General features: G+C 40.0%; 2 protein-coding genes and 1 pseudogene across 2 annotated transcripts; 1 reads left to right on the top strand and 2 right to left on the bottom strand.

Moving 5' to 3' along the window:
- Positions 1 to 2,958: 2,958 nt before the first annotated feature.
- il17c (interleukin 17c) lies at positions 2,959 to 5,314 on the bottom strand. The gene is made up of 3 exons (XM_084932552.1): positions 5,202 to 5,314; positions 4,831 to 5,066; positions 2,959 to 3,800 (listed from the first exon to the last, which is right to left on the bottom strand). The coding sequence occupies exons 1-3, from the start codon at positions 5,214 to 5,216 to the stop codon at positions 3,557 to 3,559; spliced, it is 495 nt and encodes a 164-aa protein (XP_084788678.1). The 5' UTR covers positions 5,217 to 5,314; the 3' UTR covers positions 2,959 to 3,556.
- A 7,983-nt stretch (positions 5,315 to 13,297) lies between these two features.
- Positions 13,298 to 71,682, bottom strand: zc3h18 (zinc finger CCCH-type containing 18). The gene is made up of 20 exons (XM_084934387.1): positions 71,226 to 71,682; positions 69,658 to 70,613; positions 65,642 to 65,726; positions 58,232 to 58,380; positions 57,937 to 58,032; positions 55,965 to 56,107; positions 54,750 to 54,779; positions 52,963 to 53,077; positions 52,067 to 52,338; positions 41,554 to 41,736; positions 33,044 to 33,169; positions 32,777 to 32,869; positions 29,670 to 29,936; positions 24,378 to 24,494; positions 24,154 to 24,162; positions 23,859 to 24,064; positions 19,753 to 19,967; positions 18,138 to 18,237; positions 16,186 to 16,273; positions 13,298 to 14,449 (listed from the first exon to the last, which is right to left on the bottom strand). Exons 2-20 carry the CDS (start codon positions 70,570 to 70,572, stop codon positions 14,239 to 14,241), a joined length of 3,420 nt encoding a protein of 1,139 aa, XP_084790513.1. The 5' UTR covers positions 70,573 to 70,613; positions 71,226 to 71,682; the 3' UTR covers positions 13,298 to 14,238.
- On the top strand, positions 37,383 to 38,700 carry LOC146383182 (uncharacterized; annotated as a pseudogene).
- Positions 71,683 to 72,089: the final 407 nt, after the last annotated feature.

Below are 72,089 nucleotides of genomic sequence, written 5' to 3'. Positions count from 1 at the left end.
CTCAATGAAATATGGTACATAACCAGATTCGTACTCTGGATGGCATTACCTTGGCCTCCAGTAACACTGTGAGGAACCTTGGAATTTTCGATATGTCTTTCAATGCACATACTAAACAAATATGTAGGACTGCCTTCTTCCATTTACGCACCATCTCTAAAATTAGAAACATCCTGTCTCAGAGTGACGCTGAAAAACTAGTTCATGCATTTATTCCTTCTTGGCTGGACTCCTGAAATTCATTATTATCAGGATGTCCTAAAAACTCCCTGAAAAGCCTTCAGTTGATCCAAAATGCTGCAGCAAGAGTACTGACAGGAAAGAGAGAGCAGACTTCTCCTGTACTGGCTTCCCTTCATCATTGGCTCCCTGTTAAATCCAGAACTGGATTCTGAATTCTTGCTCCTCACATACAAGGTCTTGAACAATCAGGCCCCATGTTATCTTAATGAACTTATTGTACCGTATCACCCCAATTAGAGCACTTTGCTCTCAGATTGTGGGGTTATTGTTGTTCCTAGATTATTTAAAAGTGCAATGGGAGGCGAAGCTTTCAGGCCCCTCTTCTATGAAAACAGTCCCATTTAGATTCAGGATGCAGACACCGTCTCTACTTTTAAGCTTTAAGAGCCTTAAAATTTTCCTTTTTGATTAAGCTTATAGTTAGGGCTGGATCAGGTAAGCATAAATCTTCCCTTATTTAAGCTGCTATAGATTTAGGCTGCTGGGAGCTTAGAAGTAGAATGGGAGGGAGAGTCTTCAGTTTTCAGGCCCTTCTGCTGGCGGTTACTTCCTGTCAAATCGGAGTTATTCCTTCCTACTGTTGCCATTGTGCTTGCTCATAGGGGGTCATATTGGGTAGTTAGTTGTATGTATTATTACTGAGTCTACCTTTCAATATATAGCGTCTTGATGCGACTGCTGTTCTGATTTGGCACTGTATAAATAAAATTGAACTGAAACATCTGTGCTTCGGAAGCTTGATGCAGTCTCGAAACATTAGTTTCGAGCTTCCCATCCCTACTTTTAACTTCTTTTTTTCCCCCATATTGTCCACTTTAGATATTGTGTTAGTGATTTAACCCTGGTCCTGCTGTTATCATTGGGGTTTTCTGGTAACAGCCGGCAGGTTTATGAAGTTTTGTGGTGGAAACTGGTGTGGTAGTGGAATTGTGTGTAGTCTGTCTGGTTGATTCCCAACTGAATTCATAGTAGAACCAGTGGACACGTTTCTTTGTTAATTGATTTACATTTTTTAAATACTCAATAAAGTTGCTTGTAGCAGCAGTTGAAATGGGCATTTCCGACTGCAGTGTTTGTCTTAACATTAAAAAGACTGACCACCTCTCTGCAGGACAAGTAGTGTTGTCAGTACCAAAAGCTGAAAGGTCACAGTCTCGTGCAACAGCTCCTGATAGAGTGGTCTATACTGATATTTTAATATTTAGATTCAAAGTGATGCAGGAGAATGTTCTGTTTTACTGGTGTTGTACCTTACCTTCTGCATTGGTTCAGATCATAAAATGCTTTTCTAAGTAGGAGAGTAAGAGTTCCTCATCTATTTCTCTTACCTATGGTGTGCCACATTTGGCTCTTCTTGTTTCTATTATGTCTGCTCCCTCTTCTGCATATTCTGAGCACCTTCAAGGACATTTAATATCACTGCTATGCAGATGAAATTCAAATATACATCTCTTTTTAACCCCAAGATGTTTCTAAGCTGCTGATCCAAAATAAGTTCTTAGACTCTCTTCAAAGTTGGATGGCTGACAACTTCCTGCAACTTAATGAAGAAAAAACAGAGGTTCCTGTGTGTGCCCTGACAGATTTCTGCCAAAGGTAGCTCCTTTGTCCCCTTACAACATTTGGTAAATCATCTATCAGGAACCTTAGAATTTTGACTCTTTGTTCATTCTTGATGTTCATGTGTAATCTCTAGTTTGCTCTTTTTGTTTTCACTTGCCAAGTTAAGTCCCATTGTGTCACGCTCTGAACCTGAGATTATTATTGATGCATTTTTTCATCTTGTGTAGATTATTGAAATTCATTGTTCACTTGTCTAAGCAGAAACTCCTTGGAACACCTGCAGGTTGTTCAGTGTGAGGGACTAAGCAGCCCAGGCACAGAGGACACAGGAAAAAATGGTTTTCTTTCTTTTAACCCTCAAAAAAGTTCAAAAGATAAAATTCAAAAACACAACTAGCAGGCCCATAAAAGAGGTCAATTAAATATAACTCTACAAAAAGTAATTTCCAGAAACTTAAACAAACAAATCGGACACAACTTAACTCACAAACTGACCTAATTACAAAGACACGAGGGTAGCTTTTATGGTGGTTTGGCCAAACCATTTAAAAATGATTAATGAATTATAGTAATGAAGAAAACTGCAAACCAAACTAATAAAGTGAACAAATGGACTGATTTACCCATGTGTGGCTGATGCCATCACATTCAGAACACTACTGTGAGGCTTCTGGCTTATTGTTCTAAGTACTTTCATACCACACCATTGCTGACCCAGCTCCACACTGAATTCTGGGTCCATTTTAAGATTCTGTTTTTGACTTCCGGAGCTCCTCCATACATTCCCAGCAGCTCCTTGAAGTCATGTGATCAGGGACTACTTGTTTTGAATAATACGAGACTGAAAACTGGAGCTTTGCCACAGTGTCCCCCAGACTCTGGAACCCCTCGCTCCGAGCTTGAGATCTGTGGACTCAGTGGTCTCTTTCAAGAGGCAGGTAAAAATGCTTCTTTTTAGACTTACATTTGGAAATTTTTTAACAATTTTTTAAATTAAGTTCTGTAGTTTTTTTTATTTTTATTTTTTATTGTAAAGCACGTGGTGGCTAGAAGACTATAAGTGGAAATTCCAACATTAGAATAAATACTAGAGATGTGTTGACAATAGTAAACATGTTTTACATATTCAAATCACTGAAACCTACTGACACTGGGTATTTTGGAAGATTGTGTGGTTGTTTTACACGATCCAGTAACAGAAACACATACTCTTTTTTTTTTTTGAAATGCAGACATTTTCTTTATTTTGCTTCAAAGAAGCTAAACTTGAAGTCTTCACTAGACTTATATAGTCCCACTAGGACAAAACCTTGAGCATAAATAAATACAAAGTAGAGTAGCAGACCAAATAAATAGATCATTCTTCAAATACCATTTGAAGTTATTGTTATGTAACAAAACTATATAATAGCTTTTTTCAATGAGAAGGTCATCAATATGAATTAAATCAAGTAATAAAATACCCAGATTACATTTACTGCACTATGCAGGAGTCTGTAAACAAAACTAAGAGAGCAAACATCTACAAAACATATTATTGATAAATAAACAGTAAATAGCTAAGTGTATAAATAGGCTTGTGTGACTTTTGAAGCCGCATTAAATATTCCCAGCGATGTTCCTTCTAAGTCACAGCCTGCTCACTATGAGCATGCTGCAGGACTTCACACCGCTGATTAGACTTGGTGCATTTCATGAACTTCATGCATTTTATGCGTGTCATGTGATAGCAGGTCTGGATGGTTCTCCCCTAGGAGCTCTGGGGTCTGACACAGGTACACCCCACAGCTACTTCCACATTCACTGGCCTCAGACGGTAAGTCTTCTTATCGTCACAAAGCTCCTTTTTGAGAAACACTCTGTTCTGAACGATGGGAACTGAGTTGTAGTCATAGTCCTCAATCATTTTATTGTCTTTGAGCTGGATGCATCCTGAACACAGGCACTGAGCACCAACATATGTCGAAGGAAAGTGATCTTCCTTGATGTGAGTTCTGTTAAAAACAAAAGAGGACTCGGTGAGCTGCAGTTTATTCAGACATGTGGAGCGTGTGGTTCTATATGTCAGTAACAGCAGATGGTCTTAGTAAATACAGAAGCCCCGTCCAAAATGTTAGGAAAGCAATCCTAAGAACAGGGCACATTCATCCTGTGCTATTTTCTTTCTTTTCTTTTCTTAAAACAAAACAAACAAACATCAAGCTGTCAACTAAATTTAATCAAACCATTCACCACAAGATGGCAGCGTTTGGCTTGAAGGTTTTAGCATCATTTGAGTCAGAATTATACTATTTTGTTCTTTTGAAGTGACTTTTTTATCGTTACCTGAAGAGACGACTCGTAAATCTCATTTATTTATCTGTTTTCTGTTTTCTCCAGTTATGGTTAATAAAGAGACAGGATGCAGTCATTCCCGGCAGCTATGTACCAAGAGAGCTTCAGTCACAGTAGGTGACGCAAGCATTGGATGAATCGGGGAAAATCCCTGGTTCATCCAATGCTTGCGTCACTTGCGCTGGAAGGACCAGCGCCAATTATCACTCAAGGCACGCAAATAAGCTCGACTGTGCGCTGATTTGGCTTTATTTTACCGTGTAGCCGTGTGATCCCCGAGTTATTTATTCTCTTATCTGTTTAGCTGCTATGTCTCTTTCAACATTCAAAACAAGAAGTTCTAGTTTCCAACTGCTGTTCATTTATATTTGCGCGCAGTAGACCGGTTTTAATTAGCTGTTGTTAAGGATTTTACTACGTCATAAAAATGAAAATCTAGCTTCTAGTTTGCGCCTCACTCTGTGTAAAGGTTTGACTCAAGTCTGACGTGACAAAGACCCCAAACAAAATGTAAAGATGGAATTTTTGTAAAATCTCTTGACACTTTATCTTTCGGGAACTTCTCTCACCCGCTGTTTGTGCGAGGTTAGAAAGGACTTTTATATCCTTTAAAACATCATTTGCTTCATATGCTGCATGTTAAATACTGAATAACGTCGGGATTTAAAATGTGCTCAGGCTGCTGCTTACACGAATCTCCAGGGGGACAGAGACCTGTCTCGCTGCTCATCTGACAGCGGCGTCTTGTAAAGTTCCAGGGGACAAGAGTAAGATGAGCTGCGAGCCGTTGTCCGCGGAGCCTCTGTGGGCCGCAGGTAGTGCGTCCTCAGCTTCCTGTCCGCCGCTGCCTGTAGCTCCTGGTCGTTATAGCACCGGAACATCTTGGACGACCACATGGGCACGATTAACAGTACGAAGATGAGAACCTGGGGAGACGCAGGCAAACCATGTCATTTCATTCATACAGATGTGAAAAAAAGCAGTAGTCTGGAGGTGAAAGCTGAAGCAAAGGGAAAACAGTGATGGAGGTAGCAAAGGCAGATGTCCCGCATTTGACTCACCGGTTTATAGTCCATCCTCCGACTCTGAGCTCCGTCTGACTCTTTCCAAGATTAACCGGTCGGTTCATGACATCCAGTCATTCATCTCTTATTTATGTATACAAAAGATGGGGGCGTGGGAGGGGAGGGGGGGGGGGTGCTTTAACTTCCTTGTTTCCGGCAGTGAAGCAGCTGTAGCGCCGGCAGTAGGTGAGGATACTGTCATAGAGAACACAGACCTGGAATTTCTTCTCTCTCTCTCTCTCTCTCTCTCTCTCTCTCACTCACACACACACACACACACACACACACACACACACACACACACACACACACACACACACACACACTGACAACTGAATCACCTGTGTGGTGCCCGTTTTCACACCTTCTATTTAATGTTATAACAGTAAACATTAGAGAAACACAAACTAATCTTTTGAGCAGGGGTATCCTACTATCAGATTACTGTCGAAACAAATAAATGTTATAAATATTTATAGAAGATCTTGGTGAAAAATATCAGCAAACATGTTGTCACTCAAATGCATCTATAAATATGTTTATACCTGTGCAGGGAGAGAGACTCTGACCGGAACTGTACAAAGAAAAATCATCCCAGTTCCTGTGATGGTTGGGTGTAGTTAGGTTTTAAAGACATTGTAAATTACTCAATAGAGTTATTCACTTATACATTTTTAATTTCAGAAATTCACGTCCACACACTAGGGGGCACTAAATTTAAACAAGTGGGTCAATCCGACATTCCCGTGGGGCTATCCACACCAACTCACGTGGGATAAGTTGTAACTTTTTCTTTTGAAGTTAATGCGACTTTATAAAATCTCAGAGCTACAGTAGACACAGTGGACATTTGTGTGATTCCCCTAAAGCTTAACCAGTAGCTTAATTTTTACATGGGACTGAAACGTGTTTTTACTCTAACAAAGTCTAAATGATAATTTACAACTAAATTCTTCCTAAAGCTTTACAATGATAAATTAAAAATCCCCTACCGTAATGAAGAATCTTTATTTTTCTCCAATTATTAGCAAAAATAATAGAAAAGAAATAAATGAAGAAAGTTGACTCTTGCTATAGCTTTTAAGATAAAAACCCTAAACACACACTGCTGATCCAAAGTGCTGTAGTGAAGTGTCAGGCTACCATGCTCTGCCAGAGTAGCTTCTAGTACTGATTCCGAGTCTGACTCTACTGAAGGGATGAACACTATTGTTTCAAAAGACATTTCCTCATGTGGGTTTTTGATGATGCTGCTGGAGAGGACTTTCTAATTTGTCATAGCTGGGCTGAGATCTGGTTGTTGTCATCACCTTTTGTATGCTATGGATGTGTGCAGTGTCATCCTGGAAGAGAACACTCGCATCAGGACATACAGATGAGGAAAAACCTGTTAGCCCACATCTGAAATTCAAAGTTTTTGTCAAAAAGTCTTTTAATTTTATTTAATTAAATTTTTTTGTTTTTGTTTTTTAACAGAGCAAGGAATTTTCAACACTAAACATGGCAGTTTTATTTAGAAAGCATAAATTACTCAGTTTCATACTTTTATTAAGCCAAAGCACAAACCACTACTGTGCAGTGAAGTTCTTTAACTTTGTAACGTCCAAAGCTTCTAAAATCAAGTGAACACGCTTTGCTGTCACCCTTCTTGACAAGGGGAACCACCCCAGTCTACCAATCCAGAGGCCCTGTCCCTGACTGTTGCAGTCAGTGTTGCAGAGGTGCGTCAGCCATGACAGCCCCACAGCATCTAGTGCAGGGTGAATCTCATCCATCCCAGAAGCCCTGCCACCATGGAGTTGTTTAACTGTCTCTGTGACCTCACCTCCATTGATGGACAAATCATTCCTTTCACTGCCTGATATAGTTGGGAGAGTGGTTGAAGGAATAATATCTCGAATGACAGAATAGTCCCACCCCCAATATACACAGTGTAGAGAGGAAGCTGCTTTTTCTCCTGAATTGTCTAAAGGCTTACCAGAACCACTTTGAGCCCTGCTCAATTGCTTCACCATATTTGTCGCATTCTGCTTGGCCTGCCAGTAGCTTCCAGCTGCCTCTAGAGTCCCACAAACTAGCCATGCTTGATGGAACTCCTCCTGAAGCTTAGCAGCTCCTTTCACCTCCATTTGGTTTGAGGATTACTGTCATGACAAGCACTAGCCGCTTTGGAGACACGACTCAGCACAGACCCACCAGCGATTGAGATGCAGAACATGGTCCATTCAGATTCACTGTCCCTAATTTCCCTCCCTTGTCCTGCGTCTCAGGGATTCTGACAGTTAGTATGATTTATGATGATTCATTTACATTAGCATATTACAATGCTGCAATCAGGACTTTGTAAGGCACAATAATTAAACACTTTGATCAGTTATTAAATAATTTATTTAACAAGAACTTAGAAGTGAGCAACATAATGTTTAATGATCCACATTTCACTGTTTACTACTCTTTGCATCTGGGGATTTTATATTGTTCTGTCTATGTGAGTTTTTATGCTTAAATTGTTTTTTGCTAATTTGAAGTCTCTGATCACCATGTTGCTTTTTCCTTTGTAAATGCTCCTTAAAGATTGGTATTTTGTCTGTCGCCGTGTTGGGTAACCAGGAGTGGTAACACTAGCAACCTTGGTTAGCAAGCGGCATTCATAAAATATGCCGGTACAACACCTAGACAGACATATTAAGTGCTGAGATATCTTCTTGTAGTGTCTGTACTGCACAGCAAGACATATCATTTGTCAGATAATTCCATTGACAAGTAGAACTGATCATGCCCATGCTAAAAAAATTGGGTATTTAACACAGGAGTCTATGGAAATTAACTTACTTTTTGAGAGTAATTTAAGTTTATGCCACCTCCAAACTGACTTCAATTACTAGTCCCAGAGGTTGACACATGCACCTACCCTTTAAGCTTCAGTACTAAACTCTGTGTAATTATTCTTAGTAACATAAAAAAGAAGGCTCCCTGGAGCTGTCACTGTTTGGACCTAAATAAGGCTCTATCCAATCACAACCAACAATGACAGCTCCTACATTCTCCTGTGTATTCTGCTGATGTACTTTTGATTTCCACAGTTCCTATTTGCCTCAGCACAAACACTATCAATGATGTCTTCTTGTTTTTCAGGAAACGTGCAATAAATGTAAGAAAGCACCTGCCAGCCTAACCACAGTGTCCAGAGAGCACATGGTACCATGCCGTTATGTCCATGTAGATTCCACTGTTCCCCTTTCTTCCCTCAAGGACATTCAGTGTTTTCAAACAAACCCCTTTCCAACACATGAATTATAAAACAAAACAAAACAAAACAAAAAACAAACAAACAAACAAAAAAAACCCTCCATTTAAACTTCCCATTAAAAGATGTAAATATAACAAGTCATTATATCTTGGCATGAATGAGTGTCAACAAGAAAATGGGAAACTATCACTGCCCTGCCCCATAAAAGTAAGTGTGAAGTATCTTCAGTGAATATTTTTGCTCGCATCTTAGCATCATCTCCTTCTCATATTTCCTCATATACTCTTATGACATGTCATGAATGCTACTGTAATAATTGTTATTATTACCTAAATAGTAAAGACAGTAGAACAAGAAAAAAAAGTATTCACCTTCACCTTCTCCAGCTGACCTTGTTGCTCATGTTGTCAGATTTGGCACGAGTCACTGAGTTACTTTACACGCAAGTCACATTTTGTCTTTTGATGTTGTTTCTGTCCTGTTCAGTTTCTCCCATAGATGAAAGGTATGAAGACATGGATGCTGTATATTAGCAGTAATATTGAGTACAGCATGAAAATAAAAAAAGTGTAGTTTCATGTCCACTTTAAAGAGATTTAACAAAGACTCCAAATGGCTTAAAAAAAAGATGTGTGTGGTTTCGTTTAGTTTTTTTAAATTAAATTATCTACTCTACAAGAGTACTCAAAATTTGTTGTATTTTGCCTGGGAATCTTACTGTCACAGTGTCTGACCGCATTGGGGCATTTTGTCGATATGCTGGTTCATTTATCAACAGAGGGGAATGTCCTCTTATCTGCACAAGTGTTTCAGGGGCATTTGCAGGTAACTTTCCAATGGTCATTCTACTTAGAGGCCATTCAACATCCCACATAGCAAGCAGGTCTGGCCCGGATCTGGTATCAAGCCGGCACTGCTGGCTGACTTCTGGCATGATAAGGCGTATGTCATTCAGATATGGGCCAGGCCTGGCATAGATGGCACTGTCTATGTGATGGCATGCCACATCTGGCTCGATTGTGGTTCGGTTTATGTGGCCCAGTCTCATAGAAAACAGGTCTGGCCCGGATCTGGCATCAAGCTGGCACTTCTGACTGACTGGTGTCATGGCAGGGTGTATGTCAACCAGATGTGGGCCAGGTCTGGCAATGATAGCACTATTTATGTTCCTATTTTAGTTAGAAGACCCAAATGTCATGTTGCAATACTATACTGCTAGAGTAGCCAACGTTTCAAATGCAGGTTTGACAGGTTTGAGTGTACACTTTATCCAAAACCTAGTTAGGGTTTACTTATGTTTACCACTGTGTGGCTGTAGCTCAGGAGGTAGAGCAGATCACCTACTGATCTGAAGGTTAGTGGTCCCTGGCTCCTCCAGTCTGCATGTCAAGAGTGTGAATGTGTATGAATGTAGTTAGGAAGCACCCAGTTAAGAGAAAGTGTGTGATTGGTGACTGTGGCATATTGTATAGAGTATTGTATAGAGTACATCTTCTATAGGATTAAGATTAAGTCCATTCACTGTCTGAACAGTTTCGTCATGTTACGACACATGTTGTTATTACATGGCTTGATTAAGGTACACATTAGGATGACATCTTGGGCCAGCACAGGACCACCAGTGTGTCTACAACTGGCCTGTGGCTGCACACAACTTACACGTGGCCCACATACCACAAAGAATGACGGCCCTTTGGTGGCCCAGATCAGGTTTGCCAGAGGTAATCCACACATGGGCCAGCACAGGACCACCAGTGTCTATGCAACTGGCCTTGTGCTGGGCCACCTCTGGCAAACCAGATCTGGGCCACCAAAGGGCCGTCATTCTTTGCGGTATGTGGGCCATGTGTAAGCACATTGTGTGGGACAGATCCGGGCCATACCAATTTTGCTATGTGGGATTGAAAAGCTTTTGCAGATGCAAACGTGAATGTCTCTAGACATCTGCAAATCACAAAGAGCCGAAGAGACTTCACTACTAGTGTCTAGTGACTTCACCAAAGTTGGCTGTTTCACGGACTTAATAATCCTGTCTGCACCCATTTAAGTTAATGTTATAAATGCAGGCCTATATAGCCAACCTTGCTGCATAGTTTGGCCATGCACACTATTATTACTGCAAACATTATAACATCTCAGCTTGCAGGCACCCAGATCTTAATGTAAATGTTTGAAGTTCATTATGTTTTCAGTTTTACAACCATTCATTATATATAATTTGCTACCAGTTCTAAACATATTATTGCTATTGTGAATTTTTAATTGACGATGGTTAGTATGTAAAACAATGAAGAATTAATTGTAGACTTTAGTAATGACTTAAAACTTGACAAAAGACTTTGGGGTCTTAACTTGGGACTCATAAGTCATGATTTGAGAGTTAATATCTTGATTTGGGACTTGATCACCTTAACTTGTGTCCTCTAAATAACAATGCATGACATCACCCTTCAGACAAACTTCAAAGAAGTATAACAGGAATAGCGACTCTTCTGTGGTGTTGGCAGCAGTCCATGTCCAAAAACAATATAATATTTGCATAACAGAGCTGCAGCCAAGGAGACTCACGGGTTAATATGGACATCCATCAACCTAAATCCTTAAATTCAATGACAAGTCATAACCATGTTGGAAGCATCACTTACCTGTTGGCAGATTTGTTTGTTTATTGTGGTCTGGTATTTCCCCTAAACTATGTGCTCTGGGTGCTCAAAGTAGTTCCTATTTATGACTTCCTCCAGGATTATTTCTTGAGTCTGTAGGCAACTTTTCCCCATGACTGCAAAGTTGATGTGGTTAATTTTTCTAAAATTTCTCCAAAAGTGCAATAAAAGTGTTTCCACTACATGCCAAATGGGGTGTTCGATGTTAGAGAGTTGGTTATTCAGTTATGTCGACGTTATGGAAAACTAAACAAATTTTTTGGTTCAGATACAGGTCACATGTGTGGAAGAGGAATTCCTAAATGCAAAACACTTCATGCATCCAGAAAATACCCCACATAGATCACATAGCTTTGAATAGATCTATCTATCCACACACACACACGAGGTACAACACACCTATCTATCTATCTATCTATATGTATGAATAAATAAAATTCCCCTCTCGCCCCTGTGGGCGGTCTATCCTTCAAGCTCGAGTCCTCTACCAGAGGCCTGGGACTTAAGGGTCCTGCGCAATCCGGTGCAGTATCTTTGCTTTTCCCAGGACTGCGTTCTTCTGGACAGAGATCTCCAATGTTGTTCCTGGGATCTGCTGGAGCCACTCGCCTAGCTTGGGAGTAACCGCACCAAGTGCTTCGATTCCCACTGGGACCACTGTTACCTTCACCCCTCACATCATCTCGAGCTATTGGTACTTCTCTAGCTTCTCGTGTTCCTTCTTCCTGATGTTGCTGTTATTCGGTATCGCTACATCTATCACTACACTGGGATGTCGTGCTTGGAGAAAACTCCTGAGTTTCTCTGACTGTCATCCCCTATGTAGCCGGTGTATCAGAGAAACTCAGGAGAGTTTTCTCCAAGCACGACATCCCAGTGCATTTCAGACCCAGCAACACACTCAGACAAAAAACTGGTTCACACGAAAGACCAAACTCCAAAACACAAACTTAGCAATGTGGTGTATGCTGTACAGTGCAGTGAGGATTGCCCAGACCTCTACATTGGAGAGACCAAACAGCCACTTCATAAGCGCATGGCACAACATAGAAGAGCCACCTCCACGGGACAAGACTCGGTCCATCTGCATCTAAATGACAAAGGTCACTCTTTCGAGGATGCCAGTGTTCACATTTTGGACAGAGAGGACAGATGGTTTGAAAGAAGTGAAAGAAGCCATTTATGTCCACTGTGAACGACCATCTTTGAACAGAGGTGGTGGTTTATGACACCAACTGTCTGCCATCTATAATCCAGTTTTGAGTTCCCTTCCCAGACGCCTTAACGCCCACTCACATCCTGGGCCATCTGACCTCAGGAAATCACATGATAGGGTGGGGCCAGGTTTCACAATGAGCTCACCCGAAACCCTGGCTGACTGTGACCCACACCCGTTTTCACACCTTGGCTCATGTGATTAGGTAGAGGATCATCAGGGGGTCCTTTGTCCCTCTTTGGGGGGGACACTCCCACTGGGCTTAAATCTGGGTCTCTCCACCATTTGACTCTTAGAACTGAAGAAGCTTCTCGGATGAGAGGTGAAACGTCTTCAAGCAACTTAAAGAAGTCCAGACGCTTTTCTCTCCAGGCTCCTTAGACTACGATGACCTGGATGACTGAGAACCTTCACAGACATATGGTGTACTACCCGTTAATGCAGTACACCATAGTGTTTGCATCTATCCAAAAGATCGACATAGCCAATGTGACATCACCCACTGGTTGTTGCACGACTGGCCACTGGCGAAGTTTAGACTTCGATCACTAGGCTCACTTTTCCTCCAGCACCAGGTTTTTCCTCTTTGTAGAACTGGTAGTTGCTGAGAAATTGCAGTCAGGACCGCAGTGGTGACTGACACTGCCCTGTCAAAAGCAAAACTATGATAAGATCAGGTATGACCTCACTATGACCGTAGGAGCAATGCAACGGCTTAACAAAGAAATCGATAGTGACTTTATTAGAGACGGCAGATGGGAATTTCTCAACACTCAATTGTGATGGTTCAATGCTGTGAATAGATTCATGATAATGCGCTAGCTTAAAAAAACATGGACGTTCTTAACAAACATCTGTATGCTGTTTAAACTGAACAATGCCCCTTTGAAATTATTATACATTACTGTGGATCTGTACTGTAACAAATTTTCTTTTTTCAACAGTCGACAGCACACAAAGGAACTTGTCTTATCAAAATAGTTTATTTAGAGGCTTTTCTCACAAAAGCAAGACATACGTTGTCTCTAAATGTTCCCATTCCACCTCAGACTCCTCCAACAAAAAATGTGACAGAAAACATTGTTTTATCACTTAAGAGCTAAGAAAACAAAACGTTGGAATTTTTTAAAAAGCAGTACTTCACATCAATGTGGTTTATAATGATATGCTTGAAAGGTTCTGAGCTGTGAAAATGACCACTATCCTAAAACACAGTAAGGAGGCGAGGCATTGGTTAAAGAGGGAGCTGGGCCGAGTATGGATGCTTGTGAACTTGGAGATTTGTACAAAGAAACGCTCTGAGGTCCTGTGGGCTGTTGGTACCCTGTAGAGCTGAGCCAACAGTCACACCACTGCACATACAGGAAAAAGGAGAAAAAAATGCAAGAACAAGACAGTAAAAGAGATAGAAACGGCTCAGTGTTCATAGATCTATTATTCACCACACAATGAGGAAAATGCTTCCATTCTAGTGAGGGAACAAAGTGAGCAGCAGGTAAACACAGTACCCCTTTACTATCCTGTCTCTGCATTATGAAGTCTAAACATATTGCACTCCATTCCTGAGACGTCCCTTTCCTTGCCAAATGCCCAGATGACCTCTTCTATTTGTGAGGTAATATGTGGCTGAGACATTAAAAGGATTTTAACGGGAGCAAACTCGGGAACATGGAAGTGATCAATGTTCGAAAAATGAAGCAGAGCCCATCAAGCCCAAGGTGGTTTTTGTGGCAATTACTTCCTGTTCACTCACACAACAGCCTTTATAACCAAACCATACAACATTTTTACATGTCCATTGGAGATTTGAGAAAAAACAAAACAAAAAACAGTCCACCCTGTGACCCTCATGGTTGCCCAGGCAGACTTTGCATGTGGATGAACAGGTTAGGGCTGTGCTGCCATTTATTTGGCAGGAATCTTTGCTCGTTTACGAGCGATGGCATCTTCCACAGCCTTCAGCTGTTTCAGAAGCTCCTCGCGCCGGGACAGCGTGTTGCTGGGTTTGCTAGAACCTGATCCGGCACCCGATGCTGGACTCGGTGTGACCAGCTTGGCCGATGGAGCTGCTGGGCTTTTCCCAGATGATTTGGGAGGTGGAGACAGAGGACGTTTTCTAAGAAGACAGACAGAGTTAAGCGTTATAATTACCAGCCAAGTGCAGATGAGAATACATGACTAAAAACTGGAAAAGAATGTCTGAGAGCCATTCCCTGCATTCACTACTTCCACTGCTGAATCAGCCTTTGTTTAACAACACTTAAGTTAGATGACAGCACACATCATGTCTTCTGTTTTAAACGGGATGTTATGTTGATTCATCAACTATTATAAACCCATTCAGTGTTTATCTACATCTGGGTCTGTTTTAACTGTTAAACTCTTTAATCCTAGTTGTTAAAGCTAGTTATCCACTAGCTTTAGTTATAACTAGATCCCTGCAAGTTTCAATAAGTTCAATATAAAACTTTGTCAGCTTTAAAGTAATTACATACAATTCTTAATATCACATATTTAATAGGTTAAATATAGAATCAACCAACCAAAATCAGCCATCTATGAATTAATCTTTTAACATTACAATGATTCAAATACTTTTTAGTCTTTAGACTGCTAACGAAAGTAAAGAAGTTTAAGCGGTAATTTTGAGCTAAAAAAAGAAAAAGAAAACGCAAACAAAAAAACCCTCTATTTGCATATCAGTCAATGACAAGCAGAAACAATTCTCAGTTTTCAGAAACTAGAAGCAGTTTTGTGGAAGCTTTTTTTTCATTTCTGGTTAACTGTGCAGATTGAAAATAGTACCTGCTGAGCATCTAATGAACTGTTGACACTGTCCCTGAACCATTTTAAAAATCTTTTGATCAAAAGCCTTTTGGTAAATTAGACTACTGAACAATGTTGATATTGTTTATGATACTGGCCTTTCAGTTAATTAAACAATTACTACTATTCAGGTATACAAAAGTTTAACAATGCCTATAGCATAGTACAGTATTTGATGCTTATTCACCACATAGTAAAAATGATTACCTTTTGCATTTGGGACTGTTGGTCAGACAAAACAAGGAAATGGAAATGGTCCCTTTGATCTCTCGATTTTCACAAGTCTGTTCAGAGTTTCACTAAGGCAATTCCCTGGCCCCAACATAACCCTCTCTGTTATTTCTAACTCATGTGTGTCTGCTGACATGCCTCAATTTTGCTCATCAGCTACTGCAGGCTAAAATAGTTAACTAGTGTATATGACCCAGGTTAACCTTGCTGTGTTGCTGGTAAAGTAAACATTACTATCTCTTCATGTTGGAAAAAAACAAACAAACTTGCCACTGTCTCTTCTTTTTGAACTTTCCTATTTCCAAAACCAGGAAACAACCTAACGGGAACATTTATACTTGGATGTCCAAAGTGGTATGACATGAATCCATACATTAATCATAATGGAAGTCACAATGAGAGTTTCATGGTGGACAAAACAAATTGTTATTTCAATTCTCTCATTTGGCTCTGCCTCTGTGTTCAGTACAGTTCAGTACAAAACAGGATGCTTGATAACACAACGGAATTATTTCATAGAGGGGATTTTGCACAAGAGACAATGCATACTACAACACGTGCAGGGAAGGTTAACTATCTGTGGCCTGTTCCTCATTTTGGCTTATGAAGTTTGCCAGACCACATGACATGACAGACATGTGTTTGGCCTGAGTCACCATGATCACTGCTGCCTATACAGAGGCTGTACAACATAGAGAAAGGTGATTTAAGAAATTCCACAGTTCTAGCTGAATGTCCTTTGTGTTCAGTGAAGGTTTAAAAACCACAGGCCTTCAGCAACAATAAGCCACCAACCTGTCTCCCTGTGGGGGCATGGGTCGCCCTCTGGGTCGATCTATTCGAGGAGAAAGTGGGAGTCGGCCAGGTATCCTCTTATCGCGGCCTAAAAAAAACACCAGATTAAGAGATAATGAGGCAGACAGACTAAACTACATTTAAGCTGTTCATATGAAAACTGTAGGGGTGCAACGATACACAAAATTGACGGTTCAGTTCGATACTTTGGTGTCACGGCTCGATATTTTTTCGATACAAAAAATGTTCATGCTTTTTTAATTTGTCATTTATTAAAATTATAAATATATATTTTAACTCGAAAGTACAGTTTTTAAATTTAATGTTGCTGAAACAACAAAGTAATAAAAAAAAAAAAAAATCTATCTGATCGAGAAATCACTCATCTTTGGAAAAGAGAGTTTATTACAGAGAAATGGCTCTTTCCAAAATAAAAGCTACACTATATGCTTCTTCTGGGCTATATTCTCAGCAGCATATTAAACATATCAGGTCCCTATAAGGAGAATCATGTGCTAACGGCTGTCTAAATGACTCGGGTAAAGTTTGTAGCATGCATGCTTGTTGTTTTTGTCTGCTTCCACTTGTCTTTGCACTAGGATGATGTTGGAGTAAATGTGCAGTCATATTCATTTTGTTCCCACTAGTGCTGTCAGCGTTAATCTGAAATGACGTTAACGCCACAACACGGCAAATCTCCGATAACGAGCTACCGCGGATCACCCCGTGCGTGGGGCTGGACGGCGTCAACACGTTAATGAGCTAACTGCGCTAACGCAGTAGTTCCCACCAATGTAATTGAGCATTGCGTGGCACATCCGACATACTGTTTTACTTTTGTCCATGACGCGCTTACCTTCAGGGTCATACGTCACATGAAAACCAAAACAGTTCCAAAGGCCAGATCTGAATGAGGGTGGGGGAGGTTCAATTTGCCATGTTGCAACGAGCTTAGCTTCTGTCTTGCTAGCTTGTTCTGCGCTCAGTGGATCTGCACTCGACAGTGCAGCCTAGGCGGAGTAGTCGAACGCAGATCCACTGAGCTCTCAACACAGACAGCATCGACAGAAGAAAAGTTGATAAAATAAATAAAACATTTTGTGTTGTTCGATACATATGCGTACCGAACCAAAAGCACTGTATCGAACGGTTCAATATCAATACGAGTATCGTTGCACCCCTAGAAAACAGGGGCAATTTTCTGGAGCTAATAATGACTGGGCATTCGGGGGGATGTGCAACGATGTGTCTTGTCCTGACTGTTAGATGGTGAACCAGCCCGGCATTCCCAAAGCACCTTCATGCCCATTACTTCTAATGGAGGTCCCTTTTGAGTGTATGGACCTCATTGGGCCATTTCACCAGAGCGCACGAATCATGGACTTTAAAATCTTATTCGGTTGCTCCACCAACCCGTCAGTCTGAGGGTGATAGACGCTGGTCCAAAGAGATTTAATGCCCAATAATTCGTATTGTTCTTTTAGTGTGAGAGACATGAACAGTGTGCCCTGGTCAGTCAGTATCTCGGGGAGATGACCTGAAAACTGCGCTTGCACTACACTCTTTAAAGAAATGGTGCGCAGCGGCACTGCTTCGGGATATCACATTGCACCAGAACTAATACAACGCTAATACAAAGATTTTAAAGTCCATGATTCGTAATTTCATTCACAAAGGATGAACGCAATTGGAATCGCTGGTTAGACCCTCTGTTGTTTAAAGGTTCCCCAGTTAATGTTTGGGGTTTTAGACCAAATTGAAGAAAACTGGAAGGAATGAAATTCAGTATGTTCTGGACCTGAGAGCAAAGCTAGACACACTGAGTAGGTTTTCCTGGGAGAATTTGCTCCAGGCCCAGGAATGTTGGCAGCTCCTGTACAACAGAGGGGCTAGGCTCAGGCAAATTTCCCTGGGAGACAAAGTGCTTCTATTTAGTCAGTCATGTTTCTCACCTTTGTCTGGAGACATAGCCATTCTTTTGTTGAGGGGGGAACCTGGCCTGTCTTTGTCTCCAGGCAGGTACCGCTTCCTGTTGCCTTTGTCTCCCTGCTGCTGAAATTGAACAATTAAAACATTCAGGAAAAATTACAGAAAAGCAAGAAATGGGTCCATACTGGAATGGAAATCAAGCTCAAGTAAAGAGTCAAGTTGTCTATTGTTTCATGCAAAAATGCAAATAAACTTGCTGAGATGACACTTGCTGGGAGCATAGATACTCTCTATCAGATACAAGAGGAGTGACTGAAGTTGATCAAATTTTTAGGTTAGTTCCTTATTAAGATTAAAATTTGTTTAAAATATTTTCATTAATTTATTCTAATTTCAGGATTTAAACTACAGGCCCAAAAGTGCCACTAAATACATTACGGTTGGAGAAAAATCTGTGTGTTCAAAATGTCAATTTTTGGGTAAATGTGGAGCTCTTCAGTGTGCAGGCTGCAGATCTTTGGCTTTTAAAGAGTTGTTTCAATTCTTCTGATGAGTTTCAGCCAGGATTTAATTCATCATAGCACAGAAACAGCGCTAGTGAAGGTTACTAATCTTATGGCCTCTGACAGTGGACCGTTCTGTGTTTGGTTTTACAGTAACACCTGACACCACTGAACATTTTACTTTGGAGACTATAACAGACAGTGAATTAATTCAATATTTTTTTTTTGCGTATTTGTTAGAAACATTTTTTTAAAATTTTCCTTGAACTGCATACTGTGAAGATGAACGTACTTTCTTCTGTTTGGTTACAATTGGCAATGAGGTGCGTTCAGTGTGTCTCTGCTAGTTTGAGTTTCCATGTAAAACGTGATAAAACAGGAATTTATGTATGTACACTCGTATTTGCTGCGTTAATCTTGGTAACAATGGGTTTTTTTTTTAAACCATGTCTCACGTGATGGTGTAAATCATTTTATTTTCACTGAGTATGTGACACAGGCTAAAAGAACATGATTGTTTTATGCTTAGGAAACTGTTGAGATTTCTAAATACAGTTGCTTTCATTTTATTTGTCCTCACAATAACAATGCTGAGTGATCCTGTTGGTGAGCTTGGAATAACTGATCTGTAAACAAAGAACTTCTCCTTGTGGTAACTAATGGCAGTAACAGAGACTATAATACACCATTTGGTTTAATGGTAATGCATTCCACTAGCTTGAATCATCATTTCCTTATACATTTTAATTAAAAACATTGTATACATTCCATTTATGATGGAGATGACACCCAGTTATGTTTATCAAGCCAGATGCCACACTGATAAAGGTTATAGTTGGGCCTGGATCAGGCGACCCTAAACCATCTATTAGTTATGCTGCAAAAGGTTTGTGTTGTTGGTGAATTTCCATGATTCACGGAGTCATAATGTCTATTGTGTTGATGCTAGTATGGATTGTCAGAGTGTGTCAATAGAGGCCAATTTTCACTTGTATAGATGTCAGAAAGTACATTTTATTTAAGGACTTATTATTTTGAACATTAAAGGTTCACAAAAAGCCATTAGAAACAAAAAAGGTGGTTTTCTGATTTAGATAACCAGACTCCTTTAAATGTAAGAAAGCAGAATATTAACCTTGTTAAGGAGGGTGAGCTTGATGTCTCTGTGGGAACTTGAACTGCCATAGTTTCCAGGGGGGCCCATGGTGCCAGGTGGAGGATGTACTGGGTGCCCCCCCCTGTTACCAGGCCCTGCTCTGGGCAAGGGATTTCCTTCTCTGGGTGGGGGACCAGACTGGTCAATCTTTCTTCGATCTTCTCTGAAGGGTTCATCCTTTTTCGATGGTCTTTCTTTAATGATGAAAAAAGAAATGTGAGAATGTCATGTGTGCAGACCCAACGTCTGATTGAAATACATGAGGACTTACACGTAAGCTTCCAGTTTATCAAACCCCACTGAGCAGTCCTTCCCTTTAAATCTAACCTCTCTTCTGCCTCTCCTGCAATGTCTTTCTTATCTTTCTTCATCTCTGAGTGGTTAGTGGAAGTTAGCTCTCTTTCTTTTCTCTCTCTGTGAAATATAGCAGCTAGACCTTTAGCTAGCAGTACACTGTGTGACAAACTGCACACAAACAGTTTGTGTGTTTGCTGATGTTTGTTGAGCTAATTGCTGCTCTTCAGTAGCACTAGCTAGATGCTGAAGTACCACAACCGCAATTTACGGTTGAGCTGTCTCTATTATCTGAGGTGGCAGACGTCTTAATATCTGTCAGACAATGCTCAGGATTTTCCTACAACCTGTTGTGGCTAGTGCTATATCCTCTATGCCAGGGGTTGGCAACCTTGGGCATGCGTGCCACAGCTGGCATGCAAAGGGTTAACTGATGGCATGACCAAAGCTGGACTGGCCATCAGGCATACCGGGCATTTACCCGGTGGGCCCATCGTGATTTTTCGTTTTTACGGGCCGATGTTCTTTGTTTTTTTTGTAACGTACAAACAATGAAAGATAACTCAGTTGTTTGGTGGTGGCTATGGTGGAGCTTTCACAGAGGACAGCAGGTGGATGAGGGAAAGGGGAGGCAGGAAGAGAGCCCTGAGGCAGCTGCCGGTCCGAGTATCAGGTGAACTGAACTTCAGGTAAGAAGTTATGACCTGCAGTCTATCTGAGTCAGATATAAACCAAGTTTAGGTGTAGTTTATTTTCGTTATGCTGACTTTTTACAGTCAGTTACAATAACTCGTACTGCGGACTAGCTAGCATGACGGAGTTTCTGTACAGCTGGGTGGGTGCTATGATGTTACTGATATTGAACTTTATTTTATTCACAATTAGAGTTGCCAACCTTCCTGTAAAAAACGGAATCATCCCGTATTCAGAGGAAATATTACGCGTTTCGTATTGAGGTGAGAAGGAACAGTTTGTCCCGTACTTCAGCTAGAATAAAAAAAGACACAAAGCATCTGCATCTTTCTGCATCTTTACGCTGCACAGCTGCCTCTTCTTCTCTCATTCTCTCCCCTCCCTCTCCTGTTGCTACTTCAATCATGACACTGATCAGTGATCAGCTGATCGGCTTTTCTCTCTTGTTTGTTTATCGCCCACTTTACGCCAGAAAGAGGAAACCAGCGGATGTCGCGCTAAACAACAGCAGCACGTTTAAGCTTGATCAGCTGTTGTTAGAATTTATTTAACATTAACTTCTAGTATCAGCTGAGGTTTGCTGGAGCCACAGCTGTAAAAGCTGCTGGTCATGATATCGGTTTGGATATCTGGTGAGAGGGAAACATGAAGATGAAACCAGGAGATGTCCTTACTGAATCATCAGAGCTGAACAGGTGACATGAATGAGTTGAAGGGAATTTATGAACTGTTTCTGAGAGACAAATAACACCAGGATCCTTTTTTACGTAGCTGACAGCTGGTAACTGTGCAGGGGCGGGTCTAGCAAAGTTTTGCCAGGGGGGCCAGGTAGGGCATTAACAGGGAGAGGGGGGCACAAAGAAATACTTTTCTTTCTTATTCTCATTTAAGATATCTAGCTTTTAATAAATGATGATCAGAATCTTACAACCAAAGTTTTTGTGATGATGATGTAAAATGTATAGAAATCATACATATACCAGCAAGACTGTACATCACTGTCACAACAGCATCTGTTTTCATTCAAAGGCTTTATGGCTTTTCCTATAATACCTGGTGGGCCGGTCTCTAGTCAAAATGCCCGGGCTGATTTTTTGTCTCAGTCCAGCCCTGGGCATGACACACAGTGAATTAATCTGAGAGGGTGCATTAAAAAAAATAAATGGCGGTGCACATCGCAAATTAGCTCGCATAGACACATTAGTTGTGCTGCTTCTTAATGATGGTATCTTAGCTAACAACCCCAACTACCAGATTCAACTTGTTATTGGCTAAGAATAACTTAGTCTACTGGTGAGAGGGATGTTGCTAGCTGGCAGTTTTTTCAAGCGATGTTGAAATTTCCACATTCCGACACTTCAAATGCTTCAGGAGCTTTCCACTCAGCGCAGCATCAGCACCACGGAAATACACGGATACATCCGAAGACTTGAGACAGAATTCACAATGCGTTTTCGGGACTTTCAGGTGTATGGACCAATGTTTTCTTTTCTGATCAAACCAGAAAGCTTTAATGAGCAGCTGGATTTGACTCGCATTAACTGGCTGGACACAGAGGACATCGAAATGCAGCTGATTGAACTGAAAAGCTCGACTCTGTGGGGGGTCAAGGTTTGCAGAACTACGAACACAGCTGGAATCCACAGCTGTGCGTGTACATGGAGCTGCATTTTCACCTGCTGGACATCACTACCTGACAAGTTTAACTGTCTTCAGAACATTGCAGAGGCCCTATTGACAGTATTTGGCTCTACATATCTGTGTGAGCAGATTTTCTCTCACATGACGCGTGTCCTCAGGTAGCCATCTGAATGGTGGACACTCAGTGACCTATTTCTCTGAGTGGGAGACCAGAGATCACATTAACATGTGTGTCTGTGTATGCCATATTGGCTCAGTTTATTTTTCTTATCATTGTCTGTGAAGGTTCTCAGTCATCCAGGTCATCGTAGTCAAAGGAGCTTGCAAAGAAAAGCATCTGGACTTCTTCAGAAGTCCAGACGCTTTTCTTTGCAAGCTCCTTTGACTTTTCTTATCATTATTGTGAGGAGACCATAAATCGCATTTGCACTTTCTGTTGTATTTGCTGTTATGGAGTTCTTGTTATGGATAAAAAGTGTCTTTTTTGTGTTTCAAAATAGCTGATAACTATTCGATGATAGCTGCCAACATCTGCAAACAAATACATTTGTATAAAGTTGTTCTATATAGTGTGTAACTGTTAATATAGAGCATTATTAAATTTATTACTAATGCAATCATATGGCATATTGACTTCTGAGGAAATTGTAGATGGCACTCATCATCAGAAAGGTTGCCGACCCCTGCTCTATGCTGTTGCAATGCTGGGGAAGCAGGTTGAGGGGTCACAGATGCCAACAGACTCATTAAACTGATCCACAAGGCCAGTAGCATTGTGCGGATGGAGCTAGGGTTTCACAAGATGATGTCATAGAGGTGGATGTTGTACAAGATAAGGACAATGCTAGACAAAGAGACTAAGATGACCTAAATGTGCATCACAGCGTCATAGGAAATAATTTCTGCCTGTAGAAATACACGCCCATAATAGGTGAGTGTACTTCCTTTTTACCTTGACTGTATATTCAACTAAATCTTTTGTCTCTTTTCAACCATAGTGTTTGTTCTGGCCTCATCTCTCTGTGCTCTCCTTCTTTCCCTCACCCCCCAACTGGTTTCAGCAAATGGCTGCCCCTCCCTGAGCTTGTGTTCTGCTTGGGGATTGTGTCACTGGGGTTTTTCTGCCATTACAGGTCTTTGCATCAGACTGTTGTGAGGAATTCATTAATTCCAGTTGTATTTAGTAGTAAACCTTTTTTTAACGTTAAGACCAACTGTTTGATTTCAGATTTAATTTGTAGCTGTTAGATTAAATAAAATTATACTTAACAAACTTTGCTTAAAATTAGACGTATGAATATGGGCTACGTAAAAGTGAGAAAGGTCAAACTTTGGGAAGAAATTGGGGGTTGAAAAGAATCAATCTGTTATTTCCAGCAGAACTACATTTATGTTTGCATGACAGGCTGTTGGGTCCTGTGTTCCAGCTGAATGGGTGTTAGGTGGCTTGTACTAACCCCTATTCTTGTCTCTTCCATGTGGGGACCGATCGCGTGGAGGCCCTCGCTCCTTGCGAGGGTGATTTGGTGTGGGTGAGCGTGAGCTGGCAGAGGATACTGGGCTGGCCAGGTCGGCATACATGTCATCTGAGTCTGCACTGCGTACAGAGCTGCTGCTGGATGACGCTGATGACACAGACGACACGCTGCTCACACTAAGTGATCTGCAACAAGAATTGACAGGTTGCCCCGTGAATACACAAAACACCATACCCAAACACAAAATACAAAGCTTGAACAACAACTGTCATACCTGGATTTTCTGTAGGATTTTCCAAGAGAGGCAGATAATGAAAGCAAGAGAAGAGAAAATATAAATTACTGAAATATAAATGACTGATATTAGGCTGCATTGTGAGTAAATACAGATCAATAAGGGCCAAGGCAACAGATAAATAAGATATGATAGTAATAATAGTACTCAACTCTTAACTGGCAAAATGCAGTACTCGGGACAATGACTGTGTGAATAAGTACCTGGATTTCCTGGATCCAGAGTGTGATCTTGAGAGGGTGTTGGATGAGGATCTAGATCTGGAGCTGGAACCAGTATAACTGCTACCACTTTCACTAATACTCCCACTCATAGTTCTCCTGCAGCACATACAGAGACAGAGCTAAGAATGCAAAAAGGTTTTGTTTTTTTCTAAATAAACGAAAACCAGAGTAAGACATGGGAATTTATTCAGTAGCTTTCACACAAGCAGATCATCACCAAAAAAAGAAACCTGAAGGAAAGTACATGCTAGTACATCTAATTTATTATTGACAAATGTTCTCTTGTTAATGTTCATTCTGGGAGACTTATCAAGTCACCACCCTCATTATCATCAAATAAATCATTGCTTATTGATGTATTTTTCTAACTAACATGCTGGATAATCATATTGGTGATTTTGCAAATGATGTCAGTGTAGCTGCTGTCAATTAAAGCTCCCAAAATTAAGACCAAAAGTAATTTTTCAATGAGATTTTAAGGATTTCTGTGAGCAAGTTTTAACATTTTTGTGCGCAGAGTTAGGATGGAATCGCACAATGTACAGTGCGAGCTGAAATGATCAGAACTGATTATAATGCAGAAGTTTGAGCCCATTTTAAAGGAAAATAGCTTTTAGTGTGACTGTTTTTAATGTTGCTAATAAGGGTTATAGAAAAGTTTAGCAGACTAACCCTCTAGAACAGGGATGTCAAACTCATTTTACATCATGGGCCACTTACAGCTCAGTTTGATCTCAACTGGGCTGGACCAGTGAAAACTTTTATGAAGAAGTTGAACTACACATTTAATCCCTGAGATATCTAATATAAGAAAAAGTGCAATTTCAACAGTACATCTCAGTTTTTCAACATGATAAAGAAATGCTGTTTTTTAAGATAAATTAAAGAAATCTGCCAGTGACTCTTTGGACTTAGATTGTAATAAATAAATGTGTAAAATTCCAGTGAAGGCTCTGGTAGTTTATTCTTGTAATGATAAAACAAAGGTTCTGTTAATTCACATAGAATTTCCTTGTGTTAATATTATTATTACTTTAAAACAAACAAAAATGTATGAATGACCATTAACAAGGTCTTTATCAGTAGGAAAAGCTGTAAAACCTGTGAAAATACAATTAAAAGTCAAAAATGATGCTTTCACATCTGGAGTCAAGGTTATAATTGGCCATTTTTGACATTTATATTTCACCTTTAAAAACTGTTGCCTCGCCTTGTTTGCTGTCACTCTTTTCAGCACAACCTCACAGCTGACTTTTTAGGGGTTTTTTTTTTTTTCATTTTGACATACTGTTTTAACACAATGGACATAACATCAACAAAAATGTATCAGTTGGAACATGAGTTCTTTCTGAGCTAAATAGGTGGACAATTATCTTGCTACTATCTCCCTACTAAAAGTCAACACTGGACAATGTTTGGCTCTTAAACAGCAAATCTTATTCCTCTGCATCATTTTTTCCCTCGTCAAATAAAACCAAAATGCTGTAAAATGCAGTGCAAGTAGGGCTGCAGTTATTGATTAAGTTTTGTGAGCGTATTCTACTGATTATTCCATTGGTTAACTGGATAAGAAATACTTCCTAAATAATAGTAATAACAACAAATAGTATTCATATAAATAATATATTCAATATTATTTAATATTCGATAATGAGCAATAATAGATATTCACCAGAGAAAAGTCACAGGTCTTTCAAAATGAACTGGTCATTGCTTTGTATTTTAGAAATTGAGTGAGCATTTTAGAAATTAAAAGATTTTAAAGACAAAGGCAAAAAAAAAAGAAAAAGAAAAGCGCACATGCAATTTAAACTAACGCATTAAAAAAATTGCCTATGCTCTGTCTTTAATTGGAGGTAAAAAGAGTTTTGACAGTATCACATCTCCTGGATGAGGTGGATTTGGTGTATGCTTGGCACCACTTTACTTGTGTGGGTAAGGAGGTGACCACATGCCACATGACCGGAGAGCAGCAGCCAAGTCCTTCCCATACAGTAGGATACAATATGAGCCCACCTTTAGCTTTTCTGTTCCATAAATACACTACTTAAAGTGTAGTCACTTACAAGTGATACAAGCAAAAATGAAGTGGTGGAGTCATAGCAAATGCTGTATGGTACAGTCTGTACAAGACGTCTTTGTGACAATTTTGGTAATTAGATTCTGGTAATGCCTTTTTAGTTCTGTACTGAGAACCAGTTAGTGAATATCTGTGAGTATAGCCCCTTTTCCATTAGTACCTATTCAGATTGACTCGCCACAGTTTTCGGGGGTTTCCATTAGGTTATAGTACCAGGTTCTAAAATGGTGCGTGCTTGGCAGGGTTTCAAAGCGATCCAAGAAAGTAAAACGTGACGTCGTCCTCCAATGTAGAGCACCCCTTGCTACACTCCACAGCATACACCATGTTGATTACTTTATGTTTGGGAATTTTGTCCTTAGAATGAAGCGGTTTTTGTCTGAGGGAGTGGCTGGGTCTAAAGTACACTGGGACGTCGTGCTTGGAGAGGATTTTCCCGAGTTTCACTGATTAACCTGTTACATATGAGGGATGACAATGTTATTCTGTTTGTCATTCTGTTTCTCCCATTTGCCAATTTGATGAAAGCACAAGTGGGATAACCACATTTTTTTAAAGATCTTTCTTCACATCTCTGTGTTCCTTTTCTTTCCCTTCTGCATTAGAGCAAATGTTTTCTGCCTGGTGTTGGAGGGTCCTGATTACTCCCTGTTTGTGATCCAGCAGGTGGTGGGAGTCAAAGAGTGGGCACTATTCTGTGTGGGGGGGCTTTGTGTAAACTTCAATGTTGAGGCTTCCAATCTCCTCAATGTGCACAGCACAGTCCAGAAATGTCAAACTATTATCCTTTGTATCTTCCCTGGTGAACTTTATATTTCTATCCAATGAGTTGATGTGAGCAGTGAGGGTTTCTGCTTCTTGGGTTTTGATTATGACCCAGGTGTCATCCATGTGTCTGTACCGGTGACTAGCCTTATTCTGTACACGTACATTTTACTCAGCCAACTTGATAGTCAAGCTTGCTAGCCTTAGCCAATACCTTAGAACGACACTAAATATAAAACGAAAAAGGTAAATAATAAAAATAAAAGATAATATAATTCAGAACCCCTGAAACTAATCTTTTATATACAGTTTAATCTAAATTTCAACATCTAGGTGACCAGTCACGCCCATCTATACTCTTTTTAATACTGCAAGTTTAAGTTTAAACCATCGTGTTGAAGAGGCAGACCAAAAATTACACCCTTAGTTACATCATATATATATCGGTTCATCAGAGTGAAGTTAAAGGAAGGGAAGTAAACATAATAACAAGCACCTGAACTCGTTTTCCTGGATTGTTTCCACATGTAACTCAATCAGCCCACAAACTTGCACCCACCCACTCACACACACACGAAAACAGCCTTGCACACACAGACTGTTCTTCCCTGCCCTTTTACTCTTCTTCCGCTTTGGCTGATGTTGCTCTCTCACACACTCTCATAAACAAACACAAACATAAGCGTACAAAAGAGAGGTTTTTCCTCAAACTATGTACCCACTCACTCGCCCACGTGTGAGCTCTATGGTCTTCCCCCAAAGTGGAATACATCTGCATTATCACTTACATTACAAAAATATGCAAATAAGAACACAGTTCTCCTTACTGCAAATGAAACTTTTAAACAACGCCTTTCACTGTTTGTGCACTTCCTTGAAAACGTGAGCAAAATAAACATGGTGGGCCAACATGCTGCCATCCACCTACACACACATGGAGAACATCCAAAATGTTTTATGCTCACTTGAGAATTTGGCAGGAGCCACACATTTAAGTAAGTAACAGAATGACAAATCTAAGTACCATAAGAGTTCTGGAAGGGCCTGAGGATTAATAACTAAGACTAAGAACTAAGAGTTCTTTTTTGTTGAACTGTTGCAGTCAGACTTCACTTAACATACAATTTCTTCTTCTTTTGACTGACATCTTTAGGGGCTGTCACAGTACATCATCTGCCTCTGTCTCTCTCTTTATTCTGTGTGAAATAAAGAATAATATGGGCTACTCTTGTTTATGTTTGTGCTTTTGCTGGTCATTTTCTTTTGCATCCCCCCAAAAAAGAAAAAAAAGAGTAAAACAACAGACTTCAGAAAAAAAAAAAGAAATACCTGGAACAGAGTATTAGCTCTTTGGTTTTTGTTTTTTCTTTGCCTTTCTTCCTTGTCATAGTGAACTCTGTCACATTTTTTCCTGTTCAAGCCAACTTTTCATCTAATCATCATTTAACCTAACACAACTGAGACTGCTCTGTTAGCTTCATGAAGGACATATTATGTGTGTCACAACTGAACCATCCTTTCCCAATTCCCATCTCTGCATGTTGAAGAAGCTAAGTAATCAAATACCAATGCGGGAACATAAATCCTGGAATAGACCACATTCTTCACCACCATGGTGTTCATCTCTAGCGTAGAATTCCAAATATGTAGAGAATTAATCCTGAACAGGTCCTAAAGTTGTAGCTCAGGCTACACTTTACTGTGATACTTTTTAATGTCTTCGTGACTGATGGTTTTCTGCTTTAGTCATCTTTCAATATGCAATTTGTCATTTCAATTTTTTAGTTCCTAATCACCTAAATCTGGAGAAACACCATAAAGAAAAGTATAGCAACACATATTCCAAGCTGGCTCCCTTTGAGCCTGAGATCTGTGGACTCAGTGGTCGCTTTTTAAAAAAACAGCTAAAAACTCATCTTTTTAAACTTGCTTTTGGTTGATTTTTATTTTTAGGTTTTAGCTTCTGTGAAGCACTTTGTGATTTTTATCTTGAAAGGTGCTTATAAATTTATAAGTTTTACTTACTTTTACTTACTGTGTTTAAATTTTAACATCAACAGATTAATGCAGTCCTCTTATTTTATGCTGATTCATTGACATTGCATTGCCTCATAAAGGTCTTGTATCTAGTTAAATGCCAAACCAAATTAGGTGTGCAGACAACTTTTCCTGATTCTTGAAATAGCTTAAATTCCTTTTTCAATGTCATCTCTTTTATTTATTTATTCATTCTAAATAAGAAGCAAAATCCACAACAGGCCCTCCATGGGTTTGTATCCAGGAACCTCTTGCTACAAAACAACACTAGTAACTTCTCCTAAAGCCAATAATCTTGTAATAGATCATGTCAAATGTATAAGTGTATAACCATTTTTGTGAATTTCTGTGTCCTGTAAACAAAACAAGCTTTAAGATGAGATGCTTACCTTCGAGGAGGATGCTGCTGTCGCTCCTTCCGCCTGCCTTCCCTCAAGTTGACAGGTTTTCCAGGTTCCCTTGGTGGCAGGGGTTTGACTGCTCCACCAGCTCCTGCACCTCCAGCATCTCGTGGATTGTTAGGAGGCTTTCCTCCATCTGGCAAGGGTTTGGATGGTCTGGACTGCAGTCCGGAAGGCATAGAAGGGCTGGAAGCTTTTTTCATGGGAGGCCTGTCCCTGCGAGGAGGGGGCATGGCATCCTGCTTCAGTGGTATGCTAGGGAAGGAAAAGGGATCTTATAGGTATACAGACAGTAATGGCAGGCATGTGATAGTAGCTAGTAGTGGTGCAACGGATGAAAAATCTCACGGTTCGGATTGGATTACAGTTTTAAGTCACGGATCGGATCAATTTTGGATCAGCAAAAATAGAAAAAAAGACAAAAATTCGACTTGCCATTTATTTATTTAAGTATTTTTTGCCTATTAAATAACATTCAACTGAAGACTCATTCCACGCACTTATATAAAAACAAATTAAGGTGCAATATGGACATTATGGACCATGCAGGGCAGCCTCTGCATCCTCTGCACACGGCCATAAAGTCTGTTCAGGGAGAGGCTGCTTCTCCCAAAGTCAAGAACCAGCAGACTTAAAAAGTCCTTTGTCCCACAGGCCATCAAAATGTTTAACTCCTCGCTGGAGGGGAGAGGGAGGGGAAACGGGGACAAAGGAGGGGGGGGGAAAGTAGCTGTAGTGCCTTTTCACTGTGCAATAGTTTTTGTTAATATCCAACGGTGTAATAGACTCACAATACTTGAAATGTGCCGTTCCCTTGTATTCTTATTCCTATTTATTCTATTTATCCCTTTTGTGTTCTCTGTATTTATATATGTGTATATATGGTATATTTCTGCTCACATTCTGCAACTTCTGTCGGTGCTGTGCTACTGGAAACTGACATATGTCTGTGAAGGTTCTCAGTCATCCAGGTCATCGTAGTCAAAGGAGCTTGCAAAGAAAAGCGTCTGGACTTCTTTAAGTTACTTGAAGACGTTTCACCTCTCATCCGAGAAGCTTCTTCAGTTCTAAGGTCAAATGGTGGAGAGTCCCAGATATAAACCTAGTGGGAGTATCCCCCCACAGAGGGACAAAAGGACCCCCTGATGATCCTCTAATCGCCTGAGCCAAGGAAACTGAATTTCCCAGAGGAACCCACCCGAGGGATAAATAAAGTTTCATCTAATCTAATGTAATCTATAGGGCAGTACAGGGCTTTGTATCTACCACTCCGCTGTGATATAACGAGTGGTCACGGTCACGTGGCTTTCCGTTGCCCTGGAGGTCCACCCATTTGTAGTTAGAGCAACAGAAGATGCCTGGGACAGTTCAGCCATAACTTTAAACTTCTCCTGCTCATACATGCTTGGAACGATCTTGTCACTGAAGTGGACGCGCAACGAGATATCATAGCGTGGCTCAAGCACGTTCATCATAGTTTAAACCCTTTGTTTTGCACAACGGAATACGGCCTCCCGTCTGCAGCTAAACACCCCAATAGCTTTTGTAATAGCTTTAGCCCGGTCGGATTGGGCAGCAAAGGGCTGCTTAAATTCCGCAAACTCCTGTACTCCGCTACTTGGACCGCTAGCGCTGACCATAACTACCGCTTGACAGACTGACCACGCGCACCACACACATACTTTTTTTTTTTTTTTCCGAATCTTCGGATCACGTGTGTACCGAACCCTGGACTGGGATCGGTTCGGATTTCGGATCAACCGTGATCCGTTGCACCACTAGTAGCTAGCATGCCACCATCCAATCCAATCGAATCCAACTTTCTGTATAAAGCACTTTAAAACAGCCAGCACAGGACCAAAGCTCTGTACAGTAAATAAGTTGAGAACAGTAGATAAAATGAAACAAAAAACCACAAAACTAAATAAAACAACTAAAAGAAAAATAAACTAAGAAAAACAACATCTCACAAGATGTCAAAGGCCAGGGTGAAGAGATGGGTTTTCAGAAGTGATTTTAAAAACAGGCAGAGAAGAGGCCTGTATAGAGGCAGTTTGGGAACTGCTACAGCAAAAGCAGAGTCTCTGAGTTTACGCTCAGTCCTGGGTACATTCAGGAACAGTTAATCAGCTAACCTGAGAGAGCGCGTGGGTGTATAAGTCTGTAGCAGCTCAGAGAGATAAGATGGGGCTAGGCCATGGAGGGCTTTAAAATAACTTTAAAATGAATCCTAAAAGGAATGGGCAGCCAGTGAAGTGAAGCTAAAATAGGGGAAATGTGCTCAGACTTTAAAGTGCCAGTTAAAAATACGAGCTGCAGCATTTTGCACCCTCCGTAGAGGAGTAATGGATGAAGCACTGACCCCTATATAAAGTCTGTTACAGTAATCCAGCCGAGTGGTAACAAAGTTGTGAATAACTGTTTCAAAGTGCTGCCGTGAAAGATTTGGCTTTATTTTAGCCAACTGCCTGAGCTGAAAGAAGCTCGATTTTATGACTGCCTTAATCTAACTGTTAAGCTTAAGTTCAGAGTCCACTTTGACCCCGAGCTTTGTGACAGTTGGCTCATTATACAGGGCCAAGGAATCTAAATACACATTGGAGGTCTCAGTGGGGCTACCAAAAAGCATAATCTTAGTGTTTTTGTCATTGAATTTTAAAGTTACAAGACACCCAAGCTTTAATGTCATCAAAACACTGAAGTCATGGCTGTACAGAATGTGTGCCTTTTTTCTTTACATAGATCTGACAATCATCAGCATAAAAGTGAAAAGCAATGCTGTATTTGCTCAGTATAAAACCAAGACGGAGCACATACAAAGAAAAGAGGAGGGGGCCTAGAACTGAGCCCTGTGGGTCACCACAGAAGAGAGAAGCAGAGGAGGACACATGGTTACAGAGACTGACACAAAAAGTCTGCTCCAACAGTAGGACCTGAACCACTCCAGTGCTGTGCCTCTAATGCCCACTGCATTGCACAGCATAGGAATGCAACCTTGCAGCTACCGATCAACAAGAAGCCCTTCAAGTGCAAACCTCCGCCAAAGCAGCTCACTCTCTGCTCAGGATTTACATTGAAACGTTTTTAATATTTACCCTTTGGCTACAACAGGCTGAAGGTCTGCTTTGTTCTTAGCGTTCCTCAGTGCTGCTGGACTTGGTGAGGGAGATGTGGAGAAAGACTGAGACCTATAAATTAGATCAGATCAGATCAATCAAAACAATGTGATTCATAGTCAGTTGCTTGTTTTCAATTTTAGAAATTCTCGAGTGGCTTGACATATCTTAGCAGAATGTGTCAAAAAATGGTGTTGGAGAGCAGAAACACATTAAAAACACAAACACACTACAAGATTTATGTACCTAGAGTGGCTGCCGCTGAAGGAGCTGCGTTGGGACGAGTGGCTGGAGTAGGAGCTGAATGAGGAGGAACGGCTGCGGGAACGGGACGATCCGGAGCCTGTGTATGATGAAGAGCGGGACGAGGACCTGAAACGCACATGGAATAAACCCAATTAAAATTCTGAATGGGCTACTGAAGAATTATCAAGCAATTCCTTTCTACCTTCTACACTAAAACAAAAAGTAACCAGAACAGGACGAAGGTTGTTTTTGGCTCTCAGTGCACTCCATTTGTGTAACTTCCTCCCTGAGGGTACTGAGGGGTGAAAGTATGAGAGGCAAATGACCATTCCTGCAGTTTAATTAGTAAGAAACTAGATTAAACTATCCTGGACAAGTTATAGAATTTTACGACATTTAGGATTGTAAGCACTACCAGGTTTCTGATATATTAGTAGGCATTGCCCCCCTTACCATTTGATAATGATATTAATTAATAACTACGGTGGCCCCTAGAGACAAAGCACCTACAAACTCCAAAACACATGCAAATTCCAAAACACAACGGAAGTGCTCCAGGACGCTAGGGGCAGTGTTGAGCTTTTGTTACCTAGTAACTACACAAGCCAGGAAGTACCAATGACCGGATTTTGGGCTGTATCCCAGGGTCTGCAGCCTTAAAGGCCGCATTTTAAGGCCGATTACGTCACAGCGACACGACGAAGGCTGTCCCAATTCAAAGGCTGCTCGAAATGCGGCCCTCAAATGCGTCCTTAATTTCCCTGAATTTTAAGGATGGGTCGGTGTAGCCTTCATGGCCCAACGTATCCCAGATTTCATAGCACGGCGGTGGTGTGGATAATTTTGCCGAAAAAAAAACGGCGGACGCGGAGCCGCCGAAGAGTAAACTTTCAGAAGTAAGTACTGAATATTATGTCACTTATTTATGTGCAAATGTTTTTATAATGAAGAACATTAAAACATTACTGTTGGCCACATGTCGGGAAAGTTATGTGACATTAGCGATGTTTGCACTAACTTGGTTTTAAAGCCTTTACTTCAAAATATACGCCGTTCAATAGTTGACTTTAATCTTACAGAGAATGTGATGATTTTATGGATAATTAAAGTCAGTCATATATCCACAAACACAACAAGCTGAAAGTCAGTGATGCTGCTCGGTTTGCAGTCCTGAATATCACGGCACAAGCAGGATTCACTGCACTGTTAATGTTAGCTATGTTATATTGCTGCCTCTGTTCGGTGGTGTCGAGCCAAACGGACTTTAACGTGTGTTTGAACGAGCTGACGGTTCACTCGTTAAGCTGAAAGAAAGATGCTTTAATCACAGGAGTCACACATGTGTCCACTGTAACATCTGGGAACTCTTCTTGTTTCGTAATAACACAATCCTCCTTCTTTTATGCTGTTTTGTAGCAGTGTGTACACCTGAGACTGTCACCTGTCTGTCTGTCCTGCACTCTCTCTCTTTTTCTTTCTCTCTGATTGTGGAATAAAAGTATGAACATGTATTTATAAGTTACACTTGTGTTTGAATCCTGCAGCTTATCACACATTTGATTTCCATGTGTGACAACTGCAAGTGTCCAGAGTGAGGACAGACTGAGGGACCCACTGCTGCACATCATCTGTGAGGCTTTGCACCCCTGATGATCCACCAGGACAAACTCAGCAGTATGTGAGGAAGAGGAGGAGGAAGAGCCAGCAGCAGCTGACAGATGGAGAGAATAGACAGACTGTTCCCTGTTTTTGAAGGACTGCTAGGAAAGTTTAACATAACTAATTATCTGTCCTGAATCAGTCTTATTAGGTAATGTTCAAATAATGTTATCATTCCAGTGTTTTCAGTGTGGGAGAAAGTACTCAAGGCCTTCAAGTTACACACTATGAAAGGCAGAAACAAGTTTAATATTCAGAAACCTAAAGTATGTATCAGCAGCAGAATGGAGCTAAAAATAAATGTTTGTTTCAGTTCTATGAAGCTTTGAGTATTTTGGATTAGTAGCACTGCTGTGTTTGTTGCATCATATTGCTGTAATTGTTTATATGCTTTATATATTCTGAGGTAAGTTGATCTATAGTGTTACATCATATTCTATAAGGATGTTATGTGTTTGTAGACTTTCTGCCCAGTTTGACCCATTTAGCAGAAGTCAGCCTGTTTAAGGCTCTGATATCTATTCTGTATGACTTAAAGCAGTTATGACATGGTCTGATTTTCTCACCCAATAAAGGAACATTCAATATATCAGTCTACTCTTCATTTTATCAGAAACAGTTATCACAGCTCGTACATTTTCTTTTTATAAATATATGTAAGCAATGAGCCAAATTTAGTAATGCCAACATACTGAAGGAACAGCATTTGTCTCTTATATATGATACATCTATATATGCACTGTCAAAGATACTTGTCTTTGAGTGAAGATTTAAGGTGATAAGACATAAATAACTGCAACTTGAATCTGTACTGAGGCTCAGTATTTGACACAGAGTTCATGTTCACTGCTGTAATAGCTAATAATGATTAATATAATAACTATAATATTGGCCATATTATATTTACATTACCAAAGTGATATGACTTTAGTCTCATGAACAACATTAGCTAATTGTTATTTACTAACTAATCTTAAATGACTGTTCAGTACAGAAATGAAGCTGAAGTTTTACTGTCCAGTGGTCTCAGCCTCAGATACTTATCAAATCACACAAAGCTCTTGTAGAAACAAACAAACAAATGAACAAAATATGTTCTCCTTCATTTCTGTCAAACAAAGTTGTATGACACGTTTCCAGCGGTTAGTATCATGTTTGCTAGGCAACCTGGGAAGCGCGACGGAGACTAGACCGTCCCATACAGACAAACTTGCCGTTTATTTTGCAAATCGAGCTCAACACTGCCCCTAGCGTCCTGGAGCACTTCCGTTGTGTTTTGGAGTTTGCAAGTGTTTCTTTATCCTTTCAACAGCTGCTGAAAGTTAGGGGACCTAGCTGCTATCGGATATTTATATAGAGATCCTCCAGCTTCAAACTGTATTACCCTTCAAGGACCTGCAGTTCAAAAAAAGCACCCCTCCGACAGCCAAACCCATCTGTTCTCTGATTGGATTGTTACATTTGTGATTGACATGACATTGACCAATCAGATGAAAGGAAGAAAAACAGGGTCAAAATTCGTACTTGTAACTTGCAGGGGGTTTTTTGGGCTAAGTCCACACACAAATCTTTTTTACGCACACACAAATCTTTTTTACACACACACAAATTCTTTTTTACGCACACACAAATCTTTTTTACGCACACACAAATCTTTTTTACACATACAAATCTTTTTTACACATACAAATCTTTTTTACAAGTACAAAATATTTATGACCACATTTTGAGCCCATAAGTTTGCAAGTGTTTTGGAGTTTGCATGTGTTTTGGAGTTTGCATGTGCTTTGTCTCTAGGGGCCACCGTAAATAACAGAGTGGGTGTATTACATTCTCAAGTTTTTATGCTGTTTTTTTGTAAGATAAAAATATATTCATAGAATACCTATGAGTGCGACAACAACTATTCTGTGACTCAAACTAAACAATGCAGCTCACAGTCCATCACAATTCACAGGTTATTGCCTGTAAACCAACAAATGTATAAGGCCCCAGTATACCCACTGTGTTGGCTATTTTGAGCGCTGCATAGCCACTTTATGCTCACTGTTTAGGCCCTCTAAATGGGTGTTTTATAAACTAAAGCAATTTATTCATACAATGCCAAATAACTAAACAGTTGCCTTAAGGCACCATATTCTGGGCAAAGGCTCACTAGGGTAATTTGACTATATTCTGGCCTCATTATTGTAGGAATAAAGACTTTTGAGAATAGGATATATGGTAAACCCCTGCCATGGCATAAGCACACTGGTTCTTTGGCCAAAAGTAATGTAACAATTAGTATGACAAATTACTTTCTCATTGGAATAATTAAGGAACGTACTGCATTACTTTTAAGAAATGTGTTCTGTATAATACATTGTAATACATTACCCAGAGCTCTAGATTAACTTTTTGCCATAGTTGCAATGGTTCAGTGTCTGGCTAGCATTAACTTGTTAGCAGGCCACAAACCATATTAGCGTCTCACTAACATTAGCTTGTTAGTCGACCTAGGGTTCAGTTAGCATTAAGTTGCTAACAATATTGGCTAGCGGAGTGCAGTTAATGTGTCATGACGAGCTGACTCCTGTGGCGACTAGCTCTGATTTAACCCCCGCTACTAGCCCTAGCTACGTACGGGCTAACGTGTCGCGACGAGCCTGGTGTAGCCTAGTGCCACCCCTTTCCGCTAACCATGTCTACGGCTCCTACCCCTGCCAAAGCGTCAGAACGGAAGGCCAAAGAGGCTGTATCCTGCCCGTGCCCGCATCATGCAGTGCCACCATCACGGGCAGGGACCCTCATCCAATGTGCATCATCTGTATGGGTGCCAAGCATGCTCAGGCTTTAACTGGCGGACCCTCAGGGATGCTCACACTGTGCGTTGATGCCAGAGAAATTCCTGGAAAGGAGGCTGAGAGTAGCAGTAACGAACAGTCAGGACCCCTGCCTGTCGACTGCTATTGCTACGAGTGATATCAGTCATCCGCGAGCCTCCACAAGCTGGCCGGACATGATGGAAGAAGAGTCCCCGCTCATGCCCCCATAGTTCGAGGACCTCCTCGATCAAAACGTGGGTGAGCCGGGTGGCGAGGACGCGGAGGGCGATGCCAACTCCGACTTCCTCGACCTAGAGGACATGGATGAGGAGGATGACTCTACCTTCCCTCCTTATCAGTCCAGGCCACCGAGTGGGGCTGAAGTTGCACCCCCGGTGGACAGCAATTTGTACGAGGTCTGCAAACGGACTGCTGCCAAGCTAGGCATCCCATGGCCAGGAAGCCGAAGGGGCAGAATGCGACCTGTATGACGGCAAGAGGCAATCTCAGCTTCTTCTAGCATTTCTTTGCCCAGCAAGATGGATCGCCTCACAGCATCTATTTATCAAAGGATGTACAAATATGGTGCACAGTCAGTATGCTCACTTAATGCAGTCACACTGCTATCAGCATATCAGGCAAAAATTCTAGGAGGTCATGGGCCGCCAGCTTGACTCAGGTTCTCCAAACCCAGCCCTCTGGGATGAGATCTGCATGGTTAATGATCTCATTCTTCACTCCTCCAGGGGAGCAGTCCAAGTGTGTAGCCATGTTATGGGCCTTGCAGTCTCGGGTGAGAGAGCCTTTTGGCTAAACCTGTCAGGCTTAGATGATGCTCAGAAGGCTGAGGTCATGGATGCAGCCTATGACTCAACCAAGGGTATCTTTTGCCCAGCCCTGGAGAAAATGAGAGAGACAAGTGCCCGCAGAAAGCAGGAGGGAGAAGCAGTCAATCTCTGCTTACCCAGAAAACCTAACCCTCAGCCACAGCAGGTGCCAAGAGCTGGCTTTTCGGCAGCAGCAGCAACTGTGAGATGGAGACAGAGTGGGGCCAGAATGCAGGGAGGAGCAGGAGGCCTGCAGTCTGCCCACCAGGCCAAAGTAGAGAACCAAAGGCCTTGGGGCAAGCACTCCTTTGCAGCAGCTGCTGCAAAGAAGAAGCCGCCAGAGGGGAAAAAGAAGCGGTCAGCTTAGCACACTTGCAACATTCTGCGTCACCCCTTTCTTCTCCCGCAAAGAGAAGGAAGATGTTAGTAGGGGTAGCCAAATCACTCCAAGGTTCAGGGTCTCCGGATGTTTCCAGTTCACCAGGAGCACCCCTCTAGGTCTCCTCCTCCAGTTCAGGGAGGACGAATTGGTGGACAAATGGCGCAGTGTCACCAAGCACTCCTAAGCACTCTGTCTGTGTCACTAAGCACTGCCCAGAGTCACCAGACACTTCACTGTGTTTTGGGGGTAACAAAAGAAATAAAACGTGCATTCCTGCAGCCAGGCAGTTTGCCAAGGGCATAATGTCCCCCCAGTTTCAAAATAAAAACAAAAGAAAATCACTGCCAATTGTCTTTGTCCCCAGCGGGGGGAGCTCACGCTCTTCCCGAGGGGGACAGCCCCGACTCCTTTCGGGAGACAGGGGTGACGTCACGCTACCACGTCTTCAGGGGCCCTCTTGCAGCGCGGCCGAAGTGGTAGCGCATCCCTGGGTCTTGTCAACCATTTCCCATGATTAGAGACTACAGTTTGCGGTAAAACCACCAAGATTCGGCGGAGTGTTAACATTGGTGGCCAGTGGCGATTCGGCAAATGTGTGGAGGACGAAATATCCTCCCTGTTACACAAACAGGCGATCAGAGCAGTTCCGAGTGAAGAAGCAGGTCTTTTACTCCCGCTATTTCCTCATCCCGAAAAAGGACGGAACATCGCTCCGACCTATTCTGGATCTGCGTGTGTTAAACAAGCATTTGAGAAAGTACACGTTCAGAATGCTCACACACAAGACGCTTTGTCTCTGAATTCACACAGGCGATTGGTTTGTTACAATCGACCTATAAGACGCATATTTTCACATCGCCATTTATCCTCCACACAGGAAATGGCACAGGTTCACTTATCGGAGCGTAGCATACGAGTTTCAAACTATCCCATTCGGGCTATCCTTAGCCTCAAGGGTGTTCAGCATTTGTGTGGAGGAAGCGCTGTCTCCGTTAAGGAACAGCGGCATCAGAATATTCTCTTACATAGACAATTATCTATTATGCTCACGATCGCACGATCAAAGACTCCTAGGTGGTAGTGAATCACTTCACGGAGCTTGGTTTCACAATCAACCTGGAAAAGAGCCACTTCAAACCTGCACAGTATACAGAGTATCTGGGGCTCAGAATAGACTCAAACTCTTATTGTACCGCTCTCCTTCACTCACTGTCTTTCCCGCGTTCAGCTGGGGAAAGTCGTGCGGTTCCGACTCTGTCTCCGCCTCCTCGGCCTCATGGCCTTGGTGATATTGATGGTACATTTGGGGCTGCTTCTGATGAGAGATTTTCAGTGGTGGGTCGCTTCTCTGCAGCTGTGACCTCCTTGATATCTCAGTCGTGGGGTAAAAATAACCCATTCGTTTATCGCGGCTCTCCGGCCTTGGAGGAGCCTGACAACTCTTGCTGCAGGGGTACCTCTCGGGGCAGTATCATCCAGGGTGACACTGACCACAGATGCATCCCTGTCAGGTTGGGGTGCAACTATGATGGGCAGAGCAGTGAATGGTGTTTGGTCACAGAGACTGGCTCTGAATCACATAAATGTGCTGGAGCTCCGCGTGGTGCTTCCAGCCTTACGGCATTTTCTGCCGTATCTCCGGGGACGACGTGTTTTTGTGAAAACAGACAATTCCACTGTAGTTGCTTATATCAGCCGCCAGGGCGGTACCTGTTCCCGGCAGCTACATAGGTTAGCCAGGGAAATAATTGTGTGGAGCAGCACACGGCTCCTCTCCCTTCGAGCAACTCACGTGCCAGGAATTCTGAACAGGGGGGCGGACCTCCTGTCCAGAGGGAATCCACTGTTCGGAGAATGGAGGCTTCACCCACAGGTGGTGGAGCAGATTTGGCAGAGATACGGCCGGGCTGCCGTAGATCTCTTCGCCTCGCAAGAAAACACACAGTGCCCTCTGTTTTTCTCGCTGTCAGACGTAGATGCGCCACTGGGCATGGATGTGCTAGCCCATCCATGGCCAAACACACTGCTGTATGCTTCTCCTCCCTTCAGCCTGATCTTCCCAACACTGATCAGAGTGAGTGATCAGGGGCTGTCACTGATTTTAATAGCTCCACGGTGGCCATTCAAACAGGTGCATGGGGAGATATACAATCCCCATCCAGACCAGGTTGCTCTCTGGGCCTGGCCTGTGAAAGGTGGAATTTGAAGGCAGCAGGCATGCCTCCGAAGGTTATTGAAACCATTCCGAATGCTAGAGCCTCCTCCACTTGTTCCATTTACAACAGTAAATGGCGGGTTTTTGAAGAGTGGTGCCATGAAAAGCAGATAATCCCTTTCCAGCATTCAGTGGTGGAGCTGTTGTGTTTTCTTCAGGACTTGCTGGACAAAAGAAGAGATTTTTCTACCATAAAGGTCTATTTGGCAGCTATTTCAGCCTGTCACGTGGGGTTTGGTGATAAACCTGCTGGTCAGCACCCTCTTATATGTTGCTTCATGAGGGGGGCACGTCAAACGCTCCAAGTCTCTAGACCACTGGTCCCTTTATGGGATCTGTCAGTCATTTTAGATGCCCTCTTCCACCACCCCTTTGAGCCTATCGGGGCAGTGGGGTTGAAGTTTCTCTCTCTTAAAACCGCTCTGCTGTTGGCTCTAACCACAGCCAAGCGAGTTAGTGAATTAAAGGCTCTGTCTATTCACCCCTCTTGTCTACAGCTGACCCCGTGACTCACTAAAGCGTGTCTAAGGCCTAACCCAGCCTTTGTCCCTAAGGTGTTGGAAACTGGATAAAACCCTTCATTATTAGGCTCCATGTTAAGCCTAATATGGAGAAGTCCCTACCTTGAGGAGTTGGACACAGAGATTGAAGAGCCTGATGGTCGATGACGCCGGCGGCCCCGTGGGGGCGAGCCCGGTGCCGGACGTCTCCTGGGGGATTTGGACCGTCGCCATGGGTCCTTCCACTCATCTGGTCGTCTCATGATTGGAACAACCTCCTTCTTTGATGGGGGCTCAATTGGCCTGCTGACAAAATTGAAAAGTTGAAATCCAATTGAATTTTTTATATATATAACTTATATAACTATAATCTTAATGAAAAAGAAAAGTTTTAAGCCAAATCTTGCAAGTAGGGACTGTGTCTGTCTCCCAAATCCAAAATGAAGGTCGTTCTACAGAAGAGCTGCCCTGAAAGCTAAGGGCTCTGCCTTAGGAACTACAAGTAAGCCTGCAGTCTAACAGTGAAGTGCTCTGGTTGGGGTGAGGTATTTAGGATAAGATGGGGCCTGATTATTCAAAACCTTGTATGTGAGGAGAAGAATTTTAAAAAAGATTGTGGAATTAACAGAAAACCAACGAATAAAAGCAAGTATGCAAGAAATAGGATCTCTCTTTCTAGTCCCTGCAGCATTTTGGATCAACTGAAGGCTTTCAAAGAACTGAAAATTAATAAGTTACAATAGTTGAGCATGGAAGTAATACATGCATGAAGGCATTCAGGGGGTCACGAGACCAAGACAACAGCTTAATAGAGAAGCTCTGGGAACTGTTGAAACTTGTTCGATTTGGGTAAGAGAAGTAAGCAGACTGAATCCAGGTAGGTGCCAAAACATAGTGATCTTTATTTACACACTTGCGCAGAGTGTGGGAAGAAACTTGCAACAACAATCTTACAATCTTCCTCGAGCAGACCGCTCCCCATCCTTATATTACCCTGATGACATCACAGTTAGATCTTACTGGAAATGATAACAGTTCAAAAAGTTCTCCTTATATAGACATCAAATGCTACTTTAGAGACAAACAAGTGTGTGATATGTTGTGCAATTTTGTGAGACTGAGTGTCCAACCGAGAGACTGTCCTGAGACGACCTCCCTGTTCTTAATACGTGTGTGTGTGTGAACGTGCGTGTTTTCCATGACTCTCTATGTGCATGTTGGTGTAGGCCTGAATATGTGTGTAAGTGAATGTAGAAGGCCCTACTGGACCCACAGCTTCGAGAGGTGTGAATACAATGATATGGATACCATTTGCAACAGCTTAAGCAGATAGAAAGAATGATAGAGAACAACAATAGACTAATTAAAGTGATGATAATATGCATACATTAATATTTTGCTCAGATTACCATAGATATAATTCAGAGATTATTCTGTCAGCAGATTCGACAATGATGAATGATTGATCAATGATAGTTCTGATTATAAATTATCACCATAAGAATACAAAATAAAATATCTCTTGTCCACAGAACCATGGTCTACATTTTTAAAAACAACCTTTACAAACTGTCAATCTCTCTGTATAAGGACACAGTATGTCAAAAACCTACAGCAGCTAGGCGTCCCACAAAGGGAAATGCCAGTGTTCAAAACAGGTTCTGTGTTCAGTGTGTGCGAGTGCTTGAATGTATAATGTATGTGTAAATTTGTGGTTTTTGTTTGTTTTGTTGGTTTTTTTTGTGCACAATCCAAAAACACCAGGATAATATAATAACAACATATGGCGAGGACCAAACAGGAAAGTTTCATTGTTAATATAATGAGCTGGAATGTCAGCGCAAAGAGAAAACTAAATGAAACTAGAAAGTGCATTTTCTGAAGAAACAACAGTGTGAATGCTTGAATCTGAATGTATGAGCTGAAATGAATTAATTACTGAATATTAAGCTAAAAATGTTGAATGAGCTGGAAAATACAGAGTTTTTAACCTGAAAACAAAAGTGCAGAACTTTTGAAAGCTGATGTTCACACAGAAGAAGTTGGAAAATAGCTGAAAAGTTTTTAAATTTAAATTAGAAAAACCTAAGTAATGAGAAAATACATTTTAGAGTCAGAAAACATCTGAATGAATATTAAAAGTTCATATTCTTTGAATCACTGAATGACTAAAATGTGATCCCTCCACTTGGATCCACACAGTTTAAAAAGTTTAAATGTCTGAGCTTTGAAAGACACACTGTTGGAGAGAGAACAACGATGGCTACATTTTGAGGGTAAAATGATGGCTGTAGAGCAAACACTATGGACACAGCAGCAGTTGAAAGAGAAGTTTTTAAGATGAATCTTGGCACAGTGAAAGAGCCTGGTTGCTATAGTGACTGCACCCAATGGCTCCATACACACGCACACAGACATGCACCTCACTTCTGCTGCTTAAAATGAACAGAAAAGTCAGCCCAAAACAAATCCTTCCCAAATGAAAAGTACATGTCGTATTGACAAAATTCTTTCACCGTGAGCGCCAGCAATGTCCAGTCTACCAAATTCTCAGGTTTCATGCCTGTGGAGTTTATTATATGGACGTGGTGACAGTGGAAAGACACCATGCTCTTCTGATTTTCAAACGAACCTTCTGAGCCATTTTAACATTAGAGTCTATGGAAGAGTTGGAGGGAGGAGGCTGTGCATTGGTGACATTTATGAAAGAACCATAACACCTAGTACAATAGTAAACACATTGGATGAAAGAGGACAGCGATGGCTACGTTTTGAGGGTAAAATCATACCTGTAGAGCAAACGCTGCGGACACAGCAGCAGTTTTAAAAAAGATTTTAAGATTAAGTTTTTTGCTCCTCTCACTCTAGCAGTTGAGCTGTCTCACTCTAGCGGCAACATTCCGTCCCATACACACCCATTATAAACTCTGAAACGGCTGAAAAAACAGCATGAAACTTAAACTAGAACTGAAGAAAAAGTATAATAGATATTGAAAAGATAAATACAAGTTGAATAGTTGAATCTCTTGGCTTCGTTTTAAAGTTTGAATGGTGGCTCTATGTCAACGTATGTGGAAGTAGTAAGAGTTGAAAAATAAGTAAGTTGAATGAAGATTTGAAGGGTCTCCCCATTGAAATACATGGGAAATTTTTGTTGAAAAAAGTTGAATAAAATTAAAAATATAAATGTTAAAAATGAGAAAAATAGAAGCACACTTGTCCAAAAGAGGAATCTAATGGTGTTTGAATGGTCTTTCTAAGGACGGTTTTGAAGGAGTTAGCGTCCAAAAAATGTACGGAAAAATAATAATAAAGATTCGAAGAACAATACTGTGAATGCTTTTCAAGCATTCACACTAACAAGTATTCAATAGAATACAAGACTTTAAATCTAAGATGATCTTAAATGCGATAAATGCATCTGACCACATCAGACATAAAATTGCTGACTAAATGATGAAGTTTATTTCACATCTGTTTTAACAGTTAGGCTAGAGGGGTTGCCATCCCTATACACTAGTCAATGCATTTCAAACTCCACATGGGAGTTACATTGTCATTCAAGTTAATATCCTCTCACAAAAATAAATTATATGTCTATCTGTGTGTAGCCCCATTGATGACAACCCGTTTTTTTGAGAGAATATTTTTAACTGTCTGCTTTAGAAGGAATCTACACTGTAGGAAGGGACTTTAACTTTACCCAGTAATGGACAGATCCACCCAGACTGACAAAACATGCAAAAAGAAAGAAAGAAAGTCCCATTCATGTGCTATTTTTTTTTTTTAAATATCCAAAGAGTTACAATCCCAAGTCAAAAAATGCTTCTATATTAGATGTAGTATTGTGATTAGTGATCATGCTGCAATCTCTATGCAAGTTCAATGAGATGGAGACTGCAAACATTTTTGTTAACGGATCTAATTTTTGGTGATTTTGTAGAAAAGTGCATAGACAAATACTATGAAAGAAATAAATCTGAAACCACAGCCAGTATTATGTGGAAGGCTTTTAAAGCCCATTCTTATCCTTAGTCAGCTGTCAATGTTGCCCACTGTGGTTCCTGGAAGACAATAAACATTGGTTGCTGTTTCTTTCTATCTACTTTATTTTTATTTTTTGAGAGAAACCATTCATAAAAGCCAGACTAAACAAATCCTTTTTTTGGTTCTTATCTGCTAACCTGTTGTGCATCAGACATGTAATAATGGCTGAATAAAGCGTAAAATATACCCTGTTACTGTTTTGACAAGTCATTAATGTGACCTGCACATTATTGTGTGTATGCTGTATTTATTCAAAGCATGAGATGTAGAGGTTTAATCTAAACGTTCCAATTAGTAGGGAACATGCTCTAACTCCTGAGTCACAGCTCTTATGAAAACATTTAGTCAAGAAATTGATATGGACATGAGAATTATATTAGGAATTAAAAAGCTAATAATTATAAAAATAGTGAAAAGAATAACATCTCATAATTTCAATATTTATCATCTCCCATTATGTTCTTGTTAAAACGCACATTTGTTTTTGTTTTTTTTAGCTTATCTGTGTACGCAATTTAGTTAAAAAGTGTATACATAACGTCTTATTTTATAGTGTAACCTTCATGTGTTTTATTTAAAGCACACTCTGTGGATTTACATGCTAATTATATTGACAGGATTCTTTCACTGTCTTTTTAAAGATTCACTAGCTTAGCTTCTAGCCAACTCGCAAGCAGCATGGCCTCTTCACCTGTCCTTGCTGCACTTTCCTGCTCAGTGTGCCAAATATCCTGACCAGCCAGAAAAACTGGAGAGCTGGGTGACGGTAGGGATGAAGTACCGTCCTAAACAGAAGCCTACAGTACACCACCAACCTCTTCATGTGTCTGAGGGAAATTGAAAACAGCTGGCTAAGGGGCAAATGTAAAATCCGTAAAATTATAATTCACATTGACAATAATGACACCCGGTAATTTGAATCGGACACCAAAATTGATATTGAATGGCTGAGTAACTATATCAGTTAAAGTCTAACAAGCTTGGAAAGAAAAAGTATCTGGACGTCTGTTTCTTGAAGACGCCGCACCTCTCATCCAAGAAGCTTCTTCAGTTCTAAGAGCAACTGGTGGAGAGTCCCAGATTTTTAAGCCCTATTGAGAGTGTCCTGGACCCCCTATTGATCCTCTGCCTAATTCCACGAGCCAAGGTGCGAAAACGGATGCCTTGATGATGACATTTTATTACAGCAATTCGAGAATGCTGAAGGTATTACAGGTACTGCACTGCTGTGGTTTGTATCATATCTATCTAATAGACTCCAATGTGTTCATGTAAATGGAGAGTCCTCTTCACAAACTAAGGTTAATTATTGAGTTCCACAGGGTTCTGTGGTAGGAACAATTCTATTTACATTATACATGCTTCCCATAAGCCCCTTTTCGGTTTTCCCTGATGATGATGAAAAAGAAACATTTTGATCCAACACCTTCAAGGCCCTTTGGACCTCCATGTCATTCAGAGAAGAAAAGCTGAAGGGTTAAACCGCAGATTCAGTTTAAATGGCTGCAGAGAGAGCATGCTGCTCATTAAGCCGTTATAAATCTAAAAGAAAAATTCAAATAGATACCCTGAAGAAAGAAAATGTTCATTACAGCAGTTAATACAGCTAACATTAAAATGTTCGTGGCAGTTTAACATTTCGATAACTGTTCAATACTGACATGTGAAGTTATTTCAGTGGAAGCACAAAGACACCACAGATGATACTTATTTGCAACAGTATCAGTATCTAGTCAAGTTCATTTTTAATATCAATTAGTGTCTGAGAATTTAGTTTTTCACGGCCCTAGTTTAGCAGAGTTATCTGTTTCACATTCACTTTTTAATTATCATTTTAAATTGTTTTACTCTGACTTTGAAATATTTATTATTACCAGATTTATTAACTGATTTGTTGACTAAGCATTGGGAATGATGACTGGTACACTTAGACTTACTGCAACTTAAATTTATTAACTAATTTTTTTCTTCTCTTCAGTTTTACTACTGTAATTTGAATAATGTGATAAAGCAACAGTTAGGATATGAGCATGCTTTCCTACATTGGTCACTGAGGTTGTAGCCGTCGCATTGAAATGTAATTATTATGTGATTGCAATGTTCAAAATTTGGTGTTTAATCTGGATTCATGTTGTGTTGTCGCCACCTACTGGTGGGCCTGAGTGTGGCGCTTTGTGGTGCGCATGCTTTGGGGTGATGCTCAATTAAGCGCACATGTCACCAGAGACTGAAGGCTCGAGCCAGAAAGAGAATGCTGGCTTGTGTAAAAGGTGGAAATATAGAAGATATGGACTACAATTGCTCATGAATGTTCAGTAGAAAGGCGCACACGGTATGTTGGTGCATTTACTTTGTGTGTATGTTTTATTTGAGTTGTAATTTTTGTTCTGCTGATGTAATATCCGTATTTTCATTGATCATTTCACCATAGTTTTTCACGGTGTTTGCTGGTGAAAAGAAGATTAAAATACTGGCTGAACATCAGTTGGAGCATAGCCCTTTATTCTACTTCAAACATGAAAAACCTTCAGGAGCAGTTACAGAGGTCACAAAACAAGCTCTGCTAGAGTGAGATAAAAAGCTGCTAAATGCGTTCAGACATTCAGGTGCAATGAGCTAACTTCCTCCTCATAAATGACCGAAAGAAAGTGGAAAAATGTCAATAGTACATCATAAAGTATTTTTAAAAATGTACAAAAGGTCACGTTTGATGAATGACGGATGAACAATGTCCTAGAATAACAATTTTGTCCTTGTATTTTTAGAACTAGTACTTAATACCTAAGAACATTGTCAAAGCTGATTGATTAAGTTGAAAGAGCAGAACTAAAAATCAAAATCGGCTCATTAACAGCAAAGAGCACAACTCAAAATCATTTCCCAAAACAGACCTGGGAATTTTTTCCCTTCTTTAGATTAAAACGGTATCATGCAAACAACACTTCAATCATCACTCGATGCAGCTCAAAAATTTCTCCATTATGACATAAAGATTATCATTTTTCCACCAAACAAAACACAGAGGAACCCAGTGTTTTCACACAACAATATTGATGTATGATATTAGTATTTAATTATTCCCTAGCTTACATCTCCCTATTTCCCACATTGTTTTGGACAAAGGTATTAAAAAGGTAAAATGACTAACTGTTATCGTTTGTGTAGCCCATTTGACTATTATGTCAGAATCAGTATAATATTTGCCAATAAACCAAACTTTCTATCAAATGAAAATTTTTACTCTAAAAAATTTATATCAATCAATAAGTAAATAAGTCAAGTATCAATCGTCAAAATATGTCATTTAATGTTGTTTTATATTATGTGTCTCTTAAATAGAGTTAAACACCTCTAATATATTTATATTTACTTATATCAGTTTTCATGCGTCGATAAATAAGATCTTCCATGATGCATCCCTGAAAGGTTGACTAGCACAAGACAGCTACAATATTTAAATACATAAGGGATTTTCCCTATGTTAGTTTAGTTTTGTTTAAACACTGCGAAGGTTCCAGTGATCTTCTTCAAGTGTGTATCATGTAAATATTTGTTGGAGGAAATTAATACTAGTGGATATTCCCACTAAAGGGGAAACAGTATGGTGGCATATAGAACTCCTTAAAAATGCTCACAGGAAGCCTTTTGTGATTTATTATTATACTATATGTGTACCCTGCAAACAGTTTGAAGCAGTTACCTAAAATTACATTGGATAAAAATAAAAAATAATGACTGCAGGTTCTTTGCACTTACAAGTAAATAAAAGGTACACATCGCCTAGGGAACGAGAAATTCCACTGTGATGTGATGCAAGAGCAATGAAGTCATGTTACGAGATTACAACTCACAAATCTAAAAATAGAACTACAACAAAACACAAGTTATTTTTATCTCAAAATTCTTATCGACTAAATGTTTCCCATGAGAAAGGATCGAAAAAAGGAAGCTGGGCAATTAAAGCCAGGAAGCCCATGGTGTATACCAAAGGTTATGGGATATTTCCAGAACTTTATAGGTGTAATTAATCAGATCTAAAAAGTCTTCTGGAAAGCACAAGCCAGATTAGATTTCCATTTTCATTAATTAATTTGATTCTACGTCTATTTACTTACACATTACTTATTGCTTATTACTACTCCCAAATTTCCCCTTGTGGGACAATTAAAGGATTATTCTAATTACTTGTACGTCTGTGATTTTTTTTTTAAATTTGTACTTGTAATTTGTACTACTCTTTTGTAATTTTCATGTTTGCATGTTAAAAAGGCAGAAGGCAATAATCTCACTGAAAGTCATGGCATTAAGAATGGGAGTTGTAGAACACGTTTTTGTCTATTGTTTTTACAAGAATGGTTTGCCTTTATCTGGTTTATCCAGATGAGTAACCTCAGACTTAAGAATTAAGATGGTTAACAAAAAGAGAAGGCAACTAGACATGCCTTTTATTAAAACAGTTGCTGTTACAGAATAGATAGTACAAATATGCTTGGCAAAAGAGCTAAAGGGCTAGTTCTGTGGTTTTATTTATGGTATGGTTTGTCTGTTAACTTATTATTAACTGTCTTTATATGCGAGGAATAGTTTTGCGTTAAATCTATGGTCTGGCAACCCTAAGTTGAATTAGTGAAGGAGATACAAGAAAAGAAAGAAGGAAATACAAGTCCCATGATTTACTCATTTTCTCAACCATGATAAAGTGAAAACAGCTCTTTGAACATGTTTAGAAAAAACTAATTCCACTGCAGCCAGGACACAATAATGCATTCATACTTTAAATCACTCATTATTAAATACAATAGCCATAAATGGGTGTTGGCTCCCATTTGTTGAGATTCCAGGACACAGAAAGGTCATCATTATTGCTTTTGAGGCTGATGAGGAGACTTCCATAATTTCAAAACTAGAGACTATTAGTGGGGAAAAACAACACACACACACACACACACACACTATATATTTATTTACATTAAAATTTAAAACTAAGAAACCTTAAATATTAAAACTAAATAGTAATTTCATAATAATAAAGTACTCTTTGTAACTTTCTTCCTTCTGTCACCTCTGCCTTAGCTGATGTAACAAAAACAAACAAATAAAACAAAAACAAAACAAAAAAAACCCAAGATGAACTGGGAGTTGCTAGTAAAAATATTGATACAATAATTTTCCATTGGTAACATCTCTCCACTGTGACTTACAAATAAAAATAATCTTACCAATCATTCTTTAATGAGTCATTACGATGATCATTGTGAGGAGTCCCCTTACTAAATGTTTTGGATGTTTTAATGTCCTGTGTGCACATTGTTGATATTATTATATTGTCATGTTTACTTTAACAACGCACAACATTGTATACTTTTAGACAATCTTTCCAGGGAAACACCAACAGTGCTACGAAATCATGTACTCATTAAAAGTGTCCCAAATGAGGAGCAGAAAAGAAAAAAAAGACAACATAAACTACTACTACTAATAATAATAATAATATTGGGATATTAAAGAGATGTAGAAAAAAGATCAAGTTGCAGTTGAAATATATGAATTAATTATTAAAATAAACTTTCTATGGAACATTATTTTTTGTATTAATATACATTTCAATTTCAATGTGACACGCAGGGTTTGACTGACAGATGGTTTTCTGGGGAACTTAATGGTCATAGTAATCGCTAACACAATGCTTACTAAATATATTAGTATAACTATCATCTAATACAAGGTTTATGGCACAGCTGCACTAAATTAACAGTATTAACAATTCCCCAAATAATTCTTTATGTTTCTGTAATGGTCAATTCACCAGTATGTGCCCTTTAATCAAAATTTTTATTTTAATGCTAAAATAAAGTAAATTTTAATTGAAACATTTAACAAATTAAAAATATATAAATAAAAAAAATAGTCAAGCACATTGTAATGTTATGCTGTAATAATGAAATTATTGTATTTTGATTAAGATTGCAAATGACGCACACACACACTGACACACTCACTCACTCTACTCCCACCTCTATGTAACTATGTTGGTCCACAATCATTTTCACATTGCTGAACAAGAGAACAAATATAAGGTTTCGCTGTGACCATGACCAAACACTCCAGTTTAAATGTGGGGGGACAGAGCCTTGTCACATGTGAGAAGTTTGGTCCAAGTTGGACAATGTACATGTGAATCAGAGCAATATAAAATTTCATGGTGAATAATCGAAGTTCGCCATGGCGTTACATGCACTCAAAAGCTCTGCAATTTAATATGGCCTAGGTCATAACTTTAAACTGACCAAATGTAAAGTTGATGAAATAAAATCCCTAAGAAAAGTTCACAAAGGTGTAACGAAATTGCCAAAATGGCACAGTAAAATTAAAATGGCCCACTTCCTGTTGGGTTTGGGTCACAGGTCCCATGGGCTTTTTTCTACATCGTGGGATGTTACATTTGTGTACCAAATTTCAATCGTGTAGCTCAATCTATGTGCTGGCAATACTTTCATAGGTGGCGCCATAGATCCATTTTGCAACACCCATGCCGGAAAACAATAAAATACATAAATTACAACCAGTTTGCCTGAAATATGTTACTCACTTTGGAGGAAGGCTGATTGGAGAGCGTGGTTTCAGTTTGTCCTCATCTTTCTTCTCCCTTGCGTCTCGAGGAGGACGCATCCTTGGCCTTTCCTTCTCATCTCGCTTCATCCGGTCCCGCTCCCATTCTTCTTTCCGCCGCATCCTCTCTTTCTCGCGCTCCCTTTCTCTCTCCCGCTCCCTTTCTCGCTGGCGCCTCTCCCTCTCGCGATGGTCTCGTTCCCTCTCTCGATCACGGTGCCGCTCCCGAGGGTCGCGATCGCGTTCACGCTCCTGCTGAGATGGGAGTTTTAAAAAACGAAAAGTGGTCCTTAACAATGCAAATGTTCTGATAGAACACACACACAAACACACACTCAAATATAGTTATTCTACATTATTTTTGTTGTACTTCATCTTTCTTATCTTGTCTCTGAAGAATATACAATTAATGTTTTACAGTAATTACATACCATTTCAAATTATAGTGTAAAGTAACAGTATGATAACAGATCACACTTGACAGTATGAATGATTCCTTTTTACTATAGGGAGGCTACTGACCTCACTGTGGCCCTTCAGACAAGAAAAGTTTGAGATTACTTTAGTCGAAGCGAAGCTGTGACTAAAGAGATGTTTGCATGATCAGATACAAAATTCAGGCCATTGCCAATGGTAACATTTTGCGCAGCCCTCCATGGAAAGAAATGTCTAATAAGGCAGCAAAAAACAAAACGGTCTATGAAAGAGATATACTTTGACACACTCTTAGCTGGCCTCATAGGCCACATAACAAACTAGAAAGGACCACCAATGGCACAGCAGCCACACCTGAGGTAAACTGTTATGTTACAGTGCAATCCAGAAGACCAAACTACAAGTGTCTGGCTCTGCTTGTATCGTGGGGTGGATACTCACACTGTAGTGATAAGGAAGAGGAGCTTCAGTGTACTGCACTCTAAAATTTTCATATTGACCACCTCGCCACAGGGCTTCCATTTCATAGTCATAGTATGGGTCAGCATATGGATCTCTGCAGGAGGAAGAAAGAAAGTTAAAAAACTTTACAGAATTTAATATGCCAAACTTTTATGAATGATTTTGCTTCCATGAGCAATAATTTCATCTGCTACTACTTCTTTCCACTGGTCCCTTTTGGGGTAGCAGATCAGGTACCTTGAGCTCACCCTATCCCAATTCAATTTAATTTTAATAACATAGCACCAAGAGGATGCTATACATTTTGGTCTATAAATTGATTCCATGATTTCTTTTTTTAACTCCAATTGCTTATTTGTACTATTCTTTCATTTCAGACTGAAATCAAACATCAAACTGCATAATTTTCAATAAAAAACACACTGGAAAAAATTGGGGTGTCCTAAAACTTTTGACCGATAGTTCACTCTCAGACTGGTGACTGGCCCCTGTTCTGTGAAACTAGGTCCCATTTGGGTTAAAGACACCCTCCCTACTGTCAAGAACTTCCTTATGTATAAAGCTTATAGTTGGGGCTGAATCAGGTGACCCTGAATCCTCTTTTAGTTATGCTGCAATAGTCTTAGGCTGCTGGGGGATTCCCATGATACACTAAGTTTTCCTCCTTCATTCACCCTTTTACTCACATTGTATTTCATCATCATCATCATCACCTTTATTTATAAAGCACTTTAAAACAACCACAGCTAATACAAAGTGCTGTACATTGGAACTATATAATAAAATTACATAAGATATAAATAAAAGCCAAATAAAGGAAAAAGTAAAATAATTAATTAAATAACTAATTTAATTACAAGAGAAACTAAGTCTCACGGAGGTTAAAAGCCAAAGAATAAAAGTGGGTTTTAAGACGTGATTTAAAAGTGGACAGTGAAGGGCCCTCTCTAACGTGCAAGGGTAAACTATTCCATGATTTAGGACCCACGATAGGAAAGCCTCTGTCCCCTTTGAGCTTGAGCTGGTCAGCTGACCTGAGAGACCGACAGGGTGTGTGGGGATGAAGAAGCTCAGACAGGTTAGGTGGGGCAAGATTGTGAAAGCATTTAAAAACAAACATAAGAATTTTAAAATGAACTCTAAAAGACACAGGCAGCCAGTGCAGGGAGGGGTTATATGCTCTCTTTTACGAGTTCCTGTTAGGAGTAATGCAGCAGCATTTTGAACCAGCTGCAGACGTGAGAGCAACGACTGATCGATCCCCACATAAAGTGAGTTACAGTAGTCCAGACGGGAAGAAATAAAAGCATGGATCACTGTTTCAAGGTGCTGCCTAGAAAGAAAAGATTTCACTCTTGCCAGTTGCCTTAAATGATAAAAACTGGACTTTTTATACACAACCCTGCATTTAATCAACAGCCCTGGTTCTGCTGGAACTTTCTTCCTGCTAAAAGTGAGTTTTTCCTTCTCACTGTCACCAAAGGCTTGCCCAAAAGGATTTTGTTTGATTGTTGTGGTTTTCTCTACTATTGTAGGGTCTTTACATTGCAAAATAAAGCGCACTAAGGTGACTGTTGTTGTGATTTGACGCTATTGACGTGAATACTGTTTCTACCCAAGTATTCAAAGAAGGCATGACCTACTGTGACAAATTCATTAAAACCATTACAAATCTGCTCAGTTGACTAGTGATAATATAGATTTTGAAACATATTCAAACTGAAACTGGTTTGAAAGCTCTGTGTTATGAGTTTTATTAAACTTACCCATATATGGGATCTCTGAAGTCCATTTCACTAAAAAGGAGAAGCAGATCAGCATCAACAGAAAATATTATGATGTGTGTACTAGGAAATAATGGTGTTTATAGTTAACGGTAAACTGGTATGAGTTTTGCTGTCTTGACAGCTACACTATATTACCAAAAGTGTTCCCTCGTCTGTCTTCAGACATATGAACTCGAGCAGCATCCCATTCCTAATTCACAGGGTTTAATATCATGTAGCCCCTCCCTTTGCATCTATAACAGCTTCAGCTCTTCTGGGAAGGCTTTCACAAGGTTTAGGAGTGTGTTTATTCTTCCAGAAGTGAATTTGTGAGGTCAGACACTGATGGTGGATGAGAAGGTCTGGCTCACAGTATCTGCTCTAATTCATTCCAATAGGTTGAATTAGAGCAGATAGGTTCAAGTCAGGACTCTGTGCAGGACAGTCAATTTCTTCCATGCCAAACTCACCTATCTAGGTCTTTATGGACCTTGCTTTGTGCACTAGTGTGCAGTCATGTTGGAACAGGAAGGGACCTTCCCTTTGGGAGCATGAATTTATCAAATTGACTACCACTTCGTGGCTGACTTGCTTTTGTTTCCAATCACCTCCACTTTGTTATCATACCACTTATAGTTCACTGTGGAATATTCAGTAGCAATGAAATTTCACAATTGGACTTGTTGCACAAGTAGCATCCTATTACGGTACCACGTGTGAATTCACTGAGTTAAGATGAACCATTGTTTCACAAATGTTTGTAGAAGCAGCCTGCATGACTGGGTGCTTGTTTTTATACACCTCTGGCCATGAAATTGATTGGAACTCCTGAATTCAACAATTTGGATGGTTGAATAAATACCTTTGGCAATATAGAGTATATTATGAGCACAAGATAAGAAAAAACAGCCAGTAGTCAGGGTTTCAGGATAACTTTAGGAACTTTCTGAAAAAAAATGAGTATAATCAAATACACCAATATCTAAAATCCCTGTTGGGATGGGACTTGTGGCCTATGGAGGTGGGCTCAGGTGTAATCAGAGCAACACTTGACTATCTGTTTATCACCTGTTTTTCTATCGACATCAACAAGCCTAACATTCCAGCTAAACTTCAGGGGGGTTCTATTTGAGACTTATGCTTTGTGTGAATGTTACTGTCATGTGGGCTACTTTTAGGTGTTGACAGAAACTACATGAAGTGAGTAAGTCATACTCTCTGATAACACGGTAGCTGCGTTCTCTGAAGAAATCATTTTCTTTGTCAAACTCTCTCTCATCCTCTCCAATCGTCACATTAAACCGTTTCTCCTCAAAGTCAGGCTCCTGCTCCTTACGAATGGTGGCCTTCTTCAGCACCTGTGAGATCCAAACAAATACAGAACAATCTGAAATACTGACAATCTGTGACTGATGTCATCAATTAGCCCACATTAACACACAAAGTTTTATCATGACAGGAATATCGCTGAGACTATGTTCCAAGTTCAGTATGTCTAATACTATGAATGGCTTGCTGAAACTGGTTAGTTCAGAAGTTAGGTACCCCCTTGTAAGTAAAATAATTACTGTCAAAAGTGTCTGTGAAGGTTCTCAGTCATCCAGGTCATCGTAGTCAAAGGAGCTTGCAAAGAAAAGCGTCTGGACTTCTTTAAGTTGCTTGAAGGCGTTTCACCTCTCATCCGAGAAGCTTCTTCAGTTCTAAGGTCAAATGGTGGGGAGTCCCAGATTTAAACCTAGTGGGAGTTTCCCCCCAAAGATGGACAAAAGGACCCCCTGATGATCCTCTAATCGCCTGAGCCAAGGTGTGAAAACGGGTGTGGGTCCCAATCAGCCAGGGTTTCGGGTGAGCTCATTGTGAAACCTGGCCCCACCTTATCATGCGATTTCCTGAGGTCAGATGTCCCAAGATGTGAGTGGGCGTTAAGGCGTCTGGGGAGGGAACTCAAAACTGGATTATAGATGGCAGACAGTTGGTGTCGTAAACCACCACCTCTGTTCAAAGATGGTCGCTCACAGTGGACATAAATGGCTTCTTTCACTCCTCTTTCAAACCATCTGTCCTCTCTGTCCAAAATGTGAACATTGGCATCCTCGAAAGAGTGACCTTTGTCATTTAGATGCAGATGGACCGCTGAGTCTTGTCCTGTGGAGGAATGCCCAGACCTCTACATTGGAGAGACCAAACAGCCACTTCACAAGCGCATGGCACAACATAGAAGAGCCACCTCCACGGGACAAGACTGCCAATGTTCACATTGTTCACAATGTTCACATTTTTCACATGATTAGAGGATCATCAGGGGGTCCTTTTGTCCCTCTTTGGGGGGAAACTCCCATTAGGTTTAAATCTGGGACTCCCCACCATTTGACCTTAGAACCGAAGAAGCTTCTCGGATGAGAGGTGAAACGCCTTCAAGCAACTTAAAGAAGTCCAGACGCTTTTCTTTGCAAGCTCCTTTGACTACTGTCAAAAGTCTGTTGATGTTCTTTTCTCTCCAGAAACAAAAAGAGCTTGTTTCAACAGGACTGTTTATATAGTGCACCTATTTTTGTCCAAAATGATGTTAACATCTATGCAAACTAATTTCCAATACTTGACCCCGCAAGTGATTTTCCCTTTTAACTTCACTCTCTCATGCTCAGCGGGATACGTGGTAAAAACCTTACATTTCATTTACAGTAATGTTGTCATAAACTTGATTATTATTCATTATTAATATGATTGCACCCATCTTGTTAATTTCACTCTACATGAAAATGTGAAATCATTAGCAGTAAAGACTCCCACTATGCAAGAATTTTGTTCACACATTTAAGTTCAGTGTGAGTGTCTTCACTTTCACGCTTGTAACTCAAAACTGGCATCTGAGCAGATTATCATGTTATTTTTTTTGCTTAAGCTTCAACTTTTAACAAACACCTTGTTGGCAAAATGCAAGACATCAAAACACATTTGGTTAACAAATTAGGCTTTATAAATGTTTACCAGGCTAAAGGGTAAGGCTTTCCAAGCTGCCTACAGGAAAATACAACAAATTCTATTTGTAAGCATTTGCTTGGAATGCCGTTAAACAGACTATAATGGCAGGTAGTTAACACACACACACACACACCGCAGTGTGATTGGCATTCCATTTGGCGGAAGCTCAATTTAGTTTCCAGTGACAAGCAGTGGAACTGTTTACCTCTTTAGCATGGCGCAGTCCTCTCTCCCAGGCACTCTCCACAGGAGGTTCCGCTGGAGGTGGTGGTGGAGGCAGTTCCTCCACAGCAGGAGCAGCCTGAAACAGCGAAGAATCATTAATTTATCTTACTTGCAGAGAGATACAGAAGAAGCCTGATGAGATTCTCAGCAGAATTCAAGCTAGCACAGAATTGACAACATTGATTCACGTCCTACAATACAAAAAAAACAAAAAACGCATGATAGATGGGTCTTAGCAGTACTAAGTACAGTCACTGTAACAGAGGCACACATACCCAAGGATTATTGGGTATGAGTGGGTGTGGTCCTCCAGGAGGTGCCCCATTAGGTGAGAAGAGGTCTGGCTTACTGATGAGGGAATAGTTTCCTTTGTCATTGACTCCAGGGTGGATAAAGCGACAATTCATTCCCCAGGTACAATTTCCTGAAGAAGGCACAACAATATTTATTATTTATTACTGTAACTTTGCTTGGGGTTTACAGAGATTTTTTTAAGTATTATATGTCAACATTGATACTCTTGAATTCAGACACCAATATGAGAGAAAGATTCTTGAAGAAGTACTTCCGATAGTATTCCATTTTCTTAATCTGACCAGTATTCTGTTATTTATGTTAGGAAGTATGTTGTGGGATGGGCTACTGTTCAGTTCAAAAGATAAATTACAAATCTTTATTATCATCTTGCAGCAAATTAAGGTGATACTCAATCTATGTGAAATTTTAAAAATGAGACAAAAATTTTGCAGTCACAGATATAATGGATCAACAGTTTCACTTAAAAGTTTCTTGTTTTCAAAGTTTCTTATTAAGTACATGCCTGTCTAAAAGCAGAGGGGAAAACTTAAAGCTGAATAAAGTTTAAAGTTCAATAGCTCCCTCTACTGTAGATAAACTGAAATAATCAGACAGATATTCTTAATACATTAAAAAGGCTAAAAAGTTTGTGGGAGTTGACAATTTCTCACAGCTGGTACTGTCACATGGCAACAGCCATCATTCTTTTGGAGACTGTCACTGTCACTAAAGATGTCACTTTAAAAACTCATCTGTGTAGACTATGCCAGAGGAAAAACAGAGTTTAGGGTGTTTTCTTGAAGTTTAAAACAATGATTTACTATGATCAGATGTAGGAATACTTTGTTACTGTTCTTAACTAGAATTTTCTGGTATGTGTACTTCAAGTACCGTATTTTCGCGACTATAAGGCGCACATAAAAGTCTTAGATTTTCTTCAAAAAGTGCGGCGCGCCCTATAGTGCAGTGCGCCCTGTGTGTGTTGTAAGGAGGACGTAGTAGAGAACACCATGAGAACGCTAAAGGGTGAAGTGTGGGCGTTGATTGTATATACCGGTACAATCGCACATACCTGTATAAAAGAACAGGTATGTGCGTTATGCAGAACATCGTTGTTTTAACAACCCTGAAAATGGCAAAGAGACATGCTTATGAAGAACAGTTTAAACTGAAGGCCATCAGCTACGCGGAGGAACATGGAAATCGAGCAGCCGCGAAAGAATTTAGGATTAATGAATCAATGGTAAAGGGGTGGGGGGATGGTGGGAGGGGTTCACATGATGTGTTTTCTGCTTGCTCACTTTTTTTCTTCTTTTTTTTTTGAGTTCTTTGTTTTTTTTGGGGTTTTTTGTTGTTTGTTTGCTTTTAAAAAAAATTCTGTAATTATCAATGTTGTTATGCTGTTGTTATTATTATTATTATGCTGCTTGTATTTTCTCTGTTTGGTTTTCGGATGTCTGAGGTTATCCTTGAAAGGCGTAGATACAAGTTGTGAGTTTTCTGTTTGTTTTTTTGCTTTGTTTGTTTGTTTGTTTTTATTTGTTTTCCAATTTAAAAATGAATATAAAGCTTGGGGGGAAAAAAATCCAGGATATATCACACACAATGACATGAAAGATTCAAAAAGATATAGTTTATACATAATTTATAGAGCTATAATCAGGGGTCAAAGTGGGTTGCAATGGCGTTTGTGGTCACTCAGCTTCAGCAAGTCTGCTAGCTAAAAGGTACAGTTGCTGTATTTATGGAGAGAAAGTGTGTGAAATAACTTCTCACCCTGGTAAAGAAAGATGTTTTTTTTTTTTTTTTTTTTTAAGAAAAACAAAAAAAACCTTTGAATTCTCTGCAGTTTAATGCTGGAAAAACAGTGATCTTATGAAGAAAGCTCATGAAATATTTTCACATGATGAATTCAGTTGTATAAATCCACAAAGAACAATGAATATCAGAGCAGCAGTAAGCACTAAGAAAATTTCTTTCAACTCACAAAAGAAATTATGATGAGTTGTGATTCTTTTCCACCCACACCAAGCCATTAAAGCTGATCTTAAGGTTTCCACATTGGCAGAATCACACTTTAACCCCAGACTGCACTCATTGCTCTGTTTAAGTTGCGGCAGAGTCACCCTTTACAATGTCGGCAATAGCAAACAGCAGTTTTTGAGAAGTAAAAAAAAAAAAAAAAAAGTATAGTATAGTAGTAGTCAGGGCTCTAGACTAACTTTTTGACATGGGCGCACCGGTACGCCTAACTTTAAAAATTACACTTGGGCAGTGCATTTATTGCAGCATATAATGTGTTTCCTGGATACACTGTGCTTTTTCAGCATTCAAAGATTGATGGCACCGTGTCAGAGCACTGGCTATGAATTTCAGACAGATCAGGCCTTAACTTAACAAAAAAGTTATCAATAGTTATTTTCATCTTTTCTTATTACCCACAGCTACATCCACTTCTCTCAGGCCTAGGCTGCTCACTAGGGCTGGGTATCATCACTGATTTCTATAATCCATTCGATTCCGGTTCTCAAAGTCCTGATTTGATTCAATTTAGCCTCAGACAGTCAGAAATATTATAATTCTGATCATTTATCAGTGCTGATACACATGAGACTTCATCAGAATTGTGAAAATCACAGCAGATGCCTTTGTGTGAAAGTAACTGAGAATAAAACACAGAAAAACATGAAGGAGATTTTTCTGGTCTGGCTTTTTATAGCAGATAACCTTAAAAATATTCTGCAATTTTGCATAATTTTAAGAAGTTTAAATTTCTTCAGTATTGAACAGCAGAAATTAGGCTTTCTTGTCTGAGGGCATTTAAGTGAAAAAAGAAAAAGACAGCGCTGTAAACAATGGTAGACTGGTGGGTAATAAGCAAATGAATAATGCAGAAAACAGAGATTTGAGACGGGACACTGTTCTTGAAGTACACACAGAGAGAGAGCTGTGCAGGAAGTGTGATTTTTATCGTGGTGGAAGAAAAACAGCAAAAGTCAGAGGGAATTCATGACAACATTGATCAAATGTGAAGCGTAGTTTGCTGCTTCTTTTGCTGCTGGCTCGGCGAATTTTGGTTGGAGAGAGACAAAACCTGCAGCTCAGAATCAGCGCAAAAAAGACATAAACACAGAGCGGACCCGACGCATCAGAATCACTAAGCTCCGACAGTGTGTCCGTCTACGGGCCGTCGGGTGAGAAAGCCGAGAAAGACAAAGCTGATTCTGATGCGTCGGGTCCGCTCTGTGTTTACGTCTTTGTGTGGAATCCGTTAATGAATTGATATCGCTTTATTCAAGCTACTCACCTCTCTCTTCCACCTGCACTTCCAACTGGACCACGGCCAATCAGAGAGGTCCCGCCCCTGACTATCTCTGATTGGTTTAGTCCACGATAGGGGCATAATGTGTGTCTGTTGTTGACCACACGGAGAGTTGCAGAGATTTTTTTTTTTGTTACCCAAACAGCTGGTCGCACAGGTGCGACCAAATATTTATTTTTAGTCGCACCACTGAAAAATTTGGTCGCATTTGCGACCAAATTGGTCGCACTCCAGAGCCCTGGTAGTATAGTATTATTTTTTAGAAATAGGATATGGCATTGCTCAGAGAAAGAATTACAAAATGTACATCTTGACCATAGCTACTAGGGGTGCAACGATACTCGTATCGATATTGAACCGTTCGATACAGTGCTTTCGGTTCGGTACGCATGTGTATCGAACAATACAAAATTTTTAATTTATTTGATCAACTTTCCTTCTGACGATGCTGTCTGTGTTGAGCGCTCAGTGGATCTGCGCTCGACAGTGCAGCCTAGGCGGAGTAGTCGAACGCAGATTCACTGAGCGCAGGGCAAGCTAGCGAGACAGAAGTTAAGCTCTCCTTGCAACATGGCAAATTGAACCTCCCCCACCCTCATTCAGATGTGGCGTTTGGAACTATTTTGGTTTTCATGTGACGTATGACCCTGATGGTAAGCGCGTCATGGACAAAAGTAAAACAGTATGTCGGATGTGCCACGCAATGCACAATTACATGAGTGGGAACTAGTGCGTTAGCGCAGTTTGCTCGTTAACGTGTTGGCCGTCCAGCCCCACGCACGGGGCGATCCGCGGTAGCTCGTTAACGGAGATTTGCCGTGTTGTGGCGTTAACATCATTTCAACGAGATTAACGCTGACAGCACTAGTGGGAACACAACGAATATGACTGCACATTTACGCCGACATCACCCTAGTGCAAAGACAAGTGGAAGCAGACAAAAACAACAAGCACGCATGCTACAAACTTTACCCGAGTCATTTAGACAGCCGTTAGCACATGATTCTCCTTATGGGGACCTGATATGTTTAATATGCTGCTGAGAATATAGCCCAGAAGAAGTGTATAGTATAGCTTTTATTTTGGAAAGAGCCATTTCTCTGTAATAAACTCTTTTCCAAAGATGAGTGATTTCTCGATCAGATAGATTTATTTTTTATTACTTTGTTTCAGCAATATTAAATTTAAAAACTGTACTTTTGAGTTAAAATATACATTTACAATTTTAATAAATGACAAATTAAAAAGGCATGAACATTTTTTTTTTGTATCGAAAAAATATTGAACCGAACCGTGAATTTTGTGTATCGTTGCACCCCTAATAGCTACATATGAAGGTTTTGCACAGGTCATTAAATAGGAACAGTCACTGAGTGAATCCGTGTACCGTATTTTCCGCACTATAAGGCGCACTTAAAATCCTTTCTCCTTTTCTCAAAAATTGACAGTGCGCCTTATGTATGAATTCTGGTTGTGCTTACTGACCTCAAACAGATTTTATGTGGTACACGGTGCTCAAAAATCTGTCAAGAAAATGTTTTATTACGACTTTGGTAAGCTACGAAGCCGCACCACCTGATTGATCAGGAGTCTCGCGGAGTAATCTGGGTCCAAAACTCTGTCCGCTTCAGGTCCCAAAGTCAAACGAACACTGCGGCATCACTGAGACTTAAAAGCTGTCGAAATTCTTTCATCTTTAATAAAATGATCGGGTTGCTGCTTTACCATGTGTAACAATTAAGTTTAACATCCAGGCACCCATGAAAACAGAATTTATTAAATTTAACAGAGTTAGAAGTTAGCAGGAAGTTAGCGCACTAGTTTCCACCTAAACATGATATAGCATGTTCTGACTGAGAGATTTCTGAAAAACTTAAAACGTACAGCTCTGCTGTCACTTCCAACATAAGCGAAGACAGAAAACTAAACAGCAGTGATGTTTGTAGGGTTACTCGAGATGGACTAGCTAGTACATAATGATTTGCTATGTGATGGATAGCCACACATCTATGTTAGCATAACATAAACACAGACTAACTTTTTTCCACTCCATAAAAGTTAACATCAGGTTTCCTTATTGTTAGGGACAAATTCAATCGCATGGCAGGATGCTGTAAACATACCAAACTTCAGTCAGGAGAACAACTGAGATAATCCATCCACAATGTGAAGTTAGTAATTAATATACTGAAACAACATGAGAATAGAGCAGCTGCGAGAGAATTCAACATTAATGAATGAATGGTAAGGAAGTGGAGGAAGCAAGAAGAATGAGTTGAGTAAAGTTTGAATTATCTGACTGTTTTGTTTCGCTTAATGCACCTTATAATCCTGTGTGCCTTATGTATGAAAACAGACGCGTTCATCGACAGTGCACCATATAATCCAGTGCACATATGGTCCAAAAAATACGGTACACCAAAAATCAGGACAAATGGTGAATAATCTATACCAGGGGTGTCCAACTCCAGGCCTCGAGGGCCGGTGTCCTGCAGGTTTTAGATGTGTCCTTGATCCAACAAAGCTGATTTAAATGGCTAAATTACCTTCTCAACATGTCTTGACGTTCTCCATAGGCCTGGTAATGACTGAATCATTGTAATGGTAATAATCATTTGAGTGAGGTGTGTTGATCCAGGGTGATGTCTAAAACCTGGAGGACACTGGCCTTTGAGGCCTGGATTTGGACCAATGATAAATGCTTTATCATTTGATGTAACTGATCATTACATGGATGAAGAAAACTGTTCAGACATTATGTAAGTTGTGTTCAATTAAAGCACACTGATAAGCTAGGTTCTAATTAAAATACTTTTTTAAAATACTTGCCAACAAGGTATACAACAAGAGACTGTTTAGTCTAGTTAGTCCAAATATTTTTCCTCATTTAGTCAACTAAGAAATTAGTCTCCAGGAACATCTCTAATGGGAAAAGAAAAGTATGAGGAAGAAGAGAAAGAGCCCATACCACATTACCTTATCACGGTGGACGCAGCCTTATGGTACGGGTATGTATGGGCTACTGTTCAATTCTATTTATAAAGTGTCAAATCACAAAAACAGTTGACTCAAGGCTCATTATATTGTAAGGTAAAGGACTTTACAATAATATAGAGAAAACCGCAACAAACAAATGGCCCCCTATGAGCGAGCACTTGGCAACAGTGGGAAAGAAAAAAAACTCCCTTTTAATAGGAAGAAACATCAGACAGAACTACAATGCAACTGGCTGGGGTTGATGGGAGGAAGACAAGATAAAAAAAAAAAAACACACACTACGGAAGAGAGTCAGAGATTATGATAATGATCGGTGTATAAACACATCACGAATGAAAAAGGTGAGTGACAAAGAAATACTTACAGCCAGGAAACAAACACCCTCTCTACTTTTAAGATTAGGCTTAAGACTTTCTGTTCTGACAAATCATACAGGTAGGGCTGGATCAGATGACCCTGAATCCACCTTTAGTTATGCTCCAATAAACATAAGCTGCTGGGGGCTTCCCATGATGCATTGAGCTTTTCTCCTTTTCTCACCCCTTTTCACATAACGTGTTTAGACTCTGTATTTTCACTTTTTTCCACAGCATGTCTTTTGTCTCATCTTCCTCCCGTCACCCCCAACCTATCGCGGCAGATGGCTGCACCTCCCTGAGCCTGGTTTTTCAGTGGTTTCTTCTTGTTAAAACAGAGTTTTTCCTTTCCACTGTTACCAAAGTACTCAGTCATAGAGTCTGATTAAAGTGGTGGGTGGGCTCTCTAACATTTTGAAAGAAGCCAATTTAGCCTAGCGTTAGCCTCAACGTGCTTTGAGTCACAGTGGCTATATACAGTGCCTTGAAAAACTATTTGCCCTTTTGAAATTTCTTAGACTTTTTTTTTCTTTGCATATTTTTCACACAGAAATGTTTCCGATCAAACAAATTTTGATATTAGAAAATGATTCCAAATAAATACAATCCAAGTAAATAGAAAAAATTTAATTTTTAAAACATTATTTATTTAAATAAAAATATTATTTATTAAATACTTTACTATGACACTTCATCTGCTGTTCACCACCTACCTTTAATGAAAAACCTGCAGATGGGACGTGGTCGGATCTTCCTGTCTGAAGGATCTTTGACCTCCCCCTCCTCCAGATCATCATCCTGCATACACATACACAAGCCCAATCATGACACTTCACAACACATCACTGTATCCAGACTATTGTTGTGAAGAACTATTGTTGTGAAGTGTGTCTTATTTGTATTTCAAGTGCAAAGTAGAAATTATTTTAAATGTCTAATGAGGAACAATCACTGGGGATGGGTTAAAAAAAAAAAGATTTCCTAATTCAAATCAATTTTAATTTGAATAATCCGATATCGATCAAATCCTGCAATCAATTTTTTTAAATTAATGTATTTTGCCAGAAATATCAGAATCTCACAAAACTATTTCCACAACCACCAAAGAGATAAAATAGAAAAAATTAAAGAGCAGATAGACAGATTCTACACAAAGATGTAAACACACGGCTTGTTCACTCGATGGCACGAGTGCTGAAAGCCAACATCTCATCACAGAATCCAAAAATGCAGGTTTCGTCACTGCGAACTCTGAATTTTGCAGCATATTTTCAAGAGGGTTATGTGCTATAAAAGATCAGGCCAGTAAAAACTCCTTTATATTTTTCTGGGTTTTAGCCTCAGTTACTTTGACACAAAGGCATCTGCTGTGATGCTTACACCTCTGATGAAGTCTCACAAGTGTCAGCATTGTTTTTATACTTAGATGGTTTACATCAAGTTTGTAATTGCAGAGAAATAGTCAATTCACTTTGGGCATGTCATTTTCTAGCAGGAACCTCAGAAAAACCCCTGGGGCTTTACGGATTAATAATAAGTACAAGATTGTAACTGCTTTAGGATCCGTTTTCCTAATTTGGAAATAAATATATTTTATTTACAAGGTTTAGAGGGTTCTTTCAAAAGTACATATCCAAGATAAATTATCATAATTATAATATTTCTGACTGAGTCAAAAACGGAATTGAATCAAACCGGGGCCTTGTGAATCAGAATTGAATCAGTTAAAGAAATCAGTGAAAATACCCAGCCCTAACAATCACTAGGTGTGTGACATTCTGCTGATCCAGGCAGTTATAAGATAAAGACTTTTAGTGCCCATTCTGCCTCTCCACTAGAGGCAGAACATGACATCACTTGGCTGGTTGGTACTAACAGACTTGTTAGCCCAGTCTGTTGACAGAACCGATAACTCAGTGGGGAAAAAGAGGACACTAAGCCGTCTAATAGTAGCCACTTCTGGCTACCATTAGACTTCTCTTTGCTGCAGCAATCAGTTTTATGTTTAAAAAAAACCCCACAAGTACATTCTTTCCACTTTTACGCTCTGTCTTTTAGGCAGTAAGTGCCTCCTCACTGTTGGCTAGCTAAACTGAAACAGGAAAACCCACCTGTTAGCTGTAACGTTGGGGTTTGTAGAATACGTTATGAATCAGGTACACTGACAAGCTGCATTTCAACACACTGATTTTTTTTTTTTTCTTGTCAGGTCAGGTGTACAGGCCGAGGAGCGCAATCACCTGATGTCTTCATGATGTGTCCTTCGGATGCTCATTGCGCAACATGTCTGACAATCCCCGTTATATGAAACGCTGCCTTCACATAGGGCTATGGTGGAGCAGATGTGTTGTCCAGAAGTTGTTATGGCTGCCTATACTGTGGTGTGAAAAAGTGTTTTGCCCAATTGCTGATTTCCTATTGTTGTATATGTCAGTCACACTTAAATGTTCAGATCATCAAAAAATGTAAATATTAGATAAAGATAACAAAAGTAAATGTGAAATTTGGTTTCTACATGAAGGTTTTTATTATTAAGGGGGAAAAAATCCAAACCTATATGGCCCTGTGTGAAAAAGTGATTGCTGCTAAATCCATTGCAATAATTGGGAATAAGTTTCTTGGAGGGCTGTGGAGGAATTTTGACCCACTCATCTTTGCAGAATTGTTGTAATTCAGCCAAATTGGAGGATTTTTTAACAAGAACCACCTTTTTAAAGGTCATGCCACAGTATTTCAATAAGATTCAGATCAGGACATTGATTAGGCCGCTCCATAGTCTTCATTTTGTTTTTCTTAAGCCATTCAAAAGGTGAACTTGCTGGTGTGTTTTAGATCATTGTATTGATGCAAAAGCCAATTGTGCTTAATCTTAAGGACATAAACACATGGCCAAACACTGTCCTCCAAGAGCAGAATTGGCAGTATCTTCCCAAAAGCCTTGGGGATCATAGAGATATTTCCTGGCAAAACTTATTCACCCCCCCCCCCCCCAAACACCTTTATTTAGAAATGTAATTTTGTGTTTACTTGTGTTATCAGTGTGTAACATTTACATTTGTTTGATGATCGGAAACATTTAAGTGTGACAAACATAGAAATCAGGAAGAAAGTCAGAAAGGGGGAAAAATACTTTTTCACACTAGTCTATAAAACATTCAAAACTGAAAACATATGTCTAGTTTTAGGCTACGTCCACACGTACACGGGTATTTTTGAAAACGGAGATTTTCCGTTTTCGTTTTAAAAAACAATCCGGTCCACACGTAAACGCAGAAATGAAGGAAAACGCTGCTAGGAACATGCCAAAGCAACAGGTGGCGATATATTCCTAACCGTGTAGAAATGTTGGCCAATCAGAAGTCTAGAAGCCTCGGTGGGAAATAGTAAGCAAGGATGGGGCATAGAAGCAGAACCGAGTCGTATGTGTGGAGGGACAGTAACTGTGTGTGTATATGTAAGCATTTAAACACTGCAGAGAGTACAATTAACAGTAACAGTATTGTAGAAATTCATTTCACCAAAACAATAATGTGGCGCACAGTGTGACGTCAAAAAAGGCGCACACCTTTGACGCTGCGTTTTCTCCGTTTTTCTCGTCCACACGTAAATGCAAAAACTGAGTTTTCGAAAATATCCACCCTGGCCGGAGTTTTTAAAAATCTCCGTTTTCAGTGACCGAAAACGCCGTTTACGTGTGGACGAAAGGTGCAAACGCATAGAAAAATCTGCGTTTTCAAAAATACCCGGGTACGTGTGGACGTAGCCTTAGTTATTTGACCGTATCTGTGCAGAGGTTTTACAGGGCCAAGATGCTTTTGTTTTGTACAGCTCAAGTTGTTAAGCTGTTATTTTATACTTACTACATACTAACACTACTAAATTTAAAAATTGTATCAATAACAATATTATTTCTGCCTAGCATCGTAAATATTGTTATCACAAACATTCTTGAAATATTGTGATGTAATTATGAGGCTATATCACCCAATCCCAATGAAATACTTGTGTAAAACCCCTTGAATTAAATTTGAAAATCTGTACTTCAACCACATTTTAACTGATTAAAAATCTAATGTGATAGTGTACAGCGGCAAAACTTTCCAGAACTACTTGATTTAAAAAAATAAATAAAAAAACAAAACAGAATTACATTAACGCATCAGTGGTGGGCCGAATATCAGTATATGTATTATATTGCAAAGGGACTTGTATTGTGCGCCTTCTCATCCACAGCTCTATTCAGGTTTTGCAAGAATGTATAAGTCAACTATTAATCAAATACTAACTCTATTTGGACGTTTTTTGGTTTTCCCTCTTTTGCTCTTCACACAGACCGTTTACTCGCATGCTAAAACGTGACTAGTGAGAAGAATATGGACTTCAAACACAAAAAGAAAGAAGAAACCTTTGAGTTCTGAAAATGTTAAGCCTACAAGGCTTCATATTCTTATTTCCCTATTATGAGAGTAACACACACTCAACACACTCAGCAGTAGCATAAAGAGCATCCAGCCAAATTAGGTCCAGTCCACTTGGATTTTTTTTCCTCTTCAGATTTAACACCACTCTTTATGTTTAAGGCTATTTGTTCCAAAGGTTTATCAATAAAACAAAAACACAGCAGTGCTTCCTGACTAAAGGCTTATTTTCAAACACAAGGGATTTTTACAATTTACCTGCACTCAGCAAATCAGGCAGCACTACTACCAATAGAACTACAATAACTTACATCAATCTCTCCTTCATCAATTTCTCCATCATCCTCATCCTTCTTCTTGTCTCTGAAGGATTCCTGGCGTATCCTCTCCGGCCCTTTCGACCCATCTGTCCTCCTGGATTCGCTGTGTTTAGGAGATGGTGGAAGGATTGATTTTTTCTCCTTTTTACTGCTTTTGTCCTCGCTTTCCTCCTCATCTTCATCTCCCTCTACTTTTGTGTCTTCCTCATCTTCCTCCTCGTGTGTAGGGATGCCAGGCTCCTCTGGGACCTCCTCATCATAATCAAGCTCATGTTCGTCCAGTTCCCGGGAAACTGACACAGAGTCATCCTTCACTTCCCTTAGCGCAGCAGCTCTCCTTGTCTCTTCATCTCTTATTCTTCCATCCTCTTCATCTTTGTTTTTGTAATCCTCCTCTTGATCATCCACTTCAGCTACCTCACATTCTGCAGAGGCAGTTTTTATGTAGTCATCATATCCTTCCTTCCAGTCTTCTCCATCTTTTCCAGCACTAAGGCTCTTGACATGTTCTGGCTCAGAGTCTGGGGATAATGGAGTGCTAACAACTCTCTCCTCATCCTCCTTTCTTTCCCTCTCCTCCGCCACCTGAGGACTGTCTTCATTCTCCTCCATAAGCACAATGCTCTCATCATCCTGTCCCAACTCTCCCATTTCTCCAAAAGGTTCCTCATCCTCTGGCTCCGACACAAAGTCAGGCACCACCTCATCCTCCTCTTCCTCTAATTCCACATGTTTTCCATGGCTTTCCATCACTTCTATGTCCCCTTCTTCATTGAGGATCTCGCTGTCTGAAATGACCCTGTCCTCCTCTTCATTAGGAGACTCCAGCAACTCACTGTCAGAAAGACCCTTCTCCTCCTCCTCAGGAGACTGAGGGGACTGGGTAGGGCTTTCAGGAGTATCCATGTGAATCCACTCTGGTGCAAAACAAAAACAAAAAAAGCAATCTGTCAAAAAAAGAAAGAAAAGACAACTGTATGTCACCAGTAATCTGATAGCAATTAATTACTGTTTAATGTAATGCTACGTGCCTTTTGTTAATCGATTTAAAAACAGTCAATTAAAAACAGTCACAATTAACCAATAAAATGTCTATAATCACAAATTAAATTTAAAATGATGCACCACAAAAATATGTTAATTCCGCTACCCACTGAAAGAAAGATGGTACAGTTAACTTTTATAGTAATATATAATTGTCATACACCATAACGTTAAATACTTGTTTTTGTTCATTTGGTGATTTCTGACACAAAGAACGGAAAAGAACTAATTTCTATTAACTTTGATAACACCTTTCCTGAGATTAAGACGTAGCTATATGTTGGTCACAGGAGTATATGTTTTATATGAAATTATAGTTTCCGGCGCTGCTAATTCACCAGCAAAGTAAACGTTAGCTATAACAAGCTAACTAACAACCACCATTTAGTTTTAGGTGTATATAAGTCTCCATATAGCTCCATGGTACAACTACATGAATACATAATTAGATAACATGCTCAAGTTTGTAAAGACTACAGGTTTCCCTGTAGCATAATGGCACTGGTAACACTTACGATGGCTGGGTCGCGCTAGTTCGCAACAAGGCCCATAACTTGGCGGCGCGAAGACAAAGCTAATAACGAGTAAAGTGTCCCCAACCTATGGATAGTTTTCTTCAGCGATTATAAACGCTTGGCTTAACCGTACAAATAAGTGGACACTACCGGTTTAGTACGAAGCGTTCGCACCAGTACACTTGGCCGTCTTACGGTTGACAATGTAGCCTCCCCTGAAGCTAAGCTAAAAGAGCAAGTACACTGTGCTAGGAGCTAACAACACATTTTTAATCACCTTGCCGACACGAAGCTCTATAAAGACCACGCCTCTACCTTTTCAGCTGCACTCTCTCGCGGATATAACTTTTTACAGTCTGCAATAAATATTAGACGGTTTTATTTTTAGCCGCTGTAGCGATGAAAATAAAACACCCTGCACGGCCCAGCGAGAGCGGCCATTACCTCAACGTCATCAAAATACGACAACCGTGTGGTTGGAACCGCGCTGAAAGCTAATCAGGGCAGATCTGAGATCAGTATGGTCCAACGTTGACAGGAGAATATCTGTAATATTTTAACAATGTTGTTAGACATACATGATTTTTAACCAGTTACTTAGAAATCATGGAAGACATTTTTGGGGAGCAGTTACGTCGTTCCATGTAAGTATTATTTTTGATTAATGTTTTCTCTTCAATTCACTTGGTGACCTCTCATCTCTGTTGACAATAACTGTAATATGGATACAATGTTTTACCACTAATTCTAATTCTAATTCTTTTTGAATTAACTATTAGTTAACTCATCTAATTTCATTTATTTCAGTTCTCCATATCCAAAGACTTTTTTAAACCTTTGTTTAGTTCACTAAAGAACAACAAA

This window comes from Perissodus microlepis, chromosome 7, assembly GCF_051167445.1.
Source record: "Perissodus microlepis isolate ML-2025 ecotype Zambia chromosome 7, ASM5116744v1, whole genome shotgun sequence".
Lineage (NCBI taxonomy): Eukaryota > Metazoa > Chordata > Actinopteri > Cichliformes > Cichlidae > Perissodus > Perissodus microlepis.
This window is presented reverse-complemented; position numbering and strand designations above follow the sequence as displayed.

Coding starts and splice junctions, on each gene's coding strand:
- il17c (XM_084932552.1), bottom strand. Junction 3,801..4,830: donor CTGTCCCCCTGGAGATTCGT/GTAAGCAGCAGC, acceptor TGTTTTTAACAG/AACTCACATCAAGGAAGATC.
- zc3h18 (XM_084934387.1), bottom strand. CDS start 70,572: ATGGATACTCCTGAAAGCCCTACCCAGTCCCCTCAGTCTCCTGAGGAG. Junction 58,033..58,231: donor TCATACCCAATAATCCTTGG/GTATGTGTGCCT, acceptor TCGCTGTTTCAG/GCTGCTCCTGCTGTGGAGGA. Junction 53,078..54,749: donor TTCAGAGATCCCATATATGG/GTAAGTTTAATA, acceptor TTCCTCCTGCAG/AGATCCATATGCTGACCCAT.